The sequence below is a fragment of the Nanorana parkeri genome, unplaced genomic scaffold (assembly GCF_000935625.1).
Source record: "Nanorana parkeri isolate BGI_ZX_2015 unplaced genomic scaffold, ASM93562v1 scaffold327, whole genome shotgun sequence".
NCBI lineage: Eukaryota > Metazoa > Chordata > Amphibia > Anura > Dicroglossidae > Nanorana > Nanorana parkeri.
This window is the reverse complement of record NW_017306595.1, coordinates 817,303-889,391: the sequence shown is the minus strand read 5'-3', so window position 1 is coordinate 889,391 and position 72,089 is coordinate 817,303. Positions and strand designations below refer to the sequence as shown.

General features: G+C 43.2%; 2 protein-coding genes across 2 annotated transcripts in view; both read right to left on the bottom strand.

The window, feature by feature from the left end:
- MRPS27 (mitochondrial ribosomal protein S27) overlaps positions 1-5,443 on the bottom strand; it is a 93,678-nt gene extending 88,235 nt beyond the window's left edge. The window contains exons 1-2 of the mRNA XM_018558238.1: positions 5,341-5,443; positions 377-454 (exon numbers count right to left, since the gene is read on the bottom strand). Of these exons, the coding sequence (XP_018413740.1) occupies positions 377-454; positions 5,341-5,416 (154 nt within the window). The 5' untranslated portion in view covers positions 5,417-5,443. The remainder of the gene's footprint in view (positions 1-376; positions 455-5,340) is intronic.
- Positions 5,444-43,176: 37,733 nt separating this feature from the next.
- Positions 43,177-67,667, bottom strand: ZNF366 (zinc finger protein 366). The gene is made up of 5 exons (XM_018558235.1): positions 67,558-67,667; positions 58,349-59,630; positions 53,980-54,171; positions 46,709-46,883; positions 43,177-43,633 (listed from the first exon to the last, which is right to left on the bottom strand). The coding sequence occupies exons 2-5, from the start codon at positions 59,621-59,623 to the stop codon at positions 43,194-43,196; spliced, it is 2,082 nt and encodes a 693-aa protein (XP_018413737.1). The 5' UTR covers positions 59,624-59,630; positions 67,558-67,667; the 3' UTR covers positions 43,177-43,193.
- Positions 67,668-72,089: the final 4,422 nt, after the last annotated feature.

Sequence of the window (72,089 nt, the reverse complement as noted above, 5' to 3'; positions counted from 1 at the left end):
TGCAGCACCATTAAAAGGAATTTGTATAAGAAACATGAATTTTAGATAAACACTGCCACCTGGTGGTCAAGCAGCATATAAGCATCGAAGACCAGGGGCATTGAATTGTATAACACATGGCAATCAGGCAGACACCTGCCTTGGTGTGTTTAGAATAAACAGATTTATAAAGCACATGTTGAATAACTAATTTTCACAAACGCTCTTTATATCGGGTTATTAAAATCAGTCCAAAACAAGTGACCGTTCCAAATAGAAGGGGCCAATTTATGAGAACCTCAGAAAAGGCAGAGCGACACCCCGCAGGAACCAGACACGTCTCATCTTTCATTTTTTGGAGAAATAAAGTAAACAATATAGTACAAGGATAACTCACCTAAGTTATGGGGTTCCTTTTCCCATTTCTCCCATATACTGTCACTGGTATATGCCGAAGAGAGAATAAATCTTTTCCCTGTGAAATAAATATTTGAGTTTTAATTACTGTGAAATTATTAGCTCCGAGCATACATGACCATGTGAACCACACATATTCTAAAGGAAAATATAATTATTAATTAATATAATTATTTTTTTAAAATATTGCTGGGACACTCATCTATGTATTTAAAACAGTCAAGATGAGAACGGTCATACATAATAATTCCTTCCTTGCACTGCTTCATGATGTATAAATAGTGCCTTCTGATTCAGCAATTTGTGAACTTCATCATTGCAGCGGTGCTAATGTGAGTTCTATATAACGTATTATAGGCAGATCCCAGAAAGCTTTTCACATGTAAGAAAGGTTGAAGTCTGTGCTGTCCTTACCTTGGTGACTTATTATACAGTATGTCAGGGAACCAGGGGTACCACATCACCCAGGGGCCGCCAGGTACGGTCTAATGCACAGGGTCTCCCCTTGGCTTGGCAGGACTCCTGTTGACAGGGTTGCGGGTGCACATGCGCAATGTGTACACGCCCGCGGCCATTAGTGTTGTCAGGTGTGGGTCTTGCTGGGGGAGGTTCCTGGCACACACCTTCCATTTTTACCTTCTGCCATTGGCTCCTGGACAGGGAAGCCTCCTGGTTGTCTCGGCGACCGGGGGTGGTCCTGATTCCCACTCGGTATATATTCCAGCCAGAGCCCTGGCTTGTTGCTGCATTATTCTGCCAATATGGTGCAATTAGCTAGCCTCTTGAATCCGATACTGCTGCAGCTTACTGACCCCTCATCTGAACTCTTGGTTATTGACCCCTTGGCCTGTCCTCCCGCTCTTGATCCTAGCCGCCAGCCTCGACCCGGACTGAACCTTGACTACGCTTTTTGGAATTGCCCCCTGTGTACCTAGTTGCGGATCTCCTACGGTCCGTTTCCTGCCAGTAGGTCTGTCTGCCGCGCGTGTGCACATCACGCATGCGCACCCGCAACCCTGTCAACAGGAGTCCTGCCAAGCCGCAGGAGACCTTGTGCACTACACCATACCTGGCGGCCCCTGGGTGAGGTGGTACCCCTGGTTCCCTGACATTAGATGAAGTCACTTCTGGCCTTACCTATGCCTCGGGTATTGGTAACACTATGGGGTCTATTTATATCCACGGGGCCCTTTGCTTAGGAAATATCTGTTAATGCCTGTTCTATGAGATGAATGCCAAAACTAACTTTCTTTAGTTGCTTCTAAAATATATAAAAACACAAGGTAATGTATTTTCAAATGTGTTTTATCAAGTAATCAAATGCAGAGAGAGATCTCCACATCACAGTTTCACTGCGTGGGTTTTGTTGCAGGTGCCGGGCAAGAGAGCCGTACCGAAAACCACGTCGGGGAGGGAGGCAGCAGAACATGAAGGGGGGGTGTAGTGGGGGGACAGATCTGCAGGCGAATTACAAGTGATCTCAGCGGCATTGCTGAGACCACTTGAACAAAATGAGCGGCAGCTTCCAAGCTTCTACATTTAGCTCTGCTTGCCAAAAGCAGGGCTAAATGTATCTTGCTAGTTGGCCCCGCTGCCTCTAAAAATACCTGAACAATGCCTGCAACCAATCAGATTGTTCAGGTATTTTGACAGCCAGCAGGGCACGATACTGAAGCTTGGCCCAGTGGGAGATTCCTTCATCCACACAGTTTAGCGTAGATGGAGGAATCTGTTGCACTTTTTCCATCTAACCATAGAAAGTCTGCAGATAATCTATAGGTGTATGGCCAGCTTTAGACCGGTCCTTCCAGCCACACTGCCCCTCTGCTGCAGGATCCTCAAGTTATCACATCCAATAAACAGAGCATTGGATGTGAGGATGTTGAGGGAACTACCATCACTGCAGTGTAAGTGTAGAGAAGCTGGAGGGAGTGCTGTGACAGCCGACCGGCTCCGAGGTGAGTACAGCTTTTTTTTTTTTTTTTAGTCCCTAGATGAAAACCAGCAGTTAACTCTTGCAGTGCGGGGATAGCAGCACTGCAAGGGTTAATAAAATAATTCCCGGAGTTGTTCTTTAAAGCTCCACTTACCAAAACTGCAAGCTTTTTGTCAAAAGAGCCATGCAAAGTCTCCGCTAGCTCCTAGCAATTTTGCTCTTAGACTGTATCATGCAAGGCACATGCAAAGTCTCTTTTGACAGAAAAACCCTTCCCCATATATCCATATATTGCTAGAAATTGTTCTCTACAATGCATCGCCTATGCCACCAACTTATCTAAGCGCACACACAGAGCCAAGGACCCCATTCCCTTCCTCTTGTGACCATCCTGGGCCAATCAAGAGGCTCCTAGCACTGTCACATGAATGAGGGGGAGTGCATCACATGCTCACCCATACCAGGAAGTGCTGGGCATTTCACTTCACTCCTAGTGGTATGCTGCTGGGGGGACTATGTGCATGTGACATGGCCCCCTGTGCCTGCATGAATGAACGCAAAAAGGTTAATAGGAGTGTGATTTCTGCACTCGGGAGTCACAGGCGGCAACCTGTACAAACCAATGACCGGCTGACAGACACCATGGCGGTACGCACCTCTGAGCAGGGAAGGATGAGGAGCTCTGAACGCTTGCCGCTCATCCGTCCCTGGACAGATGTTACTACTCAGACTTGCATACATTGCGCTATTGATTTGCACAGGCTGCTGCCCATGGCTGCACGCAAAACACCTGTGACCTCCAAACGCATAAACACACACATTCTTTATGCTGTACATGTAAAACCTTTTCTAACACATCTAAAATGTGCAGCTGTGAACAGAGTCACATGGTCAGTTGAGTGTGGGGTAACGCCAAGGTATTTCTTCAACATTATAGAGCACTGCCCACTTACATCTGCTCGTGGTTACAAGTGACAGTGTCAGGTTTACAGGCCATTCACAATGTGTGCCATCTGTGGTGATTTGCTGTGCCATTCATTTAGGTTGCTACCCTAACATACAACTACAGTGGCAGCAAATACACACGCACACAGCACCAAAAAAAGGCTCACAGACATTTTTCATGAGTTTAAAAGTTTATAAAGCCATCATGTGCAGACATACTCCTGTGCAGACATGCACAGCGCACCTGCCCATTATGGCATTGACATTTTCTGTTCCACCAATATGAGGTCTGAGATCCCCGCTTCCATCTTCTCCAGCGTCTTATTGGTTCGGCTGGATTTACATTGTTTTGACACCCAGCTCAATTTTGGGCATCTTATAGAAGTCAGGACCATCACTGATGCCATCATTTTTTACATTTGGTGAGAAGTACCATAAAACTTACATCGGCCATGAAAAGATATGGGGGCCGCCATTGCTGGCCACCAGGGTGACAGCCTCACATCCTGCAACTTTTGAAAACAAATTAGCAATGGCATTTTCTAAATGTTGATCATGCAATGCACCAAGGCATGTTACCACAGAACGTGTGATGGTGTAAAGGGGGCGTTGGTGTTCAATGGTGCATTGGGGTGCCATTTATAATGAGTGACTATTCTTAATGAACAGCACTGCATCTCGCTTTACAGTAGTGTGATGTGTGTATGGGTGTTTGAGTGTCATTTATGATGAAAGTTACTGCGTCACATTAACATACATTACTGCAAAGTGTCAGTGTGAATGGGCATTGGGGTGCCACTCCATGGTGTATTGGAGGTGCCATTTATAATGAATGGTCATTCATGAGGAATAGGGCTGCAATGAACATTACTGCAGTGTGATGGTGTGCATGGGTGTTGGGGTTCCTCTTATAATGAATGGTACTGTGTTGCACTAACACGAATTACTGCCATGCGATGGTGTCAGTGGTGGTGGAGTGCCACTTATAATGAATGGTACTGAATTGCACCAACATACATTACTACAGTGTGAATGGGCACTGGGGTGCCACTCCATGGTGTGTTAGGTTGCCATTCATTATGAATGGCACGACATCGCACATCACTGCAGTAGGATGGCGTGCATGGGCATTGGAGTGCCATGAATGGTACTGCGCCATACCAACACACATTACTGCAGTGTAACGGTGTGAATGGGCGCTGGGGTGCCAGTCCATGGTGTATTGGCACAGCATTTTTTTGTTACTGCAGTAGGATGGCATGCATGGGCATTGGAATGCCATGAATGGTACTGCGTCATACCAACACACATTACTGCAGTGTAACAGTGTGAATGGATGCTGGGGTGCCAGTCCATGGTGTATTGGCACAGCATTTTTGTGTTACTGCAGTAGGATAGCATGCATGGGCATTGGAGTGCCATGAATGGTACTGCGTCATACCAACACACATTACTGCAGTGTAACGGTATGAATGGACGTATGAATGGACGCTGGGGTGCCACTCCATGGTGTATTGAGGATGCCATTCATTATGAATGGCACAGCATTTTCGTGTTACTGCAGTAGGATGGCATGCATGGGCATTGAAATGCCATGAATGGTACTGCGTCATAAAAACACACATTACTGAAGTGTGATGGTGTGACTGGGTGCTGATGTTGTATTGGGGATGCCATTCATAATTAATGCCATTGTACTGCACCAATTTAGATGGGGCGTCCTCTCTGTGCTTATTGCAATCCAGATCAATGAAAGCTGCCAACTTGCCCAGAGCCCCATTGTGCCCTTACCCCTCTCTGCCCTTCATGACTCCTCAGTGCTGGGCTCCTATATAAACTATAGTACAGCGCTGACATCAATAGGCGAGCCGCAGTATGACATACTCCTGTATGATCACCATGCTGGGACCTGTAGTTCTCCAGCAGCGGTCAGTCACAGTGATCCCGCAGAGGGGTATCCGACCGTCACATGACCTGCACTTGGCCGCACAATAGGTCGCAGCGGGAGATCACTCAGTATAATGATGTCGCTACGTCCTGTGTACACTAAGCCCAGCCCGTACCTGTGACCAGAGGGCTACCCGTCCGGCCCCGACACCTTGAGAGCAGCGCACACCGATACACTATGGAGGCCGCCATCTTGTTAGAAGGCAGGATTCCTGTCTCCGGGAGATGACAGGGAGGGGCGGACCTATGCGGCACCCAATGGCGTGCAGCGCCGGGACTTGGTGTGAGACGGTCAGGTGTCTGGATGTGTGATCGGAGACAACGAGCACCAGGGACACCGTATACTAGCCAGGTGACCGGACGCAGCGCTACCGGAGGGAACAGGGCACGGGGACAAACACCTGTGTGTGAAGCCACTGATGGAAGGGCACGTGTGTGCTACATTTTGTGTCACATTGCAACAGACTGCTGAGATGGCACTAATCACTTCACCACCGTAGAATTTTTATTTGGGCTACAAAAGCTGCTTAGAACCCCCAAACATAAATGTTATGAAAGCAGAGGCCCTGTAGAAAAAAACAGTTGCAATTTTTTCTTTTTTATGGCTTGCAATAGTTTATCAAATTGATATTTTTGGGGAAAGAATACAATAAAATAACGTAATATAATAATACACAATTCTTCCGGTAAAATATAAAAGATGGGGTTACGTCGGTGGTTTTGTTGGGTAAAAAGAGACCAAACATGTCATGAAAGGAAGGTTTATGGAAGCATGAAAGGATGAAGTCCTCAAGAGGAAAGGAAGACAAAAAGAATCCTCTGGCCCAAGGAAGACCTAATCCTTGTAAGGAACCAGCAAAGGTTCCATGTATGATAGAGCCGTCCACTCCCAGCAGAAGTGATAGCAACATGGAGGCATCCTTGTATGTAAGATCCACCAGAAGATATCTGTGAGGGAGCTCGCTGGAGACATGAATGTGGGGCTGCAAAGAAACATTATTTTCATAATCTGTTTTTCCATTAATTGGATATAAAAAATACTAAATACCATCCTTCATTTAAAATAAAATGCACAAATGCAATGTTACAAACATAAAGTTCCCCACTGGAACGCACAGCATTGCGGTACCGCATGTTCCAGGGCAGGCGATCACACTGTGGATGGGAGCTGCATTTGGAGTTCCATTGAAATGAATAGCACTGCAACACACCTCCCGCAGCAGAATTTGTCAGGCTGAAGTCGAAAATAACTTTTTCCTACTTTACATTTTTTTTCTAATAATTGTATGTATTATATTAGACATTTTAATTAAGAAATGGAAATTTTAATAACAAAACCGAAATAAAAAAAATTGTTAGGCCGAAACCGATACCGAAAATGTTTTTTATTTTATTTAATTTTTTTTATGTTTAATTTTTTTATTTACTGTGATTTGACTGTGATAGGCAGCTGAGCAGTGTTGGAGGAGGCGCCGGCTGCTCACTTCTAAATATTTCACGGTCACCTGTTAGTGGTATTATAACAAAGTGGAAGCAACTGGGAACAACAGCAATTCAGCCACAAAGTGGTAGGCCACGTGAAATGACAGAGCGGGGTCAGCGCATGCTGAAGCGCACAGTGCGCAGAAGTCGCCAACTGTCTGCAGAGTCAATAGTTACAGACCTGCAAACTTCATGTGGCCTTCAAATTGGCACAGCAACAGTGCGTAGAGAGCTTCATGGAATGGGTTTCCATGGCCGAGCAGCTGCATCCAAGCCTTACATCACCAAGTGCAATGCAAAGCATCGGATGCAGTGGTGTAAAGCACGCCGCTACTGGACTCTGGAGATGTGTTCTCTAGAGTGACGAATCACACTTCTCTGTCTGGCAATCCGATGGGCGTGTCTGGGTTTGGCGGTTGCCAGGAGAACGGTACTTGCCTGATTGCATTGTGCCAAGTGTAAAGTTTGGTGGAAGGGGGATTATGATGTGGGGTTGTTTTTCAGGGGTTGGGCTTGGCCCCTTAGTTCCAGTGAAGGGAACTATTAATGCATCAGCATACTAAGAGATTGTGTACAATTTCATGCTCCCAACTTTGTGGGAACAGTTTGGGGATGGCCCCTTCCGGTTCCAACATGACTGCGCACCAGTGCACCAAGCAAGGTCCATAAAGACATGGATGAGTGAGTTTGGGTTGGAGGAATTTGACTGGCCTGCACAGAGTCCTGACCTCAACCCGATAGAACACCTTTGGGATGAATTAGAGCGGAGACTGCGAGCCAGGCCTTCTCATCCAACATCAGTACCTGACCTCACAAATGCACTTCTGGAAGAATGGTCAAACATTCCCATAGACACACTCCTAAACCTTGTGGACGCCTTCCCAGAAGAGTTGAAGCTGTTATAGCTGCAAAGGGTGGGCCAACTCAATATTGAACCCTATGGACTAAGACTGGGATGCCATTAAAGTTCCTGTGCGTGTAAAGGCAGGCGTCCCAATATTTTTGGCAATATAGTATATCTTTTGGTATTTGCCATATGCTATGAACTGGTAGGATTGATACTCACTTCTTCACCCACAGAGTTTCAGAATATGTACTCCGTGACCTGAAAAATGAAAACTACACCCATACAGTGGAAGTGGGTCCACCCTTGTCATTTGTGGAACTACTTTATCAGTATCTTGCTACTTGATTTCTGCACATGCTGTGAATGTGAACAGTTCATTGAGAACAGGCTTAGAGCATGACCTTATAGACTAGATACAACATTGTCATTGCCAAGGGGACAGTTTTGAAGGGCTGCAATGACCACAACACAATACTTATTTGAATATCCATTATGTGGAAGGTAGCCCTTGGTATATGGACCAGGGAGATGATAAATGGCCTAAGCCAGAGCCGCAAATTCAACAATTAACGACCATTAAATGACCATTTCAATAAACTTTACAACTGGATTCTCAATGGCTAGTGCATGGGGTAATCAGTCTTGGTGCACCAGCTGTGCCGAAACTACAAACCCCATTATTCCTCTGGAAGTCATGCCTAAGGCTGTTAGTCTTGCAATGCCTTATGGGACCTGTATTTCCAGAACAGCTGTAATGCCAAGGTTGCCTACCCCTGGGCTAGTAAGCAATGGGATACAAGTGGAAGGAGATGATGCTTTTTCAAGATTATCTTCATATGTGTGTTGTGTTAAAACTCTGAGGAAAACCAGTTTCACTGTGACAGGGTTTTATTTTTTATGTTTTGTTCTTTTTTTCTGCAAACAGAGCCCTTGTATATTAAATGGTGGAAACACAATAACGCTGGCTGTTTCTAGTCTAATGGGAACTAGTGTGTGGACTCCCACTAACCTGCGCAAAATGCCCACTGAAGTGGTCTACCCCAAGAGACAGTGAAAGCCGGGCTGCTATCATTACACTGGATAAGCATTGTCTGGTCCAGTGAATACTGGTTGTAGCTGCATCTTGTTGATGGTGGACTCAGGGGTTATGTAATGCCTTTTGAAATGAACTTGGACAAGGATTATTTAATTGTGAACCTTGACTTTAACATCAGAGTGCTGCAGGACATCTGCCATGAGTTAGCAGCGATCATCCAAGCCAAAGGCACCCCATCGAACAACTGAACAGGGGTTCCTATCATAGCCATGGGATGTAAAGTAAAATGCAAAGTGAATAAGAACATACTTTACATACTGTGCCTGATACTGCTTAGCAGAAATGGATATAGAGTAGCTGATGAAGAATACTGGTTCATACACATGCAAGGACCGGCTTCTTCTGTCTATCAGGGGTCTAATGGCAAAATTAGGGCTGGTACTTGAGACATCGACGTCACCGGACTCCTCCCCTTCCCTTCATTAGCCGTCACCGGACTCCTCCTCCCTTCCCTTCTTTAGCCGACGTAGCCACTTGGGGAAGGGGGAAGGAGTCCGGTGACGTCGATGTCCGTGACGTCACCGGATCTCCGACGGTACTCCCGGAAGCCGGAGGAGAGGTGAGTGTTTTCATTAGTGATCAAAGTAATTTTAATCCATCAAAAAGTTTAGCGATTAATCAAGAAATTAATCGTTAATTTAATTTATTTTAAATGAGACCAGAGTTTTCCTTGAAAATTAATTGAAAATTAATTTGAATAACCCTTATGTGGATGGTGTTGAATGCCATGACACAGGAGTCTCTAAATGGCAGACCACAGTCCAGACATGGACCGGGTGGTGCTTCTGTCCGAACCCCATTCCGCAACCTGCACTGGATTATGGCTGCCTGGCAACAGATACACCGGCCTCCAAACTCGGTGCATCCACTTCCAGCCATAACCTAGCGCAGGACCCCCTCTCATTTCAGTAATTGGTTGCTAGGACCGCTGGCATTCTAGCAACCAATGATGTCAGGCAGGGCCATTTATCAACTTCAAGTGATTTGGGGGGGCTATACAGCCATCCAGACAGGGCCGGTGCAAGGATTTTTTCCTGCACAGAATATATTTTTGGGGCGGGAACTTACCTGCCGCTCCTCTGTTCAGAGAGGCGGCTCTGATCACACCTGTCAGCGCTCCCTCTCTCTCCTCCTGGCCACTCTGAAGCTGCAGCAACCGGGAGGAGAGAGAGGGAGCGCTGAAAGGTGTGATCAGAGCCGCCGCGGCCAGTCGCATTAGCGCCGGGTCTGCATCCAGATGACTTGTACTAGCCCGCAATCATGACACCCCCCCTTTCCCCAGCAGCTGTGCATTGTAGTGCAGCACAGTGGCGTAGTGGTTAGCCCTTCTGCTTTGTAGCACTGGGGGTCCCTGGTTCAGATCTCGGCCAGGACACTATCTACAAGAAGTTTGCATGTTCTCCCTGTGCATGGGTGGGTTTCCTCTGGGTATTCCGGTTTCCTTCCACACTCCAAAGACATGCTGGAAGGTTAATTAGCTTCTGTCTAAATTGGCCCTTGTATGTATGCATGTGAGATAGGGGCCTTAGATTGTAAGCTCCTTGAGGGCAGGAACTGATGTAAATGTGTAAAGCGCTGCATAAATAATAAATAAATAGTGCAGCTGCTGGTGTGAATGCTGCCTGAATGGCGGACAGTCAGTCAGTATGGACACAGACTGGGTGACCGTTCTTTTACTCTCCGGATCTCCTGGAATTTTAATTCACTACCCGTCATAGAAGTTGGGTTAGAACAAACAGAACTGGTGTCCTAGCATCTCAGGGATCAAATCCAGAAGTATCGACTGATTGTCCAGTAGGTGTCAGCAAGTGTCTGCTGAATATAGTCATCTATGGTACATTTAATGAAATTACCTATGCATGGATTTTATTAACTTCTTTTCCAACCATTTATCTAGAAGGTATCATAAGAGTCTCTATGTTGTAAGTTCACTGTCTCCCTCCCTATTTTCTTATGGGTTGGGGGTAGATCTCCCTGAATGTTGTAAAGACCCCAATCAATGGAAGTGAAGCAATAGTACTGATGAATACCCATGCATGCTTTCATTTAGGAAGAAAAGCTTTCACTAGCAGTTCCAGCATGTTCATATTTGTGCAATGTCAAGGTTGTAGTGGTAGAAAGGAAAGTATACAACCCAGAAGCCATTGTGAGCCAAGTCAGATCAAGCAAGCACTGACACAGGCAAGGATAATAATAGAAAAAGTGTTATTTCTGCACAATAGTACATCTGCCAGACAGTGTATGAGGTAAACGCAGCTGCTACATGCAGGCATAAGAACCTCAGGAGAGAAGGTTGGACAAGTTTGTCCACTTTCCAGTTGTTGAGTGAGCCAGGATTATTCTGTGATGTGCTTTTGGCCATGTAGAAATCTTCTGACATGGACTGTGGATGTCCAGAGTTTAATTGTTCTTTAAAAAATCTTTAGCTGCCCTTCAGTCTGATGTACTCTGCAGGTTCAGCTTCATACTTAGTACTACTGCAAATTGGCTGTATATCACTACTTCTCTCTGTGAAAGTCTATGGGTCAGCCTCTGTAACTTATCTCGCCAGTCATTTATCACATTCCATGATATATAGATCACCACCAGAAGGGGAATTTACTAATATGTATATGAAAAACAGTTAGCAAAAAATAAAAGTACGCGAAAGTCTCATCAAACATCACGTTTAGGCGAATGTTACAATAATATTGCAAAATGTGTACCAGCTTAAATAGACAATATTTTTAGGGGCAATGAGGCATCCTCAACAATAGAGGGTACTCGTTAAAAGATGGTCTGATCTTTCTGACTGTAAACATTAAAGTTCAACTAAAGGTTTTTGTATGACAATGTAAACAAGTCCCAAATTCAGCTACTATGTGATGCACAAGCCACATATAGTAAACAGAAATGTCCTTTACCTTCCCTGGCTTAACTAATCCTACTTCATTTGTGTCTCACATGCTTTCCCTCCCAGACACTGCAGCTCACAGTAGGAGGTTTTCAACAAAAGAGACAGTACTGTAAATCCAGAAAGAAGTGGGCAGGACTTGGTGTAGCCAGGTGCTGATCATAAAACTACATGCTTGTGAATCGGTAGTGACAATGCTGATAGTCACATCCCCTACAACAGGGGTGCCCACAATGTTTCTGTTAAGATCTACTTTTCAAATGACGAGCTACATGAGATCTACCAACGGAAAAAAAAAACTCCCTCACTCTCTCTCTCCTAGCTGTCTCTGCTCGCTCTCTTGGCTGTCTCTCCTTGCTCTCTCTCCTGGCTGTCTCTCCTTGCTCATCCTCCTGGCTGTCTCTCCTCTCTCCTGGCCGTCTCTCCACACTTATTCTTTGATGTAATACATAGCATTTCAACCACCAGTATCCACCAGAAAGGTGTCAGGGAGCTTGGCTCAGCAGACTCAGGCTAATAGGTAATCATGTGTGCACAGCGAAAAATAAATATACCAAAATGGAACAAAGGGGCCGCCATTCACACGCTTCGTGATCTACCAGCATCAGCTTTGAGAGCTACTGGTACATCACGATCTACCTAATGGGCACCCCTGCTCTACAACATCTTCTCATCCCACTGCAGTGCAACTAGGCACAACCTGCATATTGTTGACAATGCTGCTCTGAATTCAGAAGCAGTGCAGCATTGTTCCCACACCATCACAGGAAGCTGTATTAGGTGAACTTTATTGGCAGGATCAACAGGTATTTGCAGAGGGACTAAGGGAAAACTGTAAGTGTGGATATTCTTATCATTATGGGCCGCAGCATGTATTTTTTTTAGCAGGACTCCATAGTTTTCCCTACTTTAAAATACAAGTTACAGCGTGTAAAGTAACAAACTTATCTCTGCAGTATTCAGAATATTGTTTATCTGATATTTTCTATAATGTATCTGTTGTTCTGCCTTTCAGAATAGCCTACAATCTATGGGGACGTGTACCTGTTTTTTATGAGGAATCTGTGCTGAATGGAACTGAACACTTAAAGGCTTGCTTTGTGTTTTGTAGTTGCACTTGCTTTAAAACAGGTTTCATATTTTTTCTTGTCTGAGTATGCCTCATTATCACACTTTTTTATAGGATGGCACGTGGAAGGGTTAGAACCTCTGGTGGTTATTTATTACTTTCTTTATGTCTGTTTGAAAGATTTTTCCTTTCCTTCTGTGTGGGCAATATGGCACAAAAAGACACTTCATTCAAGCCTGCGCAGTGAGTTGCATTACATAAAAATGCAAACATGCATCATTTTAATTCAGTGCACTGCACCTCATAGCAGCATTGTGGAGTTAACAAGGAACATAGAAAACAATGCGATAAGCAATGAGCCTGTGTTGATTTGTGCGGCTCAATGCATATAGTGTGAATGCCTATATGTTTGTCTGTACAACATGTCAGCATTCGAAGGTTAAGTTGAGGTGGCAGTAGTAGTAAGTATAAGGAGGCAGCCTGAGGTGGTCTCCTCAGGTAGGTAGCATCTCTCTGGGGAGGAGGCATCCACAGCATCCCAGGTTGCCTAGAGCCCTTAGCAACCTGTAACTCTGTCCAGCTTCCCGTCTAGTTCACTGACGTCATTGGTTGCTAGCTGAGCGGGACACTCTGGCTGGCACCAAGCTCCTGGCAACCAGTGACGTCAGTAGAGTAGGGATGGCCCTGATTTGATGGATAGTTTCAATAAACCTGATGTAAACCTGGCAATACAAACTGCATGTATAATTAAATAGTGCATCAGCATAAGTTGCCTTCCGTGAAAACTTTAAGATACAATAATGAACAGATACAGAAATTTAAGCTGCTGAAGTGCTAAACAAATTTTGACTTTCCCCAAGCTTGCCACTGCTCCCCATCACCTCAAAAGACCAATATAGGGTTTGGTAGGTAAGGTTGGTGGGGGCAAGATGGACTTTCCTGATCATGTAGTACAGGACACTGGCAATTCAGAGATGACTGTAGGCCATCACCTCAGTTTTTGTGGACACTGGCCAGAGCTGTGAGGACCCTTCCAGGAAATCCTCAGGTTTGTGCTAGTGCCCTTACGTGATGGCTGACTCCTCTCTTCTGAGGGAGACCTGCGGTAATTTAGTTACCTTTTGATGCTAACTTCTTCGCTCTACTATTCTTAACTGTGTTCAGCCGCAGCGGCTTCCTCGTAGTTTCCAGATCGGTGATATACACCTGCAGCTTTGGAGAATATACTTGGACTCCAACGGATGGAAGACACAGGGCTGGCCTACAATGTCACTTCGGACACTAGATGCCAACCGTGGAAGGTGGTGCAATGCGATGGGTTAGCCGCAGGGTGCTATACAGGTCCAGGGCAGGGACAGATTTGCACAGGTGTGACACAATCCCTGAAGACCATCTCCTGGAGGAAGGGGTATGCTCAACCAAAGTGAGTAAAGTAGAGGTCGGTCAGGGTTCGTCCCTTATTTGCATCCTTGAGACAGTGAAGGAAATTTATCAAAACTGGAGCAGACACAATCTGGAGCAGCTGTGCATGCCGAACAATCAGCTTTTCTCTTCAGTTTGTTCAGTTAAGATTTGAAAATGAAAGAGAGAAGCTGATTGGTTGCCGTGCACAGCTGCTCCAAATTTTGGCTGCTCCAGCATGTTACAAATTGTGCCGCGCATCAAAAACTTAAAGGAGAACTATGAGGTGAGTGATGTCCACTCATCCTCATAGTTAGAGCCGACCTGTGACAAAGAAGCTATCACAGTTTAGCTCTATCAATCCGAAAGTGAGCAGAAACATGCACCAATCCGCTCACTTCCCAATCATCTCCCTGCAGAGAGCCGTGACTGCCAGTCACCGCTCCCCGCAGGGATTCCCCTCTCCAATACTCCAGCGCAGAGTGGAGGAATGACCGGGGAGGGGGCGGGCACAGCTGGCTCTGCCTCTAGATAGGCAGAGGCCGCTGTCAGTCACGCAGCTGGGTGGACCATGACTGTATTGGGCAAAAGGACAATAGCCGGCGATATGCTGAGCTTTGGGTCACGTGAGGAGGTTAGTATATGTCCTCCCGTGACCCTAAATAGAACTATGGGGAACAAACCTACCCCATAGTTCTCTTTTAATCTAATATATTTTAAAGTGCTATTAGTGCATATATATACACATATATATATGCATACATATATGTATGTTGTTATTATATGTGTGATGCTTTAACCTCTTGCCGTCTGGGAAAAAACCCCCCAAAATGTTTAACTCCCCCACCCCCACGTTTACGCGCCTATAAATGCAAATACGCGTCCAGTGCCCTAGCGCGCAAAAATTCCCTAGTGCCCTAGCCCTAGTCGCAGTGAGAGCAATCATTTTAGGGCCATCAATCACTGATAACACTAAACTGATGAGCGGTAACAGCTTTTAAAGCGTCGCCTATGGCCAATTTTGGGTATTATCGTTTTTTGAGGTTTTGCGCGCGCACGCAATTTTAAGGCTTGACATGTTTGGTGTCTTTTTACCCGACGTGACCCCGTCTTTTATATTTTACCAAAAAATTGGGTAATAATAAATGTTTTATCATTTAATATAGGGGAAACTGTTTTTTTTTTTTAATTTCGGTAATTTTTCCTTAATATAGTAAAAAAATAAAACCCCCAGTGGTGAATAAATACCACCAAAAGAAAGCTCTATCTGTCCCCAAAAAAGGGTATAAAATTCATTTCAGTACAGCGCTGCATGACGGAATAAATGTCAGTTAAAGTACCGCAGCGCTGAATACTGAAAAATGGCCTGGATGGGAAGGGGGTTTAACACCGCGGATGTCAACTGGTTAAAGTGCTCAAAGTGTTCTTGTAGGTGTATAGTCCACACACTAATAACAAAGTGCTTAGTACAAAACAAACTCTCTTCAGTGCTGTGTTTCCAATTCCTCTCCACTTGACACCACTTTGTGCCCTCTTATAAAAAGCCGCTCACCTCCTGGTTAGACGTTCCTATTGGTCATAAATCACTGCCAGTGTTTATTTCTTCCTTCCCTTCCATGGTATTATAGTGTAGAGATCAGGACCCCATCACATAGGAATATACTTTATTAAAAACTATGGAAAGACATCAACAAGCATAATCATCAGTAACAATCAGTTCCCACTGATCCGTTTGGCTGCCCAATATAGTGCTGCGGCTGGATGGGGCTTCAGACCGTACTGCTGTGTCCTTTGCTCCACACTGCACCTAATAGCTCTGCCCTAGGCGTCCCGTCACTTCCTGACTTCATCTGGGGCTCAGCATGTTAAATACGGACCCTCTAGTTCAGGTAAAGCCTAAAATTTGTTATAAGGAGGGACCCTGTATATTAATATACAGACGGAACCATAAACATACAGACAATTCCTGGGTTTTACAAGAAATCGCGTTTAATAATAAAACTGCTCTTTTATTGTGCTTAGTAATAATGTGACCGATGAGGTTTGGCTTTCTGAATATTTAGAGGGTACCTAATGTTTGGCAACATTGACAAATCCTTAGCCTCCATTTACACATTAGCATTTTTCCGCACTAATCTGTATGCGTGTAAACACGCAAAACCCAAAAAGCAATGCATTCCAATGGGGCTCGTTCACACCTGCTCATTCGTACGCGAGCACAAAAATGCACAACATGGGAAAAAGTAAATGTGCGATTTTCCGGGCAATTTTAGCCCGTTCTGTCCTTCCAAAGACTATAGTTGTAGCCACAAACGCGTGGAAAAATGAGCGTCTATTAAAATTGCACATTTTTGTGTGCGCATAAAAATGTGCTGAATTCCAATTGCGGATGTGTGAGTGGAGCCTTACAAAGACCCTTTCTATGAGCATTCATGCTTGAAGTGAACAGAGGTACCTCGGTCTGCTCCCTCTCTCCATCCTAACACTGTTTGCGATGGTCCAAAGAGAAACTGGAGAGCCACAAACCACGGGGGGGTGTCGGGGGTGCAACACTTTCAGAGTTCAAAATGTAGAATGAAAAATGGAAACATTACTTCAGTACTAAGTTTTTTTTTTGAAGCCCGTGGACGTGCATCTAAACAAACTTCCCCCTGTGAACAAAAAAAGTGAACCGTGAAATCACAGCACACAAAAACGTGCACAAGGGTGCAAGGTCCTTCCAAAGAAGGGACCTACTTCCCGACCCCCCGGGGCGCAAGGCTCCTGACAGGGGTTGAGATACTTTGGACCACCAACCCGAAGGCCCATGGTCCATTTCCTTTGGGGACCTGCCGAAACAGGTCCCCCACAGTACTTGGCAAGGGGGCTCTCCCGAAGAGAGACCCCCTTCCTGGGTGGGAGGAGACAGAGAACCCCCTACGAGGCACAGAATCTCCTCCCAGCGTCAGGAATAGGTCCCGAAGAAACCCGCACCTTTCGCATCTGTGGGTCAAATTTAAAATAAAAAAGTGCCAATCGTGCATATAGTGCTTAAATAAATCTAAAGTGCCAGTGCACCACGCTGACAGGCCTTAGGGGCCGGAGTGCAAAAATATTGCCCCGGACTAGCCATAAGGCCTGTCCAAGAGGCGTTGTGCAGAAATAAGCAATATGGTGTGTGACTGAGTGCTACAGTGAGCCATGTGGGGTCCCATACCCAAGTGACTTTCTGAGCACCCCTGGGACGCCACCCCCAGGGGGCACAACACCACGGGCTTCTGCCGCCCCCGAACCCTCGAGCCAGACCAAGCTTCGCATCTGTTCAGTCAGAAAGCCATGTACTGAGCGGTTCCCCTCTCACAGGAAGCCGCCCCACACGCTCTTTCACTCCAGCGAGTACTAAGTAACCATCCCCCGCAAGGACGGTTCTTTTCCCCACCGAAAACTGATAAGAACAGATACTACACTTGATCTTAGCCAAAAGTACTAAGTTAATTCACTTAAAAAATTTACTTATAATGAAGTGATTTGATGAGGACATATCACAAGTCATCCAGAGGATACAAGACTCTCCTGTTGTTGGCAAGCTAGTGAGAGTGATTCAGTGTCTGTTGGCGTGACTTGGTGTTCCTCTGGATGATTTGTTCTGAAGATACATCCTGATCAATTCACTTCATGGTAAGTGTACTTTTACCCTATCTTATTTACTAAAGTGGTTGTATCTGCACTATCTGCTCTGTTTCTTATTCCATGTTTGCATCTATTACCTTTGGATGCACACAGATCTTGCAAAGATATGCAGATTTGCCTTGGTACCAGTGAAGTGCGGTACATTTAAAGATTGGATATACTTTCATCTTTTGGCCATGTGGGCCAAGGGTATGTGGGCCAAGAGTGGTGCAGTAACACATTTAGCCTGAAATTCTCTGTTTGTATATGAGCTGCAAGTACCAGTTGTCATTTTTGGTTACCGCTGGTGTATGATGCATTGACTTTTGCTGTTATACAGTATATTCTAGCTTCTCATAGCTGCTAAGCATCAGAATGAGGAAGAGGTGCTGCAGATACTGGAAATTGCGAGTGACCCGACAATGTTTGACTTCCCCAGGAACCTTGAATTCTCCTCAGAAGTATTGAGTACACATCATTTGTGCTGCTGTCTGTAAACTGGATTCATACTGTACATACAGTAGGTACATATTGCCGGGTAGGTGGGGGGGGGGGGGGTTATAAACTAGATTTGGAGGCTGTGCCACCACTTTGAGAATTGCACACCTCCTGTAGCATGTCTGCCTTCTCTGACCGTCTCCTTTAACATGCCCATAGCCTCTGACCATCTCCTGTAGCATATTCCTTCTTTCTTACTATCTACTGTTCCATGTCTGCAGTCTCTGACAGCTTTCTGTAGCATTACATTCACTGAATATTATGAGCAGCCCTTTGGTGATGTCAAGGGCGACACTTGTACAAAATCTCTGTTTGCCAAGTATATACTGACAGCATTTTCACAAGATGGAGGTAAACAAATCACATTATATAGTTGCCTGTTACTGTGTACATATGTTCACCCATCCAGAATTGCAGAAGTGCAACCAGTACAAGTGACCAACAGCCCAGAGTGGGTTTTGTGCTGTCTTTTTCTCCTGACTTCTAGACGAGATCACTACACTATGAGCTCATTCACACAAGCCACACGCTGCATTTTAACACGTGGCTAGTGTCTGCTGAGTGGCAGCGCTAAGCCACAGTACTACTGTTTACAGACCGCAGGCTGCCCCCTGGCTCCTCCCAGCCCCTGCCAGACCTACCTCCGGCTCCTCCCAGCACCGCCTCCTGGCTCCATAGCTGTCAGGGATATGAACGCCTCCAGGTGGCGCTGGAGCAGATCCTGCAGTTCCAGTGCTCCCCTGCAGGTGTCTCCTGGCAGCCAGTGGCTGTCAGTGACCTAGGTGGCACTGGGACTCTGGAACCAGGTCCTGCACTTCCATGGCTCACCTGCAGGTGTCCAGGGCAGCCTTCAGAAATTTCGGGGGCCCTTTACACGGCTTTAGGCCGGCCCCCGCCCGGTCGTCGTAACGCCGCCACGCTGAGCCAGTCACAGTGTTATTATTATACATTTATATGGCTACATTTATATACAGAGAACACTGAGCCAGTCACATCATTCCCTGTACAGAGGAGCTTACACTCTAATGCAGAATGGCACCACTTGTAGGGGGACTACAAATCCCAGCAATACATTTATACAGCAATGCAGAACAGTATATGAATTGGACTCTGTGCTTAGTTGCGCGCCGGACTCTGGGCTTAGTTGCGCGCCGGACTATGGGCTTTGTTGCGCGCCGGACTCTGGGCTTAGTTGCGCGCCGGACTCTGGGCTTAGTTGCGCGCCGGACTCTGGGCTTAGTTGCGCGCCGGACTCTGGCCTTAGTTGCGTGTCGGTCTCTGGGCTTAGTTACAAGCCGGACTCTGGCCTTAGTTACGCGCTGGACACAGGACCCAACTGAGACCCCACACAGCCCACCTGAAAGTGACCCTGCAGAGCACACCATACATGCTGCACAGCCCATCTGAGACTCTCTATGGTGGGCTCTGCAGGGGTCTCAGGTGGGCTGGTTGGGGCTGCATCTCCCTCCCAGCTCCACTTACCTGCCGCTGGTGCCTGGCCTCCTCTGCCGCCGGACTTGCAGGAAGTGACGTGATACCCCACTACCTCTGGACACTCGTCTGCATTGCTGTCAGACTAGGATAGTAATGGCGAATGTTTTTGAACCCGAGTGGCCAAACTGTGACGCAAAATCAATGTATTTATCTCAAAATGCCAACTCTGAAAATAACTTTAGTATTGCGTTGCAGTATGGGCGCTCTGGTTTAAAAAATGTTCAGCATCATCACCGCCTCAGACAAAATAGGGAAACACACATATTCAAACATTTATACACTCATTAACCACTTGCTGCCCGGAGCAATTTCTTACATTTGCGCACACATGATAAAATCTGGATTTTTGGGTAGAAAACAGCTTCGGACCCCCAAACAATTATATATTTTCTGAAAGCAGAGGCCCTGTAGAATAAAAAGATACTAGTTGCAATTTTTTATGTTGCAAGGTATTTGAGCAAATGTTTATCAAACCAGTATTTTTAGGATAAAATACACTAGTGCACAGAATCAGAATATAATGGCTAATTCTTTGGTGCAAATAGATACTAAACATGTCAAGCATCCATGAAACCGCCAAAAACTACAATAACCAATATTTTCCATAAGCGACGCTTTAAATGCTTTTACGGCTCATCAGTTTAGTGCTTGATTGATGGGCCTAGAATTATTGCTCACGCCGACGCTCGCGATGATACATAACATGTGTGGCGTAATTTTTGTTTTTGCATGTAGGCGCATCCGACGTGTGTTTGTGTTGTATGTGCGCGCACGTGGGGAAAGGGGAAACTTAAAAAAATATTTTTTTGCATTTTAATTTTTTTTTTTATGTTACTTTAATTTTTACCTTTTTTTTACACTCAGCTTTATTGCTATCACATAGCGGGCTAAAAAGCTCCTTATGTAATAGCACATATAATGTGACAGGTCCTCTTCATGGAGACATCAGGTGTTTTTCATACCCCTAATGTCAACTAGGGACGCCAAAGAAGCTGATGAAGCAGAGATCTGCTTCACCAGCTTCTTCTTCTGGCTCTAAGGGGTTGGCCACACCACTTCACATCACATTGCGGCCGGCTCAATTTTTGCCGGGTAGGAGGGGGAGTGGCGGGCCATTGAAGGGAATGGCGCCATAGCCACGCCCTCCGGCCACAATGCGATCACCTATTTTAACCGTCCCGATGCGGTTAAAATAGGCAGAATGTGCCCTGCGATCCTGTGCAGGTGATCAAATTGTGCCACGCCCCCTCCTGCCCGGCACAAAAGTGAGCCGGCTGCAATGCGATGCAGTGCGTTCCGGCCGGAATGCACTGTAAGTGGTCTGAACAGGCCCTAAGAGCCAGAGACTGTGTACAGTGACACCGGAAGTGATGTAATGTACATCACTTCCGGGTCCAGTGATCCTGTTTTGCAGGAAGGGGAGCTGCATCCCTGGCTCCACTGGAGAATCAGTGTGATCTGCACTCTGCCTGATGCAGACATACTAATCGATCCCTGCCTGTTAGCAGAGGCACCACAAGGGAGCGATCAGTATGATCTGCATCAGCAAGAGATGCAGATCATACTGATTCCCCACTTGACGACCAGGGAATGATTTTCATTGAATATATTGCCTGCTTGGCAATATATTAAATGATATGTGGGCGCTTGCCAGGTTTAAAGATGGCCGCCGCTACCGCACCTTGCAGTGTGGTCAGGAGGTACTTTGGGGTGTCATTCAAATGAATGGCAATGCAACGCACCTGCTGCACTGTAACACATGGTAGGTGCATCGTAAGTTAGCGTGTGTTAATTGTACAGGTCCTTTAAGGGACAACCAATGTAAGAGGGCACTCTGATGTGGACAACTAATTATTAGTTGTTCTCATCAGAGTGCCCCCTTACATTAGTTGCCCTTATTCAGGGTCCCCCTTACATTAATTATTAATGTAAGAGGGCACGCTGATGGGGACAGCCAATGTAAGTGTGCACTCTGATGACGACAATCAATGTAAGGCGGCACTGTGATGGGGACAGCTAATTATTAGTTGGTCCATTGGGGTGTCCCCTTATATTAACTGCCCCCATCAGAGTGCCCCTTTTTTAGTTGCCATCATTGGAGCACCCCCTTACATTAGCTGCTCCCATCAGAGTGCCCTCTTACATTAGTTGCCACCGCCAGAGTGCACCGTTAGATTAAATACAAAAATAAGGAGGCACTCTGATATTGACAGCCAATGTACGGGGACAGTCTGATGGGATCAAGCAATGTAAAGGAGCACTCTGATGAGTACAAGCAATGTTAGGACACACTCTGATGGAGATAACTAGTCATTAGTCCCCATCAGAGTGCCTCCTTACATTAGGTGTCCCCACGAGAGTTCCCCCTTAGCTGTCCCCATGAAAGTGCCCCTTTACATAAGTTGCCGCCATCAGAGTGCCCACTTACATTAGATGTCCCCATCAGTGTGCCCCCTTACATTGCTCTTCCCCATCAAAGTGCCACCTTACTTTTGGGTGTTCCCATCAAAGTGCCACCTTACTTTTGGGTGTCCCCATCAGTGTGCCCCCTTATTTTTGTATTTAATGTAAAGGGGCACGTAGATGGGGGGGAAACTAATGTAAGAAGCACTCTCATGGAAACAATTAATGTAAGGGAGCACTCTGATGGGGACACCTAATCTAAGGGGGCTCTCTGATGTGGAGAACTGATGTAAGAGGCACTCTGATGGGGAGAACTGATGTAAGGAGCACTCTGATGGACTTTTTTTCAGTGATGCCAGCCACGATGTAGTACAACTGCATTACACTGTGCTGTGCCCATAGAACTTAATGAAATGTCACGTGTCAGTTTTAAAAAGTTCTGATTAAAAAAAATGAAAAAAATAAGTGTAATGAGCTGGGATAAGTGCATCAGTACTGTGCCTGGGAACACACACCAGCAGCTGTGCATTGCAGTGCAGCTGATGGTTTGAATGCAGCCTAAATGGCGGACCGCGGTCCAGACACGGTCTGAGTGACTGTTCTGTCCAGACCACGATTTGGACCTATGCTCAAAATTTTTTTTGAATGAATCATCCTTGAATTTGAATTCACTACCCCTGATATACAGTATATACAGTTTGTAGGCTATACAGATCTTTCCATTGTGATTCATTTTGTGTGTTTATGGTGATAAAAGTGTAGGAGAGGATGGGAACACCTGTACTGTATACTCACTCTCTGTTCCTGTTTTTTCTTCTTTATAAGAAGACAATTATTATCAATTCTATTCTGAAATTCTACTTTCCTCATTTCACTTCCTTTTCAGCATGTTGTTCTCTTCTATTCCAGCTCAGTTTCTTCTTTCTTTGTGTTGTGTGGTCTGTTGGAGGGATTCTGAATTTGTGATACCAGTTTAACTATTACAGGTGAAAACCCCTTACTCCTCTGCCACCGATCATACAGTACTGTGTGGTCTACAGTCTGAACAGACGCTAAGTAATACACAATGTGATATGATTTTAGTGCAGATGAACAGGATGAGTAAAGGCTGCCATGCATATACAGTTTTCTTTCTTGCTAAGCCCTGTGTGCTAGACGACAAAAAAAAACCCCTCAAATTTCCTCCCTACCACCAGGCTGTTGTATTCTGACAGCAGCTGGGATTCTGCTGTCAGAATACCCAAACAGGGGCTGCAGCTGATTGGTTGCAGTCACTATACGGCCAAGAATTTTCCAACCGGCTCGTTCAATCTTCTGATCAAAGGATGATGGGTAGGAGGCTGCCGACAGGGCCAGACACAGAGCAAAATTCACTGCGTATATGGCCAGCTTAACCCTTTGTTATTTTCTAGAAAGAAAATTGTTTCAGAGTACGGTCTTCTTAACTCTGTACTTGTCATCGATCCGCCCTGAATAGGTGCCTGCTGACACAAGAGAAGGTTCACCTATTCCAGGGGTTCATGATTGCATCATGGGATGGCTTTCCCACCATCTGAGGGCTCCCCTCTTCCTGCTCTCCATACACGGAATGCATGTTTATTTACACATATCTTCACATTGATCATTGGACAGCCAGATCATGCTTGGGTGGAAGGTCATAATTTATGGTCTGTAGGAACTGTAAAGGCCCAACCCAGATATGATCATATGTCTGTGAACCCACAGCGGCGGGCGGAGAAGGGAGCTGTCATCCAGGATGGCCGAGCCGTGAGGAGCGAGAGAGCTGACAGCTGTTAAATCCTGGCCAAGCTTCTCTGTGCAGCTCTGTGCGTGGCTAAATGGTTCAGGATGGAGAGCGGGGGATCGATAAATATCTGTGATGTTTACCGATCCTCTGTGTGCAGCACCAGTTATGAATGAACAGGAAGTGCTTTACATCAAGTAGATACAATTGATATATCAAGAAGATAGATGGTAAGTATTTTCTATCAACCTATCTCCAGTTTGTGAATGAATGGGAATCCTCTGTACTGAGTGCTTTCCATTCATTTAGTGCTGAGGCTGCAGAAAAGGAGATTGAATATCTTTTTCTATTTCAAAAGGGAAATGTCAGGGGTCTGTTTAGACCCCTGATATTTTACCAAAGCCCCCTCCCAACAGTAAAAGAAATAAATAAAAAATTATTAAGCCCCCCCCCACACACACATACGCACACACGTACACACACACGCACGCATATTATACACCTTCAACAGTGTGTGTTTTAGAAAAACAGTATCCACTATTTAATGTGTAGTCTAGGTTTTATGTTCTGTTTTTTGTTTTTACTTTTCTAGATGCACTTACTCGAAAAAAGGGTCTGCATGACACCCCGACATTTATTTTTACACCACTTGTTTGCCTACTGTTGTTTTATTTAATACGAATACTTATATTGTGTTTACAAGTTTATTATCTTTCAATAAAAGTTTTATTTTTATCATACTTTTTAATCTGTTTCAATGGGGCTTAACGAAATGGGAGGCTTTAAATGGTGCGGGTATTGGAGAAATGGGTGTGGCCACTGAGGGGTGTGGCCACTGAGGGGTGTGGTCACTGAGGGGCACTGTAAAGTTTTCTCGCACAGGGTGCCTAAAGGCCAAAGGCCAGCCTGGACATAAGGTTGCCAAGGGACACAGCCGGAGGGGATAGAAGTCCACAGCCGGAGGGGAGAGAGGTGAACGCTGACCACAGGGGGAGTGGGGATCAGGTAAGTAAAAGTTTAACTCTGCAGTGCAGTGACAGCTTTTTGGTTTATCCGGAGAAGGGTTTCAAGTTATGCAATGTGAATAAGAACATGTAACAAATATAAAATAGATATTATCCCAATCTGGCTGCAACATGCACGTTCCGCTGAATTGGTTGTGCATTTTTATAAGAAAAATATTTTGGTATGTCTGTGGCTAGACTGCTGATGTGTTCTACATGTACCCCTTGCTGAAATGTTGATTAATTTGCAACACCAGGTTTTATTCTGGCAAAAATGAGCCAAGGGGTTAATATAATGCTGCCAAAAATGAAAGTTTTACATGCAGCTGATAGGAGTGTGAGAAAAGGGGGAACTATTTAATTTACTACAGCATCTATTCATTCTACTGCACTTTGCTGAGAACATTAAACATACTGCAGAGCCTATTTAAACTGACACTTAAAGCAGATGTAAAGGCGAGGGGGGGGCATTCATCAAGCAAATTGGTGACACAATTGGATGCAAATGAAGCTGATGCTCATTTAGTAAAGTCTACACAGTTTTTCTGTGTATTAGGACTGCTGAACCCGTAATGTTTGGCAGCCATCTGGGACCAAATTTGCGAATGCCTGACTCAAATTTATCACTGTAGAATAGACATGTATTTACTCTAAACCTGTGCACAGTTATGAAGTGATCAGGGTCAGGTTCTGTTTTATTCTGTCACAGTGCTACTTTAGAGCAGCTAAAAGAGAAATTTATTTATCAAGCTATAATCTTGTAGTAAATTTATGGCACAATTTGTCTCACTGCTCCTGTTTATTGTTGCCTTTATTGTTGCCTATTGTTGCAACAGATTTGATAAACATCCCCCATATATTTTAAAAAGGTAATTCTGGCCATTTCAAGTCCAACAGTCACATCCTGAGTAGAAAAGCTTGTCTCCTGCCAGTGCCAGCATACTCGACAGAAGAACCCTTGCTCTCTGTGAGGAAGCATTGTTCTCTCTGTAGAGGTCCAACACGCACCATGCTAAGTCAGAACTAGAGCTCTCCAATGAGCATAAACATGAACTTCGCTCAAGGGTCCTTCTCTACCGAATGCTGACTGGGGACAGGCTTTGGATGCTTTCTAAGTGCCTGTTCACACCAGTTGCAGTGCGTTCCGGGACGATTCTGGCCAGAACGCACTGCCTCGCATTGCGGTCGGCTCACTTTTTAGTGGGGCATTGAAGTGAATAGCACTGTAGCCACGCCCTCCAGCCGCAATGCGATCGCCCGCATGGGATTGCAAGGCACATTGTGCCTGCGGTCCGGTGCGATCAAAATAGTGCAGCATTTTGATCGCACCGGACCGCAGGCACAATGTGCCTTGCGATCCCGTGCGGGCGATCGCAGTGCGGCCGGAGGGCATGGCTACTGTGCTATTCACCCCCTTCTGCCCTAACAAAAAGTGAGCCGGCCGCAATGCGATGCAGTGCGTTCCGGCCAGAATCTGATCGGAACGCACTGCAACTGGTGTGAACGGGCCCTAAAGGCAAGAAGCTGTAAGACTTTGAACACTTTTTGTACTGATGTACCTGGTCATTTGACTATCATCTCTCAGTCTGGAACTGTGCAGGAAAAGACTAGGGGTGGAGTAGAACAGCAACAGAACATCACTTCTGCTGGTTTAATAGAGCACCGCTGACTGGCTGGCATCACTGCTTTCTGCCAGAGCCTCTGTCAATCAGGTAGGGGCATACACAGGCTAGGCAGAACTACATGACATGGCAACACTGTCCACTGCTATGTCAGCCTGTTGGAGTGCTCACAATGCTGATGTTGTGTTGCAGGCAGGACAGTAAGTGTTGTCACCTTACTAATGGAATCAACCGGTTGAATTAACATTTTTTTTCCTATATAGCTGTAAAGGATAAATGTATCCTTTTTGGGTTGACATACACTTTTTTTAAAATAATAGCTTATTAAGTTTTGAACATAATAGCAAAACAGCAAACAAAGGATGAGAATAGCCACTGGGAATAAACCAAAATATTCTCACATATGTCTGGCATGCAGTACAGTAAAAATTGCCAAGCAACAATACTGAAGTATTATACATGTCACAGGGCTAAGAGCCACCTGGGACTAATGGTGTTAAGTCAACTCCAAGCCCATCTGGCCAGCTCCCTCCAGAGAGAAGGAAGAAAATCAGAGACATAGAATACAGGGAAAGAGAAAAGATCAGGAGGAGCAAGAGCCAGAAGTAAAGGGGAAGTAAAGTCAAGGATCAGTGGGGGGGATGCAAACAAGGGAAAGAGTGACGGGTTGACATTCACAAGTTGTTTTTTATTATTTTGTCTAACACCCAAGAAATCTGAACAATAGCTGACATTTTAAAGGGCAAAAGTTGTACTATTCCACTTGAAAGAAATGTACAGTGACAGTTGTGAGGTGAGGAAGTACTTTGCATCTTTTTCTCTACATTAACCACTTGTGTCCCAGGCAAAAATTAGCCAAGGGGTTAATATAATGCTGCCAAAAATTAAAGTTTTACATGCAGCTGATAGGAGTGTGAGAAAAGGGGGGAACTATTTAATGTACTACAGCATCTATTCATTCTACTGCACTCTGAAAATCAGAGACATAGAATACAGGGAAAGAGAAAAGATCAGGAGGAGCAAGAGCCAGAAGTAAAGGGGAAGTAAAGTCAAGGATCAGTGGGGGGGATGCAAACAAGGGAAAGAGTGACGGGTTGACATTCACAAGTTGTTTTTTATTATTTTGTCTAACACCCAAGAAATCTGAACAAAAGCTGACATTTTAAAGGGCAACAGTTTAATCTATACAAACCCCCTTGAGTCTCAGCACTTTAATCTTTACAAACCCCCTTGAGTCCCAGCAGCTTAATCTAGATAAACCCCCTTTGAGTCCCAGCACCTTAATCTATATAAACCCCTAACTTTATTTTCATGGAAAACACACTTTCATTTGCCTTTAGCTCTTTGTTATGATTATCTGCTATAAAAAATAGAACATCATTTTTAGTGAAAAAGAGGGCTCTCTGGCATGTTCCCTTGTTAGGGTCCCCACACACCTTACGATTATCGTACGAGAATCGCGGGAAATCCCGCGATCGTACGATGATCGTAAGGTGTGTGGAAGCCGTGCGACCTCTACTACTGTAAGGTCGCACGACTTTAAACTTACGGACATGTTCGAAAACCCACCGAGCATCGTACGATGTTCGGCGGGTTTGTGGCATGTCCGTACGATAACAGCCGCACGGGCCGGTGTGCGCAAGCGCACAATGCCCGTTCAGCATTGCGGTCATCGGAAGCCCGCCCCTCAGGGGGCGTGGCTTGCGATCATCGCAAGTACGATCTGCCTATGCAACATAGGCAGATCGTACGTTTTTTTAAGTACCTTACAACCATCGCAAGACAGAAGTCTTGCGATGGTTGTAAGGTGTGTGCCCAGCTTTAGGTGTGGTTCATAATCTATTATAGGACAATGGGAAGCTGCAGGAAGATGAATGCACCATAATAGTCCCTGATACTGAGGTTATTTGAAATAATGGTGTGTCTTGCTGGAACACTTTCCCTGTTTCCTTAACAATGGTATTGTGGAAATATGCGGAAAAAAATCCATCCAAGGTTGCCAATTGTCAGTAAGGGAAAATAAAGAAAAATTACTCTTTGTCCCTAAACAAGTGTCCCACGCCAGTGATTTTAAGATAATGAAAGTTGAGGCATACATTTCTGGTCATCCAGCTGTTCCCCTGTTGTACATGTGCTGCTTACAGATAAAACTCAGCATTATAACATGGGAGTACAGTACATAGTATTTATAAAATCACCATGGCTCTGCTATACAAATGCTTTCTGTACAGTGTAATCTGACTGACCTCTTGCTGACAAAGGCAGTACACCGATGTTAAGGCATTGCAAGTGAAGCAGTTCCCAGAAAGAAGTTAAAGTGACACTAAACTCAGGAGTTAAATCTTAATGCATTCAAGTGCCCTAACTATTATCTTGATCCGACACTCCCGGCGGGGAGACCAGGGGCCCGCCGGGCGCTGGATACTGATCCGGCGGCCGGCATCTTGCTTGGGCCCCCCCAGAGCCTGAGGCCCCGGGCGCCGGCACCGCCTGCACCGGCGGTAGTTCCGCCACTGTCCCTGAGTGTGTTGTAAAGTAGGCAACACTCCAAGCTCCTTCCCTTGATGGACTACAATCTCATGTTTAGTTTACTAATTTGCTTTGAGGTTATAGTCTATCATGGGAGCGAGCTTGGGGCGGTGGCTACTTTACAACACACACAGGGACCATGGGGAACAAAAGTTGCGACCCTCCAGAAGGAAGGACAGTGTCAGCACCAATTCAGAGATGATTTGAGGATGAGATGATTTTATAGTTTTTTGTTGTTTGTTTTTGTTGTTGTTGTTGTTGTAATCCTTTAGTTTAGTAATACAAATCACAATGTTCCCCTAAAACCTTAAAAAGGCATGCTGCTATTACAAAAATGTATTCAAATGCCACACAGCAAGTGTACACCTTTTAGAAGGGCAAAAAAAAACATTATGACTTTAAAATTTCAAGAAATGCCGGGACAACAGATGTAAAAGGCTTTCAAAGGTTTTATAAACCAATTTACCTAAAAAATTTAAAAGTTTTACATACCATCTCTATTAGCAATGTAGAAATCTAACAATTAGTGACTACACATTAACACTTCATATTCTTATTTTCAGTTCTAAATTCAGTAAGGAAAACAGTCAATGAAGCCACGCAGTTATTTTCAGGAAATTTCAAACACTTTAAAGCAGCCTGAAAAACTATTTCTCTCTAAACCACAAAATGACAGTGAACCCGTGCCCAGACTATACACACACCAAAGTATCCACAAACCTTGAACAAGCAGTAAAGCATTTTAAGGCATTCACCTTTGTAGTTATAGACACTGTGGAGAAATCCATCTTCCTAACAGAGGCACTAAAATCTTTCTATTGCAACCTTACAGTCTTCTAATGGAAACACACAGCAGGTTCATCTAGGCTTTATGAAACCAAGTGAAACCCAACTTTAGGGCTCATTCACACCATGTGTGTTGACCCGAGTTTAGTCTTTTTTTGTGAATTTTGAGAACGAATTACTTCACAGTAGAACAGCAAGAAAGGCCAGAAATGGCTTGTTATGATTTTTAACTGCTTGTTAAGATTATGTAAATACCCTAATGTTTATAGTCATGTCCACAGTCCCGGCTCAGGTGCAAGCGTCAGTGGTTAGGTTGCCTTAACCCATTTGGTTGTATCTGCACTTGAAAGCTGTTTGAAATTGCCCAAATATTGCCAAGTGTGTTAGGCATGGCGCTCATATCAGGTAAATTGGCAAGGTACTGGTTACTCCCCTTTTGGAAATCCTTCATTATGGTAATGTAAGAAGACTCTACACACCTGTAGGCAACCCAAAGCCAAGAGAAGTTGAAAGCTAAGCAATTGCCCCAAGACAGCCTATAAAAAAAACAATAATAGATATCAAGTATGAGAGTTACAGTGCTGCCCTGGAGGATTTCTGGGAAAGGCTTTATCAGGTACTAAACGCCGTATTTCCCAGGTCATCCTTCAGGCTGCCAATAAAAGACAAACAAGATGAATAGCTAGGAAGGGATCACCACTTTCACATTTATCTTCCGAAAGCTTGATCATTACTGATTTTATAGTTAAATGATGTACAAATCAGCTCAATTTATGTTAAAGGAGAACTATGGGGTCAGTGTTTTTCCCCATAGTTCTCCTTAGGGTAACGGGAGGACACAAACTAGCGTCCTCCCGTTACCCTAAGCTCAGTATACCACGAGCTACAGCTTGCGGTATACTGAGACGCCGCAGCCGGAGTGGATCCCGACGTAGATGACGGGATCCGCCCAGCTGCGTGAGTGACAACTGGCTCTGCCTATCTAGAGGCAGAGCCAGCTGTACCCGGCCCCTCCCCCGTCCGTTCCGCCAGTCAGCGCTGGCAGATCGGAGCGGGGAGAGGGGAATCCAGCCCTCCCCCTGTCACGGCAGAGAGCCGTGACAGGATCGAGAGGTGAGCGAACCTGGTATGTGTTCGCTCACCTCCCGATCTACTGAGCCGACCTGTGACAGTCTCATTGTCACAGGTCGGCTAGAACTATGAGGTGGAAATTACTCATCTCATAGTTCTCCTTTAATAGTTGAGGCACTTGAATGCATTTTTAAGATTTAACTCCTGAGTTTAGTGTCACTTTAATCTCATACCTCTAAGCAATTAAAACAACACATGTATCTAAGCTAACGCCTAATGACTGATATACCATAACTATGCAAATGCTGTCCACAAATCACCTGAAATTGCTGAAATCACAAAACCACACAATAAACTTATTATACACTGATCCATATACAATAGTCAATTGCCAGGTGAATATGAAATACCTTAAAGGAGAACTATGGGGGTTAAGGCTTTTCCCCATAGTTCTCCTTAGGGTAAAGGGAGGACACAAACTAGCGTCCTCCCGTCACCCTAGGCTCAGTATAGCGCGAGCTGTAGCTCGCGCTATACTGAGACGCCGCAGTATACCGCGTGCTGCTGCTTGCGGTATACTGAGACGCCGCAGCTGAAGCGGATCCCGACAATTATGCCGGGATCCGCCCAGCTGCGTGACTGACAGCTGGCTCTGCCTATCTAGAGGCAGAGCCAGCTGTACCCGCCCCCTCCGCCGTCTGTTCCACCAGTCAGCGCTGGTGGATCGGAGCGGGGAGGGTAGAAATCCAGCCCCTCCCCTGTCACGGCAGAGAGCTGTGACAAGATCGAGAGGTGAGCGAATGCCGGTATGTGTTCGCTCACCTCCCGATCTACTAAGCAGACCTGTGATAGTCTGATTGTCACAGGTCGGCTAGAACTATGAGGTGAGTGAAAAGCAATCACATTATAGTTCTCCTTTAACAACTACAGTAAAAATGTAACAAATAAACAACAACTATGAGGAGAATAACAAATGTAATGACTAAAGGAAAAAACATATAGAACAAAGAGAGAGGTGGAAAAAGCTCTTGCAATGGAACAGAATGTGATATTTTTTATGACATCATGCATAAAGGTATTATTTACAAACAGATTCAAGCAAAATTGTTGGCAGTAATAAAATGACCACTTTAACTTATAAACTGTTAGGTCAGAAGCAGTGGTGTAACAATCACCATAGCGACCCAGGCGGCCGCTACGGGGCACAGTGGAGCCCGGGCAAATGCCGTGCGGGCCGCCTGTAACTATGGGATCCTCTGCTGGTGGCTTTCACTGGCGGCTGAAGACAAACACGCGGCTGTTCAGATCACTGACAGTAATCTGTGCAGCAGCGCGTTCCTCTCCACAGAGTCAATGAGAGCCAGCAGCGGCGGTGGAGCAGGCTGAAGCCGGCAGTGGAGGAGGAGGCGGGGCCCATGGTCGGCAGCAGGGAGGAGGCGGGCCCGGTGATGAAGAAGGAGACGGGCATGGCGACGGAGGAGGCGGAGCCCATCACCGACCGTGGAGGAAGAGGAGGCGGACAGGTAAGGAGTGCGACCAGCCCACCTGAGGGTGACCCTGCAGAGCCCACCATAGATGGTCTATGGTGGGCTCTGCAGGTTCACCCTCAGGTGGGATCTCGAGTGGGCTCTGCAAGGAGTATAACTAGAAATCACGGGGCCCCATACAAAATTTTGCTATGGGGCCCTGTGATTTCTAGTTACGCCCCTGGTCAGAAGTATGTCATATTTAGAACAGCATTCAGAGTACTATAGTCAGGAGCATGCAACTTAAAGCACAGCTTACATAGAGGAGCTGACTGGAGTATACAATGTATAGTACAGCGTACAATGTGCAATGATCAGGAGTATGAAAGTTGTAATGGCAAATTAATAGATCATTTTAAATAAGTTTATAAGCTTAAACTGCACTACAACTAGAATCAGAATTCTCAGCGTAAGAGTTTAAACTGATATTGGATATTGTAGGGTCCCTGGACCCTTTGTGCGTCTGTGGCTCCGCCGTATGTTTCTTTCTGGGGGTGATGAGAGTTGCTCCTGTCCCCCTGGTGTTAGGTCCCTCCATGATACTTGACCCCTAGGTAAGTGGCTGTACAATTCAATCATACTAAGAATAAATGTATATAGCTGAATGGAAACATTTAAAACTGGAAAATATGATTTACAAATGTATTATGAAATGGCATATAAACATGTTGATGAACAATGTATCATGTATTTACAAATAGATTTATACCGATCCCCCTGAAGAAGCCTACGAGCGTAACGCGTAGTGGACTAACAAAGCAATACAACACTGCATATGGAAATCAAGGAATTATGAATATACATAGTGAAATATGAATTATATATAAAATATTATGAAATGTGAAAAGAAGTAATAATTTTAGGGTTATAAGAATCATGTATATATATGAGCATTGTTTTTAATATTTATAATTATGCAATAAATCTTTTATATGAACATCAACAAAATTGTACGAATTATAACTATATGAGTACCCTCAAAAAAAACCCTGCACAACCTAGGTTGTATAATGTGTAGTTTTTTGACTAAGTTTGGGGTGAGGCCTCTAATCACCTGGGGGAGTACTTTGGGAAGTGCCTGTTTTGGAATGAGAAGAGTTTAAACTGACTACAGAGACTCTAGATTAGCAGCTGATGCTTAGCTGACCACTATGCTATATCATGCTTCTGGAGTGCTTCCTAAATTTGGAAGGTACAGTATACCTATACAGTGGAGCAATCTGGAGTTTGTACATCTTACAGAATGTAGCAATCAGGAGTGTGTACCCTACACAACACTTTATACAATGCAACGATAAGAAGAATGTAATATACAACATAGCATACAGAATGTAGTTGTCAGGAGCAAGAAACATATAACTCAGTTTACAGTGTGCAGTGGTAAAAAATTATGTAATGTACAGTACAGCTTCCAGAATGAAGCAATCAAAGGTATGTAATGGACAGCTCTGCTTACAAAGAGGAACATTCTGGAGACTGTAGCAAGTGAAGTGGTCTGGCATATCTAACATATAATACAGCTTGCAAAGTGCAGTGGTCAGGAGTATGTAACATACAGCACAGCTTACAGAATGCAGTGGTCAAGAGAATAAAACACACGGTACAGCTTACAGAGTGCAGGGATCAGGAATTTGTACTGTAGAGCACAGCTTACAGAATGAGACGGGTATGATGTATGTCTGGGGTATGTATTTTATAGAGAGCCTCTCACAATTACCATTCATTGATCTGTGCACCCTGCATGCCCCACAGTCAGAGGGGTGAGGGTAAGAAGGAGCAAAGCTGCAAAGTCTTATATCAAAAACTTATGTTGTGCTTGGGTATGTACCCTCCTATTTTTATTCAATTTACATTGAAGATCAGTGGTCACCCCTCTAATAAAAGTAACTGCCTACATGTACTTGTGGTCAGAGTAGACGCCAATGCTACCATTTGTGACCAATGGAAAAGTGACCACTTACATTGCCGGTCACATGGAAGAAAGTCTGTTTTACATTGGTTTTCAGTGGGAGAAAAATAGCACCTTTTCATTGATATCAGGGGGGGAAATAGCCCCTTTAGCCCCTAATCACACTTGAGCATGAGCCTTTTCAGACGATTTTAAAGCAATTTTTTGTGCATTTTGCAGGCATTTTTGTGTGAAATCACATGCTCTCCTTGAAATCTATGAAGTCAAAAAAGTACAATTCTGCCCTAGAAAAGACCATGTGCTTTTTAAGCAACACGATGCTCAGTTGTAAACGGGCACCACTGAAAATAATGGGATTCTTCATATTGAGCTTTGTCGATCTAAGGGAAACGTATGTCAAAGCGCTCAGGTGTGAATGTAGCAGTAGGGTGAAGGTGCTCTCCGCACACCTTTCAGCAATCCCAGCCAGTACGAAAGGATGGTGCTTGCAGTAACTCCACGGATGGCACCGTGCAAAACGAACAGTTGAAGAAATAGGTCAACAGCACTCAAGAGATTTAAAAATAAATAAGTCCTTTTTATTGGACCATGGTGTCACGACAATCAAATAGAGCCGACGTTTCGGGGCCACGCAGGGTCCCTTTCTCAAGGCAGAATTCTGCCTTGAGAAAGGGACCCTGCGTGGCCCCGAAACGTCGGCTCTATTTGATTGTCGTGACACCATGGTCCAATAAAAAGGACTTATTTATTTTTAAATCTCTTGAGTGCTGGTGACCTATTTCTTCAGGTGTGAATGTAGGCATTCACTGGTGACCAATGGGAGAATTACAAGCCAAGCTTTGCTACATTGGACAGTGTACAGAGGTCTGGCAGAATGGAGGGGAGAACTTTGACCTCATTATTATGTTTCTGCTCCTTCACTCTACTCTCAGGTCAGGAATGTCTGACAGGGATGTCCAGCTTAGAAAACTGGCTAAAACAAAATTACAATTATGTTTAGGCAGGCAAGACAGTTCACACATATTTCAACTGTGAATGTAATTGTTTGCTTTCACTTCCACTATATGCCTTGACATAATATAAAAATCTCTGTAATGCAAGTGTCAGAGTCTGTTTGCAAATAGGACCCACAAAAACCACTTCATCTGAAACTGTTTCATGGTTTTTTGGTGACATGTCTAATATGTGACAATATTCACTTCTCTGTATAAGTCGTAAATATCTACAGCGCTATATTTGTTCTAAAATGTTTCTAGTCCAAACGACTTTTTTTTACCTATAAAAGTGGTTGATGTTTTTTAATGTTGCATTTCCTTAAAGCGGATCTGACCTAAAAACAAAGTGAAGATTTTCTATCTTATAGGGAAATCTATCTTATAGGGAACATCTAGAAATGTAAATTGTGCTAAAATAGTACCTCAAAAAATCTGCCCTTTGTCCTGAAATCTACCTGAAAAATAGCATTGCACTTCCGGTACCAAGGCACCCCTGTGGCTTGAGGTTAATTGTTGTATATCTGCATTATGCGTTCATCCAAATCACTGTTGCCTCCAAGATTTGGAGTTAGATTTGGTGGCATTACCACTGTGTTGCCCAGTGCTCTCCCGAGTGCTTGCTTGAAGGGAAGCTGTACCTGAGGACCTGCAGTGCCGGGATCTCCCTGCTTCTGCTTCACTCCTTCTCTACATCTGTACTACTTCCATCTCTCCTGTTGCTTTTTGAATAGTATTTCACCAGTCTTAAGTGGACCAGCTGTGACATGAGGAGGCAAAGCCCTGCCCTTAGATGGTCACCTCCACACAAAGATCAGCTGCAGGAGACCACCGACAATACTGTTCACTAATCCATCTGCTTACCTTTTTTGGTCCAGTTTCCACTGTTCAGATAATTGTTAAAGCCATTGGCCACAGGCAATCCCTGCTTGCAAACTTAATTACTTTTATTTGGAAGGGTACAATTACACCTATGCATGTGTTTTATAGCAGATATTTATCTGCTGATGCACATTGACATGTGTACATGCGCTTTTGAGTGCACCCATCCATATGCTCTGGGTCCACACGTTTAAAAAAAGCACATGTTCACACAATAAAAAGGCACAAGACTGTTTGTTTTTTTTAAAAATCACACCGCAACATAACACATGTGTCTACAGGTTTATGCATTGTGGTATAATAGGGTCAAGTTTTTCTTTCTTTCTTTTTTTTTTGAGGCATGGAAGTGCTTTGAAGATCCCTAACGAATAAATATTTGCACCCTCAAAATCCCTGATTTACCATGAAAATTGCCTTTATAATAGTGTTTTTATTTTTATCAACTAATGAAAAACATGACAAAAGTTTACAATTAACATATTTATTTTTATTGCAAATATCGCATACTAGCAAGGCATTCTGAATATATTATTACCTCCAGGATAGATTAAACTTCTCGTAGAACACTGAAATCCCAAGGCAATTATTAAGGTATCATAAAAAGTAAAAAGTGGCATGTTTTTGCTGCGTGTGGCTTAAAGTGCAGTAGTTAACTAAACCCTCCTATCCTTTATAGCTGTAGACAGCACCATCTTGGCCTTTCGAGTTTCACCTGTAGATCTGCAGTTGCCATGGTGCTGCTCATGTGATCAGCTATGACACCAAACATTTGAGGACTTTAAAGTTGAAATGAAATCTGACATGAGCACACTTGCATCTTTGACAATTGGCCTGCCTTGAAAGTAACTCTTTTGGGAAGCAGTTACATACGTGGGTTTAGTTTAAAGTGAATCTGTCATTTACAGTGAAGGCTGACATTCTGTGAAATAAACATTTACCAGACTTAGAAAAGTGCTAGAACCATTACGAAAATTGTGAATGGCACAGAGATACCTCAAGAACTTTTTTTTTTATAGTTTGGTTGTATATTACTGCAGGTTTCTGGAGAAAAGAAATAAGGCTCAATAGGCTCCCTTGTGTATGACAATGATACATTTTAAAGAAGTGATTTCAGATTGGTAGTCCAATTAAAGGTCCTATTTCAGATGTCTGAAGTCTAGCGAGCTGAGTAACTCTTTTTTTTATACCATCAAGTCTGAGTCTGCTCCTGTCCAATCTGAAGTATCACTTCTTGCACCACCGTGAGGGTGTTACCAGGTATTTCCAAGGTGCAGCAGTTAGATTTGAAACAGTTGCATTTAGCATTAATAAGATAACACTGCCATTGTAGGGATAAAGTGACACTAACAGGGTTATTCACAAAAGGGTGAGGAGTTTGGAGAAGGCAGGAGAAGTAAACAATCTAGGACAACATAGCTGAACCAGAAAATGAGCTGAATTGGAGAAATTTTCCAAATCAGCTATTTTGGCCTAGATTGTTCTCTTCTCCTGTCTTCTCCAAACTCTTCACCTATTTGCGAATAACCCTGTAAATCTTAAAAATGCATTCAAGTAAGATTTAACTCCTAACACTTAATGGATTAAGTGTTAGTTTACATTTTAAGGTTAAGGTGAAGTTTTAGAGGTGTATTTTTAAGGTATGGGTTAGTGTGATGTAAAGGTTGAATTGTTAAGATCACGTTAAGTGTTAGTTTTAGGGGTCAAGTTAAGTTTCAGAGTTCAGATGAGGAGGGGGTTGTTAGGTGTAAATGTCAGCCTAAGAGTTAAGCTGGCCATAGATGGTTCGAATTTCAGGCAATTCCTGCTTAATCGGCTAAAATTCGAGCCATGGGTTGCCCTGCAAGTACCACCTGGCTCTACAAAAATTGATTGGGCCAGGTGAAAAATTATTGGCCAAACAGCGATTGCATCCTATCAGATGCAGTTACTGATCAACAGGTGCCTTTGCGGTCAGGCAGCCACGAGTGCTGTAAATTCTGCATACAATAGCCAACAGTACACATTCTTTCATCCATGGTCTTTAGCATAGATAGGGAAAGCAATTGATTTTCTCATGTACAGCCAGCAGGCTAAACGTGAGAAAATGAGCCATGTATGGCTAGCTTTAAGATTGGGGAAGCAATTGATTTTTTCTTGTTCAGCTAGCGGGCTGAAAGAGCTAAAATGAGCCGTGTATGGGTATCTTTTTTTTTTGTCCAACTCCGTTTCCCATTTCCTGATGTATGGAGGGCAGTAGTCCTGTGGAGGAGTGGAGAGCATCTCGTATATGACAGCAATGGTGTGTCGCACCTGATCACCCCGCCCACAGAGGGTCTGTGTATGGGTATCTTTAAGCTAAAGTGAATCTGTAAAAAAAGATGGCAACCGCATGAATCTATAACCAGCCTTTATAGCAGGGCGCACATGGGAAGGCTTACAACAATACAAAACACAAAAAGATCCCCAGCGCACCTGCCAGCTAGCCTGCAACAAAACGAATTACCCTGTCTAACAGTATGCGTTAAAAACAGAGGTTTTAGTTGCACAAACCTTTGGCCAAAAATATGTGGAAGCCACACTGCCACCGTCAAGGCACCTCTGCAAAGTGTGGTCCTAACTCTATTTATTTGAGTCTCCAAGTGTGAGCATTGGAGGCAGTAATTTATGAATAATTTATAATATAATTTATTTATTTTCTCTTACCTAACTGGTTTGGGGGCAGCATTTTTTGGCGCCCCCCTGGAAAGTGCCGCCCTAGGCAAATGCCTAGTTTGCCTTGCAGTAGATACACCCCTGATGAGATCAGACATCATTGCCACACAAGTCATGCCAGGGCCAAATGACTGAAAGAGATGGTTTGTCTACTCTATATCAGGCACATGGAACTAATTACAAGATCTCTAGAACCAACTGACCTAAGTTCAACTGATGCTCAAATGGAACCCTTCTTAACTTTGGTCTTGAATAGTTTCATTTGAAAATTTGCTACAACTCTGCATCAGACATCTGGAACTAATTACTAGAAGATCTATTGGAAGCAACTGCACCCTTGGAACCAACTAACGTTCTTAAAGTGACATTAAACCCTCAGATTTTTTAACATAAAACAATACTGTAATGTGTGCCTTACTGTAATCCAAGGTAGTTTCCCTTCTCTTTGCTGCTCTTCCTTTTAAATCTGTATCTGTTCTCATGCTGGGCAGAACTTCTGTTTTGCAGCAGACTGCCTTGTCTCTGAAATGGATACATGGTGTCTGTGTGTACATTTGCAACCTGAGCCAGCACTACAGGAAGAGACACTCAGCTGCAAAGGGAAGTTCTCCCCAAGCATGAGAAGACATGAGGATTTAAAAGGAAGAGCAGCAAAGAGAAGGGAAACTACCATGGATTACAGTAAGGCACATATTACAGTATTGTTTTATGTTTAAAAAATCTGAGGGTTTAATGTCACTTTAACTTTGAACTTGAATATTCTGCTTTGAATATTTTCTACAACCATGAGACCTGCACCCATAAAAAGTCCATAAAGAAATTCGGTCTTGGCTCCAAAGCATAATGTATACTTCTAAGAGCACCGAACAACTGCTGGAGTGTTTCCCCTGGCCTGAATATTCTAGACCTCTAAAGAACTTCAGTCTAGAAGGAGAACAGGAATTAACAAGCATAGGCAGAGATTAATAAAGTCAGTCAATTAAAACATTTAACTGCTTTTCTTGAAAAGGGACAACTAATATATGGTCCAGTGTCTAACCCTTTGAGAGCAGTTGCACTTGTGTCTATTTGTTTCTGATATATCATAGTGATTGATAGAATGTTACATAAAGCAGAAGAGGAGAATCTCTTATTGCATCATAGAAGTTGAAAGTTTTTTTCCTGGTTCAGAAATTATTGCAGACCCCAGAAACAGTAAGAATTTATTTCCCACAAAATGTGACCAGTTTAGATATAAATCGTACTTAACTCAGTTCTTATTTTATTCTGCAATAACTTTAAAGCATTGCATAACAAACCAACTATAAAGCAATACTGAACAGCAGAGCTAGATTAACCACTAGGTGCCCTAGGCAGTTGGGCTCCCATGGGTGTGGGGGTTTGGGTGAGCAGGATAGGGAGCAGGTGGCTGTGCATTCTTAACAGAGGTTACAAGTCTCCTGAACCTCTGATGTCCTACTCCCCAACAGAATAGTGCAGTCTCAGTCCCTCAGACACTGGAGTAAACATGTTTTGGAAAAATGTAATTCCACAAGAACGAGAGTTGTTCTTTGCAGTTTGAGGCTCACAAGTGCTGCTAGTGTTATGCCTTCTTGCAAGAACTTTCACCAAATTTAGTGGGTCATTTATAAAAGTTCCACTGGGTAGATGCCATTCACATAGCATTCGCACCCCTAGATTGCGCTAACGAACATAGGAATGTCTTATACTTGTCAGCACCATCTAGGGGCACTTGTGCTGTGTGAACGGTATTTATCTGGCTATACGCTTGGCAGAAATTTTATAAATCAACACATTAATGTATACAGGCATATGAGCACAGTCAAAATTAGCTTGAGATCAGTTTGTGTTTGCTTTCATTCATCCATGGTGAGTGCACAATAAATACAAATCAAGTATACAGTGCTTTACTCTTGCATGGTAACGCTACAGGTTTTCTTTATTGCCTCCCAGCAATACATATTCACCTTTCATTCACTACCCTGCCGTTTTGTTCAGCTAGCAGAAGTGAAGAAACTATTTGGTACTTTTGAGTATGGCACAGTATCCAATTCACTCCATGTAATAGTGCTGCCCAATAGACATGTACACTGGCAAAAAATTTGTTTAGTTTAGTTTAGTTTTGATTCGGATTTTGAGTTATTTTGTTTTTCGGGATTCGGGTGTGAAAGTCAATTCGGATTCGGACTAAATTTGTTAGCGGTAGTTCGTTTGTACATTCGTTTCATTTTCGTTTCTTATTCCTTTCGTTCATTCATTGGTTCGTTGCAGTAAAGTGACATTAGAGAGGAAAAAACATGTTTTTCTCCTTCTCTAATGTCACTTTGCTGCAACGAACGAACTAACCGATCAAGAAACGAAAACGACGAACTACATCTAATGAATTTCAAAAACGGAAATTCGGATTCGTTTGCATTCATTATATCTGTAATTCGGAATTCAGAAGCATCCGAATGCCCGAATTTCTGAAAATTTGTCCGAATTTCGTTTCGGAACTAAACGAATCTCACATGTCTACTGCCCAATTACCAAGCACCAGCACTGTCACATGGAAAGACTTAATAGCCCCGTGACTTGGGATGGTTTGGGTAGAACAACCTGTGGCATGCCATGTGCAGCTGTACACATTCCACCATATTTGTACTAGAGTTAGCACTTTTGTGTGATAAGCTTAGAATTTACAAAGTTGCAAATGTTCTGGCATCAGTGTCCTTAATTGCCTATTTTGGAAAATACTCTTTGTTAATTCCAATGGCCACAAGGTAGGTATATGTTCATGCTTTTCTAAATACTGATCAAGTAGAAATATAGTGTAAAAGAAGTAGGTATGTCCTACAAAGCACAGTGTATAGCAATACAGAATGTCTGGATGTGACTGCTGTATGGCTCTAGACCAGGGGTGGCAAACTCAAATTAATCGGGGGCCGCATCAGCAGTATGGTTACCCTCAAAGGGCCGGTTGTATAGGACTATGCATCTACTCTTTATTATCATAAATAGTTGCCTCTGCATTCAGTTGCTACTTTTTCCCCAACATTTTCTGTGAGGGTGTCACAAGGGACAGGAAGTGAGAAAAGTTCCCCATTGGGGTCACTAATAAAAGCAAAACCTGAAAGAAATGGTAACTCTTCTCTCTCTGTACAAAAGTAAAAAACATTTGGCTAGAGTTAGATTTTTTTTCCCTTAATTTCTACATAAATTGCCAGAACTGACTGCTCAGTGGGCCTATTATGGCTTGATCAGTATCTGTCTGTGTGATCCCGGGGTGCTGTAATGTATGTGACCAGCCCCGGGTGATGTATAATGGGGTGAAAGCAATGTTCTGTGTGAGGTGCTGGGGCAGCCTGCATGTTCTATAGGAGTTCTGCACTGAGTGGAGTGCGAATGGATGATGGACTCGATCGGGGAGAAGGAGACACAACAGCACAAAGTACCTTTAATCCCCGCCATGTTGCACCCGACTCTTTCTGTTTACACTTCCAGCTTCCTGACACCCAGCCTGGCACCGGAAACAGGAAAAGCCGCTGTCGCACGCCTCTGATTGGACCGCGACCTCTGCCCGTCGTCAGGATTGGCCAGGTCTTCCCGTCACTTACAGCAAAGCACCAGCTGGTTGGCAGGGCCCGTCTCCCCGCCCTCTCTATGCTGTTGCTGCGGGAGCCGGGCAGATTATGGGATGCTGCAAGCTAACTGGTCATCGCCAGGTTCGTAGCAGGGGTGGGCGCGTTCTGATTGGATAATGCACGCTGTGCTGAGCCGCTATTGGTCGCTTTGCTGTCAGTCAAGGAGGCAAAGCACTAAGGCGATTTGTGTCAGGGGTTCACAGGATGAAAGTGCGGGCCACATTACAAGGTCCGGCGGGGCGGATTCGGCCCGCGGGCCTTGTGTTTGCCACCCCTGCTCTAGACTCTATAAGCGCAGATCTTATGATCCAAACCACTTAATTTACAAATTGGGTACATAATCTGATCAGTACTGATATTTGTACACATCCTCAAGCTCAAGTTATTAATTTGCTGATATGAAGGTGGGGTTTCAGTGGACCCAAAGATGTCACTATACCAAGGGTCTATGTGGAATTAATCTACCTCTGCTGATCAAGTAGAGAGCAGGTAAGGCAATGCAAAGGGAAATGACGGGGTGCAAAGTTCATTAACCATTAGCAACCAATCATTTTTAGAATTACTGCAGTCAGCTTAGGTTTGAGACATTTCAGATTATTTGTAAAAGAATGTTATACTTTGGATAAATTCATTGTTATTTGCACTGCCCTGCTAAATATGACTGAATGTGTCTAATTAAATCACACAATTATTATGTTGTTAATTCAGTTTTGAGTAGTTAAGGCCACAGTCAGTTTTTTCAATCCTCTGTGTGTGAATTCAGTGCACCTGTAGCTTATTTTGGCTTATGTTTCTGTTCTTGAAATATAAGTAATCAGGAACAGATAGTCCCATAGTTCCCTCATACTGATCTGTAAAAGCTTCTTCTTCTTCCTCTTTGTGGTGGTGACTTGTCCTTTCTGCATCTCTTTCTGTATGGAGATTGTACTTCTCTTTATTACACTTCATCTTCATTACATTATGATGTTCCTCAAAGCCATGATCTGATTCACAGTCCACATCCTCCTTGTACATTGTCGGAATGCTGGACCTGTTCTCATCCTCCTCTTCTTGTAAATAACTACCCTTTATTCTCTCCTTATCTGAACTGTGACTTGTTTCTTTAACTCTTCGCTTTCTAGACAGGTCAAACGGTTCTTTCTGTTCAACACTCCGCAGGACAATCGAGTGGGAGAGGCCCGCTCTTCCTCTGCTCAGACCTACGGATAGAAGAAAACTGGGATCATGCTAAGTTTTATAATGAGCCTTTTTCATATACCATTGGAATTAATTCCAGAACTATACAGTGGTTGCAAGTAAACAGTGATTCCTTCAATATTCCACATTTACATGTTTGAAGTGCAAAAGTCAGATGTGTAAGGTGTCCTGTACACTGCACATGCATTTGATAGAGGAAAGATAGAAAAACTATCTGTGAAGAAATTCACATGAACATAATTTGTTTGAGTTTGCCGGAAGACAATACAGTCTCTATATGTTGCTTGGCAGTAATGTAAAAAACATGCAATAGCCAATGGTTCTCAAACATTTTCTGTCATGCCCCTCTTTGGAAGCAAATTAACTTTCACCCCCCACCCCACCAGTACACATTTTTTTGCATCAGTCGTACTTATGGTGCAGTAAGGGATTGGGGAAGTTTAGAGATAAACTAACATGAACCAGGCATCATGGGAGGAGTGAGACGGAAAGCAAGAGGGCATTTGCCCCCTCCCCAGGCCAGTAATAATAAGGTATGTTGGGCTGGTGGAGATACTTCGCTATTCAGACATTGATCCCCGTTCAGACCTGCGATCTGGCAGAGGGAAGCTGTAGCTTGAACATGTCACAATAAACCATTTCCTTTACTAAAACCTTATTTTTCATTGTGCCTACCAATCAAAGTTGGTGTGGTACACTTTCTTGAACCCAGAGAAATGTGTACCTACGATAAAAGCAGGTCAAATGCAGGTCTATGGCAAGTGAATTGTACCGGTCAATTAATTCTGAATGATCTCAGAAGCATATCAAACTGATGCCAATACATTAGCACAAAGGCGGTTGACACAGACCCTTACCCAACTCTTGCACAGTTGTGGCAACCTGACAGCTCAGTATGTATCTGCACTGACATCCTGGTCTAGCCCACTCAAACACTAGCTGCTGTGATTTTAGGCATACCTGGAAGGCTCTTGCTACTTGGGGGTTGAAGGGGGGTTGTTTGTACTGATGGCTTCTCAGGCTCCATAAGGTCTGTTATTAGATTACTAGCCAGCAGTGCATCTTCAGTGGTAGGATCACACTGAAATGAAACAGTACCGCCCACCCTCCCACAAGATGTGTGTCCCACACTTGCCTATTGGTTATTTCTTTGTATTAGACAGAAGGTCTGACTATGCTTGCCCAGTGATCAAGAGGATAACAGCCCATATTTTGTTATGCAAGTAGTTGTGTCAAAACATTGTACCCACAAGCTGGGAGAAGGTATCTGCTGGAACATTGCACTCATGATCTACTTATCGCAGTTGCAATGGTTTGCAAGCTCAAATAAAAAAAAACAAAATATATGCACATATTTTCTTTTTATAATGTGTTTGCTATATTATTTTTTTCAAACGCTGGACTATGCCTTTAAAGTCTGTGTGCGTTATCACTCACCAATGATACACTGATTTCACACTTGGACAAATTAGGCTACACAGTCAAGTGACAACCCATAACAAATACATACGTGACCAGAGGCGTATCTGCCGTAGGTGAACAAGGCGTTTACCTTGGGTGGCACTTTCCAGGGGGGGGGGCGGCAAAAATGTTGCCCCCAGAACAGTCAGGCAAGCTTGGCTGCACAGAATTAGGCAGCCTCAGCTGCCTAATCGGGGTTGGAGGAGGCGCAGCAGCAGGAGGGGGCGGATCCAGATCCCGCAGCTCCGATCGGGCGACGAAGGAAGCCGGGACTCGGAAGTGCCAGTCCGGGAGCGTAGGAGGCCGGGTGCACTTAGCCCACAGCAGAGGAGGCCAGGTCCAGCAGCGGGCGGCAGATGCAGGTAAGAGGATCACACTGCTGGTAAAGGGACCCTGCAGAGCCCAGCATAGATTCTACACAGCCCACCTGAAAGTCTCAGGTGGGCTCTGCAGAATCTGTGTTGGGCTCTGTGGGGTCTATGGCAGGCTCCGCAGGGTCTCAGGGGGCCGTGCAGGATCTGTGGTGGGCTCTGCAGCCTGCAGAACCCACCACAGACCCTGCGCAGCCCCCCTGAAATCCTGCAGAGTCCACCACAAACCCTGCACAACCAGCAGGGTCTCAAGATGCTTTCCAGGGTCTATGGTGGGCTCTGTGGGGTCTATGGTGGGCTCCGCAGGGTCGCAGGGGGGCTGTACAGGATCTGTGGTGGACTCTGCAGGCTGCAGAGCCCACCACAGATCCTGTACAGCCCCTCTTAGACCCTGCAGAGCCCATCAGAGATACTTCACAGCCCATCATAGACCCCTCAGAGCCAACCATAGACCCTGCAGAGTACACCATAAACCCTGAAGAGCCCATAATAGACCACACAGAGCTCACCATAGACCCTCCACAGCCCACCTGAAACCTGCAGTTCCCACCTGAGACCTCAGCTTTCTGGCTACACTAATAGCAGAATATGTCAAAAGTTGGATACAGTGTGTGCGCTGAATCCAGCGACTGACAGGTTATACAAAAAGTCAAAAACAGGAAGGGGTGGGTCAAATTTAGTGGGGGAATGCCTGAGTTTCATCTTGCCTAGGGCAGCCTCAAACCAAAATGCACCACGTGCGTAACCTAATATCCTTACCTATAGTTTAAGAAACACTGAACTACAGGATAAGCACAACCAGCTCTAGTGTGTCCTGCTTTCTTTGCAGCATTAAGTGTTTTCTGGCAGCACTAGCAGGTGTGTTCCAGGATCACCAGATTGTAAACAAAGGGGAGTAGGGTGAACTACTCAACTGGTAAGGCATCATAAGGTTTAATATTCAAGTTTGACTGGTGTGTACCTTGAATTATTTTGGGAGGAAGAGAGCTGGTTTCAGGTGTTGTAGGTGTTGTAGCTGTGAGCTAAGTTAACACTTAATCATAATGAGCAATACAAGGAGGTTTTTCAATACTGCTGTACATTAAAGATATTAAAGACCTATTTATTTATTTATTTTTTTTGCCTTTTTTTTGCCTTTTCCTTTTCATATGTTGTTTTATTACTCTGTATTGTATAACAACTGATGATCATATCACCATTCTAATAAAATCCAAAGACAAGATGATTATTGCTGTGTGATCTTACCTCTAGAGTAATATCCTCTTTCAGTGACTCCATGTTTGACCTTCATATGCCGGGTGAGGTTCCCTTTCAGAGTAAATTTGCTGGGGCAGTATAGACACTTGAAGGGCTTGCTGTCTGAATGGAGGTGCATGTGGCCCATTAAGTTGTGCATTCGGTTAAACTCCTTTCCACACAGCTGGGAAAACATTGTCAAGTCTTATGAAATGTCATTCAGAAGAAAAGCTTGTCACACAAAAATGTCCAAATATAGAAGCACAACTAAACAAACACTAATCAAAGAACTCAAGTACGGAAAACCACCACTTATGACCTACTAAAATTCTTTTTCTAAAGATGGAAATCTATCCTTTGCATACAATCCCCTTCAATAATTCGTATCAATCCAACTGATCGTTCACCAGCTGTGCAATGTCTGTTGGAAAGCGAGATCTAAAAGCAATGATGGATTTCACATGCATTTACATGACACACATAAAATGATCAACGAATGTAAAGCAGTATTGATTATTCATCTATGATCACTACTTTGAAGATTTTGAATGTGCAGATTTTTTTGCTAAACCAAAACATCTGGAGTTTATAAACACACTTCTGCATACTGTACATATACACATAGCAACGGATCCAACCAGACACCGTCTGATCTGTACGGCAGTAACATTGTCACTCGTGGTGTGACAAAGCAGTGGCCTCACCGGATAGAACCCTGGGAGCTGTCCTTCTAATCTTTATTAAAGGAGTTGTAAAGTCACAGCATATACTATCCTGTTATAACATCATCATTGTAATAAGAATACATACAGTACACAATAATAAAGCAATCAAAGCTTACTTGAAAAAAATCCCTTTTATGTAGTGAGTGCTGCCTTCTATCTGCCCATCATTTCCAACAACTTACTGGATTCCCAGTGTGCTATACATCTCTTTACCTGCTGCTTGATGTGATGCAATCTTGATTTGTCTAGACTACATATCCCATGATGCATTGCATCCAGCAAACAATGATAATGTTACATTGTTCAGAAGTTGAGGCTCTGAATGGAGTAGTTCAGAATGGAGGCTCTGGGAGTTATGACACAAGAAAGTGCATATTCACAGGGCTGAGTGAAATGGTGTCAGTGCTTTGAGGAAGTACATCCTATGGACATCTTCAATAAGTACGTTTACAAACTTCTAGATCAATATGGTTATTAGGAATGGGATAGAACTGATGAAAATTCAATATACAATAGAAATACAATTGTTTTAACTTTTTGACTATAGCTATCCTTTAAGATGCTTAGTAACCCAGAACTTGCATATAAGCAGAGAGTTGTTGGGACACCTGCTATGCACACACATGTTCTAGTTTAGTGATTTTCTAAGTTAGGCCAGGATCAGAATAACAGCCCCAGAGCAGCCATCTTTAGGTACGAGTCCACGAGCTTTCAAAGATCTTTCTTATGAAAGTATGTAGTTTAAATGTGCACTATTTTAATTGTATAAATATGCATTCCGTGTCCCAATCTTATTTTGGGGAAAGCAACAGCAATAGTGTAACCCAACCTTATTGTTAACTGTCTCTTATCTCTCTAGGCACCTTAGGGAGACCCTGTTGCCAGACCATTATTTTCAACAAAAATCTTCCCAATAAATTATATGTGTATTTACCGTATTTTATGGATGTTATTTAGCTTTCCTTGTGTAGACATCTACAGGTCATGAGACTGCTGCTGGGAGCCACCATCTTGGATGTGATGTCAGCAGCCCCAGCAGACTAAAGCTGTCACTCAAGTGACGCACTATATATTGCCCTACACTCCGACCCCCAGCATCTACATAACAGTGTATGTAGGGAAGTGAGGGGAAAGGCAGAGAAGCTGGGCCAGCACAGACAGTAATTAGACACTCCAAGAAGAGGAGAGGGCTATGGTGTTAAAGGAGGGAGGGGGCTGTATTAGGAAATTAATTATCCTGGATCAGTCACATTTTCTAGCAAGTTCAAAGGCACATTACAAGTGAACAAAAACATTTATGGAAAGGAAAAACACTACAAGTAAGCATTTTAATTAACTGTGCTTTTACCTGCAATTTTGTTAAGTTGGTGACAAGGTCTCATTAAGGGCTTATTCACACCTGATGTGCTGTTGTGCATATTACCTTATTTCCCAGCACAGATAAAAAGCAAAAAGCACAGTATTGCTTTTGCACAGCATTGGTGTTTGTAAACACCAATGCACTTTGCCCACTGAGTTTTGGTGCATTAACCTGCCTTTCTTTATTCAAGTCAAATACATAGCATCTCTTTATAAAGAGAATGCAGCACATTTGTAATGCATGGCAATGCAAATGCAAAAGCAGCTTTAGGCAGTTTAGAAAGACATCAACTGCAGGTCAACATATCTTAAACGTATCTCAAATGCACGCCAGATAAATCTAAATATACTAAGTATCTTTGCCCATCTACAAAAGCCCTAATGTTGAAATTTTGAACTCTGTATTTGTATATGTCTCCCCTGCATGATGTGCAGTTTTTTTTTTAAATAAAAAGAAAATAAAGGTCACGTGACCAACCTTGCTTTTCAATAGCATGTGGGAAGAGACAGGTGGAGCCCTTATAGACACTATATAGTATCCACACAGTGTAAGACACTAGTATTAGCTTTCCTTCCATACTTCTTCTGTATAAATGAATTATATAGCACACATCATCACCTAGTACAATTAAAAAAAAAAACAGCAATACAGCTCTATATACTAGGAAACAATGTTGCTTCCACACATAGAAAACAACACAACTTACAGTATACTGTTTGCTGCTTTTCTTAAGTGCCCCATACACCTTACAATTATCTGCAGATTTTCTGTGGTCAAATGGAAAAAGTGCAACAGATTGGCCCAGATGGAGATGACTCCATCCACACAGTTAAGTGTAGATGGAGGAATCTGTTGCACCTTTTCCATCTGACCATAGAAAATCTGCAGATAATTGTAAGGTGTATGGCCAGCTTTAGGCTTCAGTATGCAGAGGGGACAGGCTCTGCAGTAACTCTTTCTCAGCCAGATGAAACTGGCCCTATGTAAGTAGATTGCACCACACAGGGCACATCAGCAGTAAATCCCTCTGGGGTGTCTCAAAGGCAAATCTAAGGCTGGGTACACACCTTACAACCATTGCAAGACTTTTGTCTTGCGAGGGTTGTAATGTAATTTAAAAAATGTACGATCTGCCCATCTTGGACAGGCAGATCATACTTGCGATGATCGCAAGCCCGCCCCGCTGAGGGACGGGCTTATGATGACCGCAGTGCCGAACAGGCAGTGTGCACTTGCGCACACCGGCCCGTCCGGCTTTTATCGTACGATTCTCGGCGGGTTTTCGAACATGTTCATAAGATAAAAGTTGTGCGACCTTACAGTAGAAGAGGTTGCACGGCTTCCACACACCTTACGATAATCGCACGATCGCGGGATATCCCGCGATTAATGTACGATTATAGCAAGGTGTGTGGGCACCTTAAGAATGTCAGTGAGTTTTGTAGGAGACGGAGGTCTTCAGACAGAAAGTGTGTCTGCTGCAATGCCCTTAAATAAAAATTTAGTCAAAGTGGGGATCGAAAAGGGAGAAATTTACAAATACACAGTTTTCTAGCAAGCACTAGAGGCAGAAGAAGATAGAAACAGGTAAGGCTGAAGTTCTTCCTTAATGTAATCTTGGTGTGAACAAGCCCTAAAGAGATTTCAATAGTGAGCCTTCCCCATATACAGTGTAATTTCAAGCCACCTCTTGTCTCTGTTCAGGCATTTGACCTGTGGATGTACAATGAAACAGCAGCTGTTCTCCTGCAGTGATGCATTTTCATTTTTGAGACATTATTTGACCATTAATAAAAGTGGTGCAGAATATATAAAATAACGTGATTATTCAGTGATGTGCATAGCCCTAGGACATCATATTTTCTACATTTAGCTCTGGTCATAACCCGTTGTAGAAAAAAGGACTAAATAGTATACAAAACTGAGTTATTTGCAAGGAATGTTATTTAACACAATGGTACACAACTAACATAAATGCTCCGCACAGCACCGTTCTTCCTTTGGTATGTCACATTCACTATGAGAAACAAGTAATGGAAACCAGAGACCTGCAGAGAGCTACAAAGGCCGCTGCTGAGCTGTCTTCCCTTATAAGAGGGGTGTTTCTTTCCTCAGAAAGCCAGAGAGAGAAAACCAGAATAAGAGTGACTGTAAATTGTCCAAAAAAGACCGTGAGAAAACAGGAAGCCCTGGGATGTATAAGAGAAAGCAAGATGAAATCTCTTTGCAAACCATTCCCAGGGGACATGTGAACCATTGTTATGAAGGCAGTTCAGGCACTTATATCCTTCCTTCTCCTGAGGAGGAGCTGTATGCCAGAATGCTGCTATCTGGTCATTGCCTTAATCCTACTGAACACAGGCCAGATAAAGAGAGTCAACACCACCTAGATCACTTTGAGTTCTTTGCCATGTTGGCAGGGGGTACAGCAAAGCCAAAACACATTTCATTTGTTCTCTCTCCATTATTGCAGATGAAAGCGACGCATGCAGAGTCTGACAAATCAAGTGTTAACTTCTCACCAGACAAGTGTAATGTGGGAATTAAAGCATGTTTATGTCCCCTCTGTGTTTCCTTCTAATCATTCATATTCACAAAGCATCAGGGAACACAGGCAGGGCTAAGGTACAAGTTGGTCTTAGTGAGAAACAGGAAGAATAAAATCCCTTTCACTGTGCAATCATTAATTGGCCTGGAAGAATGACTCATGTATGTAGTACATAATAACATAATAGGGCTGGAAAAAGACAGCAATTAAGTTTATTCGACAGATAACAGTGTTGGTCCAGTAGGAGGCACTCTATGCCAGGTGAAAAACAAATCATTTATGTGCAAGCTCTGAATAGTGGTAAATGTATGTATTCTATGTTTTCTTTATTATGTTTAGGACTAAAACAATGAAAAAAAGGTTTTAATATGATAAATATTGCATTTTTTCCACCCATCAAGTGGCACATTTTCGCATATTTATCTGTCTATTCTTAGATGCTCTGTTTGCAGAGTTCAATAGCTCAAGCCAAAAGTTATAACTGAATAAATGATTATTTCACTCGGAAAAAAATTGTCTGAAGGAGAACATATTCTGCTGTGCTCTCTATTTAGAAAACCCATAACATTCTGTAACACCAGTGATTATGGGTGACCCTGTATTAAACATTTACCGGTATTTATAAAATAGAGATGTTATATAAATAGTAAAAAGAATAGACATAAGTCATCCGTTTTAAAATGTATAAACCTTAAGGCCTCATTCACACACAACGCAAGCAAAATTGTATATTGCGTATATACGCGTCTATGCGCGTATATACGAGCGTATATGCGTGCACTATATGCAATCCCAGAATGCATCACTCGTAATGGAATTTTTAATGTGCTGTATGCTTGTACGCGCATATATAAGCGTATATGCACTTAAACACGCGTATGTGCGCGTAAATACGCAGAAGTACGCTGCCAGGACACATCTCTGTTCCATTCTGTTTTTGCGCATATATGCGCTACGCAAATATATGGCTCCATACACGGCTATGTGTATGGAACCATTTATTTGCATATGTTGCATATGGTACAATACGCACGTACGCGCATATACGCACATACGCGCGTATATGCGCGGCAGTGTGAAGGAGGCCTTAAAGTATCAAATAATATTGACACAAAACAATTATAATTTCCTTTTACACCAGTAGTTTGCCATTCTCTGCAAATCACATTCTGTGACCCCCTTCAGTCATCTTGAACTCAACTGGTTTTTGGCCTTTCTCTTTCATGGTGACATTTAAGTCTGAATATGTTAATTATGCAGACAAGACTGAAATGTCACCACTGGACAGTGAGGTCAGAAACCAGGCTGTCTTATTCCAAACTGGATAGCTGACAACCCTAACTGTACTATACCTGTGCCATCTGAACTTTGTGCTTGAACAATAATAGCTTAAAGTGACATTAAACCCTCAGATTTGTTAACATAAAACAATACTGTAATGTGTGCCTTACTGTAATCCATGGTAGTTTCCCTTCTCTTTGCTGCTCTTCCTTTTAAATCTGCATCTCTTCTCATGGTGGACATGACTTTTTTTTTTGCAGCAGACTGCCTTGTCTCTGAAATGGATACATGGTGTCTGTGCGTAGGTTAACAACCTGAGCCAGCACTACAGGAAGAGGCACTCAGCTGCAAAGCGAAGTTCTCCCCCAGCTTGAGAAGAGATACAAATTTAAAAGGAAGAGCAGCAAATGGAAGGGAAACTACCATGGATTACAGTAAGGCACACATTACAGTATTGTTTTATGTTAAAAATCTGAGGGTTTAATGTCACTTTAAGGTTTTATCTTTGCATGGTAATATACTGTAAGAGCAAAATGTGATAACTAATGAAATAAAAGAACACCCTAACCTCCAAAACCACCCCTGAACTTTTTAATCCTTAAGGAATAGCCTTTTATACAAATATGGCCCTGCATAGAGGCCATTTTTGGAAAAATAATTATGGATGGTCAAAGGGTACAATGGCAGTCAGAAGTACGGGCAGAACCTCATTTTTACTTTCTGCCCCCAACCCTAACCTCACCTCCCCAAACCACATAGCCTATAAATCACATTAATCAATAATAGCCAGAATCAATAATAACCTCACAAGCCATACCAAGGCTGGAGGTGGAGAGGCTGAAAGCGAGTTTCCTCTCTTTGCATTGGTATGCCTAGAGACAATGACTAGAAGAATAGGGTACACTGTTTCTCTACACTACTAGAAGGTTGGTCCTAGGTGGGTAAATTGTAAGTACACATTATGCTGTTCCACAAATTAAAATGTACACAGTGTACCGGACATCAGGAATGAGGACCTGGCTGAAAGGCAATAGCAGGTAGATGGCAGGCTGGAACCTTTTATAATACACACTAATGTGTTACTGACAATCAGCAACAAACTATGTGTCACCCTAGGTCATGTTCTATGTAGGCAATGCAGATATTAGGCTCTGGGTATCAGTTATTTCAGAACATCTGTTATTCATGCTTCATTTATTGATTAACTCCTTTTGACAGTTTGGAGAGTTGGGGAACATTAAAGGAGGATTGTGTGTGACCTGTGTCAGTTAGGAACTTGAGCTGAAAATCTCCAGTTTTCCATTTGGCATGATTGGTAACTGTAAATGCCATGTAATGGATGAAGAGGATAAATACACTCTCTCACCTTGCACTTGAATGGTTTGATATCGGAGTGGACAATCATATGCGCCTTCAGAGTCTGTTTCTGAACAAAGCTTTTGAAGCAGAGGTGACACTGGTAGGCTCGGATGTTAGTGTGGATTAGAATGTGCCTCTTCATGTTGGCCAGTAGGGTGAATTCTCTGCCACAGATCCCACACTTGTGCTCTTTCACACCCTATATTTAGACATAACATATGAATATTGTTTATAAGGCATTTCCTATGTTATTATTGTAGTTATTTATTGAACAATCATTAATGTTTCCCGGGTGCAATCAAGCTCTAAACACCCTGACAGAAACCCAGGATCAATGAAAATGCAAGGGATCAGTCCAACCTAAAAACTGATTGCAGGTTTGGATGTATGTAGGTGGTTTTAATTACTAACTGGCTTCTTGTACACTAGAGATTGTGTAGGCAAGACATCTGTGTTTAAATTTCTGTCTGGTGTGCACTGATTGGTTGTGCGATCCTTTTATTCTGAATTGATATTCAGATTAATTTCTAAATATTCAGACATTCAGATGCATCCAAATTTTCCGAATTACAGAAATAATGAATTTGAAGGAATCCGAATATTTTTCTTAACGGAATTCAGATGCGTGCAAAATGTTTCCCGAATGTCATTCGGAATGGAACAAAGGAGCAGCGAGCTAAGTGTTATTCTGTGACAGCTGCCTGCCTCTTTGTTGACATTCTGAATGACTTTCTCTCTAAGGTCTGCTCCTCTGCGGGAGCAAAAGCCATCCTGCTATTGGCTATTTCAAATTGCAATAGCCAATAGCATGATGACTATTGCTCCGCCCACTGCCTTCTGTCAATCAGCAGAGGAGCTGATCTGAGAGAGAATTTTCTCTCTCAGGTCCGCTCCTCTGTGGGAACAATAGCCATCCTGCTACTGGCTATTTCAAATTGCAAAACCAATAGCAGGCTTTGTTTATTTCTCGCCCACTGTCAATCAGCAGAGGAGCAGAACTTTCTCTCTCAGGTTCGTTCCTCTCAGATTGACATCAGGTAGTGGGCAGGTGCAATAGCCAGCCTGCTATTGGCTATCTCAATTTGAAATAGCCAATAGCAGGCTTTGTTTATTTCTCCCCCACTGCCCGGTGTAAACATTCCGTCGGTCAGCGAGCAGCGGGTATTTTTCTTTTCGTCGGGTCTGCGGGGGGCGTCAGGATTCCAGGATGGGGACAATTTGCAACGCTGGACGACATGATCAACGCTGGACTGACATTTTTTTTTACATTTTTGTGTTTAATAAAAGAATTGTTAAAAAACTGTGTTTTTTTCCCAATAAAGAACGTTTTCTACAGTGTGGTGTCTTTATTTACTATTTTACTATATTTGTTGAATGAGTAGGAGTAACAACTACCCCTTACTCATTCATGGGGGGCAGGATCTGGGTGGCCCCTTAATAAAAGGGGGCATCAACATTCCTACAAGCCCCCCTTGCCCGCAGACCCCCACAACCACTGGCCAGGGTTTTGGGGAAGAGGCCCTTGACCACATCGACAAGGGGACAAGGTGCTTTTCCAGGGCCCCCAGTCAAAGGACCCTCCCCATGTCAAGGGCATATGGCCTGGTATGTTGCAGGAGGGGGGTGCTCATCCTCCCCCTTCCTCTGCCAGGCTGCTGCTAGGATCAAGTGTCTGGTAAGGGATTTTAGGGGGAGCCCCACACATTTTCTTTGTTTGGTGTTGGGGATCCCCGTAAAATTCTTACCAAACCTAAAGGGTCTGGTATGAATTGTCAGAAGGAACCGCACACTTTTTTTTTATTGTTTCTGTGGACTGACTAAAGTTAAAAAGAAAAAAGTAAACATTTAATATAATTTTTTTGCAACATAATTATCATTTTTAACTCATGCCTAATTAATGAAAATCTCGGATTCGTCCGAATACATATGCCGAAACTAATAGACTTCCAGATCAGAATTCTGATCAATGAAATAAGGAAACATCTGAAACAAATGGAAACAAACCATGTCTGGTGCACATGCCTATTGATTGGTAGCAGCTATTGAGTTGCTCTTCTTGGTACTTTTGTTGCTAGCTACTAGTGTTGCCACTATTTGTAGCATAGTTGCTGAGTATTTGACTTTGTGCAGTGTTAAAACTATCTACAAAATCACCAGCTTTAGTAGCTAATCATGTTATGAGTGTGGCTGCTAGTGATGACGCCACACCAATCATTTGTAGCAGCTAAAGTGGCAAATTTCTGGTTAACTACAAATATCAGAGAAAATAAGCAGAAATATGTGTAGCTTCTTCAGATCATTGTTACAAAGTAGCTGGTGTGACATGGCCCTAACTCTTACTGGTCCTCCATTTACTTTTATAAAACATGCATTTGAAAGAGTGAGATTCCCTTACTTAGTTTCAATGTTGGTGGTGGGGGGAACTATATTGGCATCTTTGTAAAGAAGTCACCAAATGATAACAAAGCCAGTGGTTGACTCCTAAACATCCACAATAACTGAAATTGAGATATTGGGTTTGAATGGATTGAACCATCAAATACTATTCCCCTACCTTATTCAAGCTGAGAAGTTTAAAATCTTCTTTTATACATGTAACAGTCAACATACATTACTATGTAGTTACTCTTTGAAGTGAAACATCAGCCAAAAATGTGTTTTCAAGGTTATATATAGGTTAAAGAAAGAAAGAGGAACGTCACCCCCATGTTTTTAATACCCTTTTAGCTGGATTAGCTTACAAAATATATTCACACACCTAGCAAATTCAACATTGGTCTGCTGTGATCTGCTGCTCCATGCTGCACATCAGGTTCCACATCATCATCATTGTTTCTGATGTCATTGGGAGCACACCACATATCCCAGCAGGCATCAGCTTTAATACAGTGGCAAGAAGAGGGCAGAGCTGTGGGGGGCCGGACTAGTCGGCTCCCAATAACGTCAGAAAGAGAAGGAGCAAAGGAGATGCCATTCTCGTGAGAATGGAGGTGGGACACACCGTGAAAGAAGTGAGAATAATAGTTACTCCAACAAGACAAGGACAGCAGCAAAAGCAGTTTTTTAATAGTGTGGATAAGGCCCCTTTCACATGAGCATTCAGGTTGTCAGGTTGAAAAGCGAACAACAATGCATCTCTATGGTAGTGTGGATGAAAACTGATGACCTACAGTTTACATCACGAAACATCAGTGTCAGTTGAGGTCTGCAATTAGAGACGGATCAGCTCTCCGTTTTGACTGACTGATGTAACCTGATGTAAACTGATGATGAGTTTACATCAGTTCAGGTTACGTCTGTGTTTTTGGGACTGATGTCGTAATACAGCATGGAAAGCTCAATGCATGCTGGGGGAAAGCAAAGTTAGAAAAAAGTAGTCTAATTAGTTAGCGCACTCCTAGGGTGGCATGATGTGCTAAGGCCGGTGTGCGGCTCCTTGTGTTGTTAGACCGGGGTGTCTGACTGTGTGAAGCTGAACACAAAAGGAAAAAAAGAGGGAGCGCAGCTGACTGGCACAGAATGGGTGGATGGTGAATACCCAAGGATTAAGAAAGGATGAGGAAAAGCAAAGAATTTACTATACTATAATAACAAAAAATCCTGATATGAACTGAATTGACAACGGATGTGCAAATTGATGTAAACTGATTTAGTTTTCATCAGTTTTTTTTGTATCTGTGAACCTTGACTGAACTGATGACGCTTGTGTGAAATGGGCCTCAGGCTGGGTTCACACCTAGGATAAATCCATGTGATATCGCACAAAACAGAGATTTGCATTCAATTCTATGGAAGCTGTTCACACCTTTGCGATTTGTCGCTTGGTAGAAATCACCTGTCACACAAAAACGTGCAGGAGCTATTTTTCGGTGGTTGTTGCCCAGTTTGGGTCTGTGCATTAAAAACCGAGCGACAACCGCCTAGTTTTTAAAGCTAAAATTGCGCAAACAAAAATGAGTGACAACCACACAAAAAAAGCTGATCAGCTCAATCGCCTAGGTGTGAACCTAGCCTAAGAGTTAAAACAGCTGTCAGTTGTATATGGCTGTGTCCCTAGTGTGATTTTCTTCACATCCTGTGTGGTTACCAAACAGGAATTGAAGAGAAATTTCATCTATTATTCTTCAATCACAGACAACAGAAACAGAGAAAAGCTATACAGACAATGCAGATGCCAATAAACCTACATAAATGGTAAGAAAAAACATTTTTGGCTGGAGTTCCACCTTACGGTTTACGTTTTTGGATTTTGCTATCCATGTGGTGTAAGGTCTATAAGGCTTCATATACAAAGCCCAATATAAATGAAAATATGAGAAACAAGATGAAAAGGAAGATCTTTGTAAGACATACAAATAGTCATTAATAAAACTGACCTTATGAGTCAGGGAATGTTGTTTGAGATGATGCGGCTGTACAAATTCCATGCCGCACTCTGAACAGATGTAGGGCCGTATGTCCTTGTGCTTCATCATATGATTCTGAAGTTGGCTTGGGTATTGGAATGTCTTATCACACTCAGTACAGTTGTACTGCACAGGGCCCCGGTGTACCGTCAAGTGTCTTTTAAGTTGTACAAGTGTGGGGAAGTCTAGTCCACACTCCACGCAAATATTCTCTCTGCCATTCTCATGTTTTGCCTCATGAACTTTAAGTTCACTTGGGTAGGCAAACCCCCTGCCACATATCCTACAGTTGTATGGCTTCACATCACTGTGCTGCATCATATGTCGCTTTAGATGACTGGTTTGGGTAAAAGCTTTATTACAGACTCGGCACTTGTGGGGCCTGGTGCCCTGGTGAGTTAGCATGTGAGTATGCAGATGGCTCAATTGTTTGAACAGCTTACCACAACGGGCACAAGCATGGGGTTTAATGCCACTGTGCCCCAAAATGTGTGTCACCAGGTTATATTTAGATGTATATGACTTTTCACACATGGGGCATTTCCAACGTTTCTGATCTCCAACCTCCACATAGAAACTCTCATCAATCTGAATGTTGACATCTACTCTCTCAACCTTCTGCTTGGAGTCCTCACTTTCATCAGTTTGGGTTATATTTATGGCATCTTTGTCTGGGAGACCAGTGTCAAGGCTGTGACACATGTGAAGGCTTTGAGTGGGTACTTGAAAAGGGAACATTGTCTCAGGGTAGTGTTTATGGAAAACGGGATAAGATGGGTGTAAATACAGGGGTCCAGGAGGCCACATTACATTAGTCCTAAGAGATTCTTGTTTTAGAGGGTTAAGCCAAAAGGGATCCATTGTTCTGTAGTACTGCAGACCCATGTTTGACAACTCAATCATTTTGGCATTATAAGTTGACAAAGGAGGCAAATGATAAAGTAAAGGAAGAGGTGAAGAAATGAAATGCTTGTCTTTATTGCTTGACTCCACTTGGCTCTTAGGATCTTTGGTGTCAATGTCATTTGGCACTTTGGAAGGAGCACTCTTTCTTCTGTGTGACCCACTTGCAAAAGTTTCATGAAAACAGTGCAGGCTGTCCACTGGGTGGTCATACTGGTAATGTGGAAAATGGGGCTTGTATTCCTCAATTAAAGGAGACAGTCTACTGCACTTTAGAAAGGAAGGCATTGATTGTGTGAAACATGAAGTATAATCCTTTATGGCATATGCATCTTTCTGCATTGTCCAGCTGCAGAGAGAAATATACAAACATATGGTGAATATATAACTGCAGGTTATGTTTGAATTATTTAAAAAATGTAATCTATTATATATAGTATTTAAAATAGGCAAAAATTCTACTACCACTGCAAAAAATAACAATAACAAATTTACATTAGCACACAGATTTTCTAATTTATGTCACATAAGACAGTAGGCTGTAAATATACACTGAGTGGCCAGATTATTATGACCACCCCTTCAGTACTTGGTTGGGCCACGAGATGACTTTGTTGGGCCACCTCGTGACTCCACGAGATGTTGAAAGGTGATGCGAGGAATCTGACACTGCACTGTTGCCCTTCTGTTGTCTTGTACCACTCTTGCCACTCCCCGTTCTGCCCTAACATTGACTAGTCGCTGACGGCCACAATTCACACGTTCAAACCCAGATTTTCGGCAGACAGTCCAGTCTTTAAACACTTGTGGGACAACTGATCGGAAGCCGATTAATCGATTATTGAAAAAGTTGACAACTTTTTCAATAATCGATTATAATCGATTATGCCGATTAGTTGTTGCAGCCCTAGTCTGGCCCTCTAGCAACTTCAGCGCAAAATTATAGCTAATTATAGCTAATTTGCCTACAAACGTCAGGTTGTCATAATAAACTGGCCACTCAGTGTATACTCTACTATAATTTAAGAATATACAATTAATGTTAAAAAATTTTGTAAATGTCTTGGTACTCTCTCTCCCCCATAGCACTCACCAACAGACCTACTTGAAAAACATGCATTGGATACCCCGCTACAAAAAAAAGTGTATTTTAAATCACATTTGTATCCTTCCCTTAATGCCAGATTTACTACCCTACTGGTTAGGTCCTGCATTAATAAATGGAAGGTGACTTTTCCTGCAGAAAATCTATGCAACAAGCTACTTGTCTGTATGTAACTGTATTATGAATAAGGTCTGGAGACAGAGGCGTAACTAGAACCTTCAGTGCCCCGGTGCAAGAAACCATGAAGGGCCCAACCTCCCACCGCCATGGCACTGCATGTTTTTTTTTTTAGTGCCGGTGTTCTGTCGAGAACGCCGAGAACGCCGACCCAGTATCTGCGCTTACATACAGATTGGATTAACGAGGAAACCGGCATTAATTTACAAAGTATTTGTTTGTAATGGTTAATTGGGACCGTTAATAATATACCATCCATGGCAGTGAATGATGGATGGCAGTAAATGATAGATGGAATATTATTAACGGTCACAATTAACAATTTAAACAAAATACTTTGTGAATAAATCCTGGTTTCCTCGATAATACTGGTCTGTGTGCAAGCAAAGATGTTGAGGTCGGCAAATTCGACTACGTCGGCGCTCTCGACAGAACACCGGTATCTGCGTTTAGTAGCGAGGCATTTTCACGAGTATGAGTACTCATGAAAATGCACAGTATTGGCACTGGTGTATCCCTACTTAAAAATATAGTACCGCATAGTTGGTGCTATTCTGGATTGCTGTCATCATACAGCAATGCAGAATACCACCAGCTATGCGGGACTACTAATCCCAGCAATACATTATAATATGGGGCTAAGTGGAGAGGGTCCTCACACAGCAGAATGTGCTGCCTGGCGGTGCCTGCAGCACATTCTAAGGGACTAGTGTGACAGCCCCTCCAGCCCTCCCGCACAGCTGCCCGTACATGCTGCGGGTGGCAGAGCGGCAGGGAAGGAGCGGCACGATCTTGGGGGGGCCCTCTTCTTCCTCGCTGGCCCCCCAGCAGGCGGAACGTCAGGGCCCGGTTGCAATTGCGACCGCTGCGACCCTGGTAGTTCCGCCAGTATCTGTAGAGAAATGCCAGAAATGCTAGAGCTTATTATGCTTTTGACTTCTTTCATAACATAGAGGCTCTGGCGCCTTATTTTCATTGCTACCCTAACTGCAGTCACATGGGAGCCAAAATAGAACATATAGGAATGCCCATTTATTTCTCAATTCTGTGAAATCTGTAAAAAATATGTCAAAGCAATTGGACTTGCTGTATTTTTCTTGAAGATGTTTCACTGGTTATCACACCAGCTTTCTCAATTCAGAATGATTTGTACTAAAATTCTCTGGGAATAAATATGGTGAATGTCGCTCCAATCCACATAATCTGTTAATCGCAACCAGGTGTTGATTACATTTGCATAATTGGACCTGCCCAGAGAGAGGTGTTAAAACAGCATTGTGTGAATGGAACCTAAGGGACTAGACAAGGTATATATTGCAGACAAGGTATATCTTCTTTCATACCAGAAGCCAACATTTATTTGTTTTTTGTATCGTCAAGGGGATATTATTACCAGTGGAACATTGTTCCAATATGTTTCAGCACTCATTAACAATGTTTCCATCCCAAGAACTTAATGTTACTTTCATTTCCTGATGCTCATCTGAGGTTTCCTGAACCTCAATCTATTTACGCAGCTTGAAAAGAAAGGCATGTGGCCAGAACAAAATACAAAAAACTAAATCAAGATATACTGTATTTTCTTCTACCTGTAACGTAGTGAAACATGAACCTGAATTGTCAGAGCAAGACTCTGGGGTTTGCAAATTAAATAAGTGATAAAAAAGATTATCTGCAATTGCTTTTATGTTATCGGATCTGATTGATGTAAGCCCTCGCACACAGAGAACAATATACCAAACAAGAAAAATATGCATACCTGCATCCATTCTATAATGCATCCAATGCCAACCCTTTTGAAACTGACAGCATTGTCAAGTCTATCACTAGGGTGTGACGAGATGCAACACTTTAAGGGTCTAGTGCAGACCTGAGCGATCCGGGATGCGCGTCTCGGGATCGCACGTTCGTGCACAATTGCAGACAGTGATTGCCGTGCGGCCCTGTTGATTTCAATGGAGTACATCCGCGCGGCAATCGCAGAAAAAAGGTTCATGGACCTTTTTTTTTTGTGATGCACAGCTGTTTTAGCCACGATCATGTTCATTTGTACAGGCGGAATCGCAGCGGGACACCAAGCGATCCGTCAAGTGCAACTGGGGTGCCAATAGAAAATAATGACATCCACAGCACGATCGTCGGTGATAGGGGGAATCTGATGTTAAGGAGGCTCCTGGTGAAAAGGGGATTTTCTGGTGTGAAATGGGGGGCTCTGATGTGCTTATTTGCCCCGGTTCGCTCCTGTCTAGATTACAGGTTTGGTATTTAGGTTGTGGCCTCACACTTTGTTTATGTACTTTTTTACATGCACATTTTTACATTTTAAACTGGGGTGTCTCTAGATTTTGTATATTTTCAACAGGGCTCAAAATTCTCACTTGCCTGCTCGCATGTGGCGAGTAAAAATAAGGTGAGGGCAAGTGGAAATTTGGGTCTCCTAGTACCGGTCCCCAGCCCAACTCCAGCCCGCGAGCCAGTACTATGTGGCCCGCAGCCAGGTGACATGTTAGGCACACGGTCGCATACTGTGTACCTGACTTGCGGGAGCAGCTCCACGGACTGCATCTGTGTCGGATGCAGACCGCAGAGCAGCTTCCTTCGGCCGGAGCTCTGACAGTTCTGAGCTCCGGCCGAAAGAAAGGATGTATGTGAGGAGGATCGATCCCTGGTTATCTGGGGGTGATTAGTGAGGTCTGCTTGTGTGTGGGGGGTTAATAAGGGGCAGTGTATTATTTTATGTGTGGGGGGGTTAATAAGGGGGGAGCGTATTATTTTATATGTGTGGGGGTTAATAAGGGGCAGCGTATTATTTTATGTGTGGAAGGGTTGATAAGGGGGAGCGTATTATTTTATGTGTGTGGGGAGGGGTTAATAAGGGGGGAGTATATTATGTTATGTGTGTGGTGGGCTTATAACATCCATCTTGGACTGTCAGATCGTACTTGCGATCATCGCAAGCCGTCCCCGCTGAGAGGAGGACTTGCAATGATTGCAGTGCTGAGCGGGCAGTGTGCGCTTGCGCACATCGGCCCGTGCGGCATTCGTCTTCCGACCACGCCACCAACCCGCTAAAAATCGTACGATTTTCGGCACATTTTCCAGCATGCTTGGAAGACGAAGTCATACGACCTTACAGTAGAAGCGGTTGCACGCTGCCCATACGCCTGCCAATTATCGTACGATAATCAGCAGGTGTATGGGCACCTTTAGTGTATGTGTATATTAGGCCCCATTCACACCTAAAGTATATTTCAGGTGTGATTAGAGATTCCTGTGTCAGGAACTTGTGTTTTCCTGCAGCAGGAATCCCTAATCTGCCGTTTACAAGCGGCAACTATCATAAGATAAGAGTTATCATAAGAATATTTAAGAGGGTGTGTTTAGGGGCGGAGTTAAGGACGGGGCAGGATCAGGGTTAGGTGGGGCTAGTAATGGCTAGTAACTCTTGAGGCCTGGCTAGTAGCTCAGGACTTGAAATTTTGAGCCCTGTTTCAAGATGTGCCATGACTGGAAAAAGGTTGAGAAACGCTGCCCTATACACATATTATAATTTTAGAGAGAAAGTGACACCATCCTCCCGTGACAGCGCTGCGGGAGGAGAGCGTTGTAAGCGGCCGGTGTCTCTCCTCCCACACCGCTCAGCCGCCTATCAAAGTCCAGCAGAGCGGTGTGGGGGCGGAGACAGCCTGTCACAGGAGGCTGAGCTCTCCTCCCTGCACCGCTCGCTTAGAGTGGTGTCAGAGAGGAGAGCAAGTACAAACACTCAGTGATCAGTGATCGCTGAGTGTTTGTAGATAATTGAGGACATGGTATGGTTACTATATCCTCAATTATGAATGAATGGGAAGTGATCTACATCACCTCCTGTTCATTCATAGTTGTAGTTATAGTAAACATACCATGTCCTCATGTTATGAATGAACAGGAACACTCAGTATAGAGGATTCCTGTTCATTGATAACAGGGGATACAGAAAAAGAGAGTGAGGACTCTGTGTGTGGATGGTGTGACTTTTAGAAACTGTTATTTTGCATGTCAGATGTGCTGTACATTTGACTGTTTATATGTTATGTAGCTATACACATATACTGTATATATATTTATATACAGCAGGGCTCAAAATTTCAAGTACTGAGATACTAGCCAGGCCTTAAAAGTTACTCGCCACCAGTTGCCCCAACTGCCAGGTCAGTGGTGTGATGCAGAGTACAGAGATTGGTAACAATGCACAGTAGAGAAGTCAGTAGTGCAATGGTGAATACAGAGGCCAGCTGTGTGTGACGCACAGTACAGAGATCAGCAGTACAGAGGTCAGTAATGTAACGGACAGTACAGAGGTCAGTGTGACGCACAGCGCAGAGGTCAGTGTGAGGCACAGCGCAGAGATCAGTGTGAGGCACAGCGCAGAGATCAGTGTGAGGCACAGCGCAGAGATCAGTGTGAGGCACAGCGCAGGGATCAGTGTGAGGCACAGCGCAGAGGTCAGTGTGAGGCACAGCGCAGAGGTTAGTGTGGCACACAGCGCAGAGGTCAGTGTGACGCACAGAGGTCAGTGACACACAGCGCAGAGGTCAGTGACGCACAGCGCAGAGGACAGTGACACACAGCGAGCGCAGAGGTCAGTGTGACCGACAGTGCAGAAGTCAGTGTGACGCACAGAGGCCAGTGTGACGCACAGCACAGAGGTCAGTGTGACGCACAGTGCAGAGGTCAGTGTGATGCACAGAGCAGAGGTCAGTTTGACGCACAGCGCAGAGGTCAGTGTGACGCACAGCGCAGAGGTCAGTGTGACGCACAGCGCAGAGGTCAGCGGTGTAAGGAAGAAAGAAAAGGGACTTACAGTGCACTTAGCTGATGGTATTGAGGTGCCCTCTTCTTTCTCCTGGTGGTGATGGTGGTGGGGTGGTACAGAGATCTTGAATGTAGGGAGGTAAATCTTTCTTTTCCCACGCTACCTACATTTCTGGCTGGTCTCAGGAAGCTGCAGAAGACAGCCAAAGGGAAGACAGTGGAGCTGAATGTCATCGAGGTGTGCCGCCGGCGGGACCAGGGATGGGACACTACCAGCGCGGCGATCGTTCGCTTCTATTCTCTCTTCTCCTCCTCGGCCTCTCTGTAGCTGCAGCTATAGAGGAGGAGAAGAGAGAATAGAAGCTAACGATTTCTGCGGCGGTAGTGTCCCATCCCTGGTCCAGCCGGCGATGCACCTCGATGACATTCCACTCACCAATTGCGAGGGGGCGAGTAGAAATTTTGAGGCCTGCTATACAGTAAATATGCAGTAAATTGTCAGGGCCTCAGCTGGTTTCTTTAATAAGGCAATGTAAATGGTAATGATGACATGCATTGTACCGAAACCCATAGCAACTGATCAAATGTTACCATTAGGGAGTTTGGGACAGTTAGAACAATAAAAGGAAACTGTTTGCATTGATGCTTTAACTCAGGAGTTAAACCTTATAAATACATTCAAGTACCCTACTAACAAAAATGTATCTTATTTGTGTGTCACTCGGCTGTAGATCCTCAAATCATCTCTGAATTGGTGCTGACACTGTCCTTCCTTCTGGAGGGGGGCAACTTTGCCACACCCACAGGGACTATGGGGAACAAAAGTAGCCACCCTCCAGAAGAAAGGACAATGTCAGCACCAATTCAGAGATGATTTGAGGATCTACGGCAGTTTATTCATAAAATGAAGGTACTTGAATGTATTTTTTTTCCGGATGATTTCCTGAACTATTTGCATTTCCTCCGGGAATTTAATTAAAGACTTCTTTCGCTAATTATGTTTTTGAAAATGATGATATAAATGTTTGGTGGCTGTTTCAATAACTGAACTGTGAGAGTATTCTACCTATTTCTGGCTAACGTTTGATGTCTCAGTTCTCTTTTCAAAGACATTTGTGACTGTTTGGACATTCTGCCAAACATATTCAAAATAATTACCTTACATGAAAATGTGTACTTGGCTACAGAGAACTCCAGGCAAAACCTTTATTAACCCTTCCAGTGGTGCAACCTTGACAGAACAATAGATAGATGGACAGATAGATACTGGCACTATTTCCCCCCACTGACACCAACAATGTGGCATTATTGCTTCTCCCACAGACTAAAGGTGCTAAGTAGTCTTTTTACTCTGGAACACTAAGCCTGTGTGGCATTGTTTATTCACATTGATGCCACAGTCTAGACCCTCTTTAGTCAGAAGGACAGTAAACTGATCCTTTGTTTAGAAAGTTTGAGGACTCCAGATTTAAAGCATGACAGTCAGGGAGCAGAAGAAGACGGAAACATCACAACACACTAGCATAAGCATATTCCTGTATTCTAACACATATTTCTTGATACAGTCTCAGCCATACAAGCCATTTTTATGGTTCCTAAAGACACTCATCCATAAAGAAAATAAATTGTTAAAATTAGATCAACTATTCTTTTCATTTTTTATTTTTTTTACCAATAAACCGATTTGACCCTACTATGGCCGTAACCTGTGCTGTGACAGCCAAGTGGCATCCAACTAGCAACCAACCTCATAAAATGTGATTACATTCAAAGGAGCATAATAGGTGCTGACCCATGTGCATAAAGGTACAGTAAACATACATGCATATACAGCATATATACTGGAGAGCAATCCGTTTGTGTTTTTATTGGCATATCATTACTGAGTACATGGCATAACGTTTAATAAAAGCCTGAGCAAAAAGTGCAGTCATTGCACATAGAAAAAAATCAATTTCCAATGTTAAGATTTCCCAGCACATATTAGAGAGAGGACAAAAAGGCCTTTTAAGCCAGCCCCAGACTTCAGGTCTTCTGCAGAAAAGTGATAACATCAATAACCTCAGACCATATGGAGGTTTAAAAAATTAAGAAACAATTGGGAACAAATAAACATTTATTGTATGTAATGTGAAATGTACCATACACAGGTTGCTAATATGTCAAATACACATCTGCACAATCAATATGGAAATCTACTTACTGATCCCTGAGAAGGGAGGGCTGTGTCTTCTCCTTGGCTCTCTCAATGCCCTCTTATGAATCTCGTATCCTTTTGCTCTCCCTGTCTGTGAGGTTTAGCACTGAGTGCAGTGGGGACAGTGCATAAAATGACTTAAGATAGAGAACAGGAACAATCATTTGGTTCTCCTTTTTCTCAGATGAGTACCTTCGGAAAGAAGGAAGGAAGGGAGGGGAGAGGAAGTCAACAACCCAATGTTTTCCTGCAAAAAAATAAGGAAACACCAGATAGACATCTTTTTCTTCTTAAAAATTTTTGGCAGAAGAAGAGAACTGAGAAGGAATTCCAGTGACATTCCGGTCCTGACTACTGACGGACAAGTACATAGACAAGCAGACATTGAATCTATATTGTGGGAATCCTTGGATTTAAAGTGACATTAAACTCAGTAATTAAATAATAGAAATGCATTCAACCACACTATTAACAAAAATTTATCTTGTTTGTGTATCACTCAGCTGTAGATCTTCAAATCATCTCTGGATTGGTGCTGACACTGTCCTTCCTTCTGGCCGGTGGCTAATTTTGTTCCTCATGGTCCCTGTGTGTGTTGTAAAGTAGTCACCGCTCCAAGCTCACTCCCGTGGTGGACTACAGTCTCAGTTTAATTTACTAATTTGTATTGAGATTGTAGTTAATCAAAGGACACATAGGGACCATGGAGAACAAAAGTATCCACCCTCCAGAAGGGAGGACAGTGTCAGCACCAATTCAGAGATGATTTAAAGATCTACAGCCGAAAGCTAAATTTTTGTAAATAGTTAAGGTACTTGAATGTATTTATAAGGTTTAACTTCTGAGTTTAGTGTCACTTCAATGTTCATTTTTATTTTAAATCCTGATACTGTCCTTATTCCTAACAAGCAGTGTGAGCTGCAAAGAGAAATCACGTATAGTAACCTGTACAAGCCAATAAGATTACAACTTTTAGCAGTTAAGTGTTTCCACTAGACCAAGGAGAGATGGCTACTAATTGCCAATTATTTTATTTTTTAAAGCCGAATTCCAGGAATTATCTTTTTTGCCAACTTACATTGGTCCAGCTTCGGCTCGATGTAGGTATCCATATCTGATATCCAGAGGGCCAATAGGAATGCTGAAAATAACTGTAGTAGTCCGCACTACATACTAGTCGTGATCTTCTGGGTGCGACTTCTCCTCCTCTGTATACTAAACACAGGGATTTGCTTGCTTATCATTGCCCCCATTCAGAGAACGCCTTGTATTTTTTTTATCAGTACAAGGTGTTCTCTAAATGGACACGGAGAAGAGTGTAAATAGCAATGAGGATCACCAGCACTCGTGAGAGGAAGTAAATCCAAATGTTCTTTTTATTGAAGAAGCATGTCACATGTGTAGTACAGCCATGTGAAATGCTTCTTCAATAAAAAAGAACATTTAGATTTATTTCATCTCACGAGTGCTGGTGATTCTCATTGCTATTTACTGTTGTACGCACGGCGCCATCCGTGGACATCACTACAAGCACCTCTGTTACTTTAGGGTCTCTATTGCTGTATGGAGTGCAGGGGACATCCTTGAATTAGCCGTTTGCAGTAGAGGCGCTGGCGTTTGTTATTTGATATACAATAGGTGGGACTTAATGCAATGAGGGGTCTGTCACTTCATTTCAGCTTAGGCAGAAATCGGGGCTCCATGTATAGCATGGGCCTAAAATGCAAGGTGGCTCAAGAGGAACATAAGGAGCCATTTGTACCTGCTACAATGGTCTACACTTTGGGTTTTTTCTATTGAAACATTCTGGAATAGGTTTATTATTAATGGCCAATTTCTATAGAACGTATGTGCTATACTCTAAATGTTATTACTAGGAGCAGTAATCTTAATATCCATGAGCTTGAAGCAGAACTCAAATAAAAAATAAATAAACAGGCCATTAGGGGTAAAATAACAAAACCAGCTTTTGCCGCAATATTCAGCTTCAGTCTAGAGATTTCCCCTGAAGTGCTTTTTTTCTGCCACAAGTTGTCATCAGTCTGATGGCCAGCATCATTCAGCCTATTTTCTCTAAGCCCAGGCCATCCTGAATCTGCCCCCAGCCCTTAGCTGGACAATGAAAGGAGAAAGGTGATCAGCTTTTCTCTCTGTCACTCTGCTTTCACTTCCTATCAGCATGCTTCTTATTAGCACATGAACTGATTGGCTCCTTGCTTTGCTATTCTTCTCATACTCTAGCCCTGTTGTACAGGAACTGCAAAAGGCTAATACCAGTTTAAATTCAGGTACTTACAGGTACACACACTGTTTGTACATAAACAAATACTTTAAATCAGAGGTGTTAAACCCTCTTCATGGCCAGGCCATTTTTCAGTATTCAGCGCTGCGGTATTTTTTTAACTGACATTTATTCCGTCATACAACGCTGTACTGAAATTAAGTTTATATATTTTTTGGGGGACACATAGAGCTTTCTTTTGGTGGTATTTAATCACCACTGGGGTTTTTATTTTTTACCATATAGAGAAGAAATTACAGAAAAAAAACTGTTTTCCCTACGGTATGTTATGAAACATTTATTACTCAATTTTTTGGTAAAATATAGGGATGCACCGATACCGATACTAGTGGTCATACTCAAACTTGCCCAAATGCTCTGATACTTTCCCCCAATACCAGAACTTCCGGTCAGAGGGAGATTTTTCTCATTGTATCTCTTTCTCTTCTGAGTTAAATGGGAATTTTACTGAATACAGAAAATTGCTAGCAGGTAGGCTTTTTATTGTGATGAGCCATTCTTTCATGCCTTGGTGCCAGGATAAATGTATGCCCTCCTGGCCAAGCTAATCGAAAGATGCCAAACCCGTAAGAAGACCATGAGAAGATATCAGCACTGGTGAGGAAGCTTGTAGATATGGCATTGCTGGAGGGGAGATGGAAATAGAAGTCTTGTTTGTCTAGTTTGGAAGATTCACCCTCTCTAACTATCCTAGGGACCATTGTCAGCAAGACAGGAAGTGAAAGGAATTCAGAAATGTATTTTTTTTAACCAAAATAAAAGGTAAGAGGAAATCTTCCAATAAATACACTTGTTACAGTGTCAACTAAAAATTCCTCTCACTTTTTCCCTCTTATTTCCTCTTGAATTTCCAAAAAGGTTCCTGAAGGAAAATCTCTCCAAAGGGACGCAGACAGCAATAAAATACACTGAAAGGGAGGTAAACAGTTCACTACTATAAATGGGAAAGTTTTGGCTATACATATTTACACTATACACTTTAGACAAAGCAAGCAAAGCTATATTTGGGGGAAATATAAATGTTTCAATGTTTCAATGTTTCACATGTAAGAGAGCACAGTTATAATAAGTACATAAGACTAAATAATCAGATTCTTGTATAAGCTCAATCATGACTGGTTTTCTTTAACAATGTTTTTATGTTTATGTTTTATGTTTTATTGTCATATTATGGAGTATGGTAGATAAAATAAATATGGTATTTTTAATTCTGCAATAACTTTGTAATTACCTTTGATAGCAAATGATACCTAATATTGTCATCATGGCAAACAAATACATGGTTCTGGTACAGAAGTATGGTAACATTATTTACAAATAAATAAAACTGGATTTTTGTCTTACCTGTAAAATCCGTTTCTTGGAGTGTATTGTTGGAAATGCAACAGCATATTGAGATGTAAAATGTCTTTTGAGCTGTAGATGGAGCTGTAGTGCAATGCTAGTCTATATGTTCATGCTTATCTATGATATATATAGGAAGTTCTCTCTGTATGCTGTATAATGCTGTACTATTATTATTATTATTATTATTATTATTATTATTATACAGGATTTATATAGCACCAACAGTTTGCGCATCACTTTACAATATAAGGAAGACATTACAATTACAATACAATTCAAGACAAGATGGTAAGGAGGGCCCTGCCTGTGAGGGCTTACAATGTAAAGGGTGGATCTGATGTAATGTCCATCTAAGCAAGTAAAACTTAATTCAGCATTCCTCAAGATCTTAGTGCTTCATCTAAACACATAACCAACATATGTCACAGGACACATTGAGTTAATTCCAGAACCAATGGGTTATACAGCTACTATCCATTGATTGGACAGGGCCTTTTAAAAAACCCAGACTAATGACCTTTGGCAAGGCAGACACAGGCTGATCTAATTATAAGCAATTATGCACTGCATCCACAAGGAAAGAAATATTGTCTTTGACCTTAGGAAATGTCAAAGACAGGTCCTCTTCCTGGTGTCACCCCAAGAAACTGGAATCAGCCCCATCTCCTGCATCTTCTTCCTTAGGGAGTGCAAAAGCAGACAGAGGAAGGTCAGAAGGGGACTCTGAGGGAGAAGACGCCCACCTATGCCTCCTGCAGTCTGAAGACTACTGTACAATAGGTCAAATTCTGCTATTACTGCAGTAAAGTCCTCTCTGGATAGCAGGATAGAGAAGGGTGCTGGGAAAAACCTGATGCGGGTAGCGACACGGAAAGAAGCAGATAGTAGG

Coding starts and splice junctions, on each gene's coding strand:
- ZNF366 (XM_018558235.1), bottom strand. CDS start 59,623: ATGCAGAAAGATGCATATGCCATAAAGGATTATACTTCATGTTTCACA. Junction 46,884..53,979: donor TCAAACCATTCAAGTGCAAG/GTGAGAGAGTGT, acceptor ATGTTTTCCCAG/CTGTGTGGAAAGGAGTTTAA. Junction 43,634..46,708: donor AAGAGGATATTACTCTAGAG/GTAAGATCACAC, acceptor TTCTATCCGTAG/GTCTGAGCAGAGGAAGAGCG.